Source organism: Mustelus asterias, unplaced genomic scaffold, assembly GCF_964213995.1.
Source record: "Mustelus asterias unplaced genomic scaffold, sMusAst1.hap1.1 HAP1_SCAFFOLD_114, whole genome shotgun sequence".
In the NCBI taxonomy this organism is placed as follows: domain Eukaryota; kingdom Metazoa; phylum Chordata; class Chondrichthyes; order Carcharhiniformes; family Triakidae; genus Mustelus; species Mustelus asterias.
Genome location: NW_027590155.1, coordinates 1060911 through 1129904, shown reverse-complemented (window position 1 = coordinate 1129904; position 68994 = coordinate 1060911). Strand labels below are relative to the sequence as shown.

The following is a 68994-nucleotide window of genomic DNA, read 5'->3' as shown; positions in this document are numbered from 1 at the left end:
ATTTAACCCTGCTCTGGATTTGTTTATTTTAGAGCACCAGAATCGAAAACACCTGTCACAAAAATGGCTGAAGGTTTCAACAGCGGAGTATATCCAATATCTTCAAAAAGATTGGCTTTGGACAATGGTAGGTTCAGAAAATACTCCCAAGTTTTCACCGTCCTGTTAATGAATCCAGACCTCATTCATGAACCTGCAGTTCACACAAGGAGCAGAGAAGAATATAGTGGCAGCAAATTATAAACCAGTAAAACTGATATAATGAAGTTGTGCTGAAAGCAATGTCTCGTGCATGTCGATAGGCATTGTTTACATGGACATTCAGAAGGAATTTGGACAGAGTTTCTTAAAATTTCTGTCATGCGATTGAAGGCAAATTTGTGACCTCATTATGAAATTGGTGGAAAAGCAAGGGATAGAGATGAGGTAAATGGTGATTTAGGCTGACTGTCAGGATGCAACTTGCTGTGTTCCAGAAGCATCTGTGTTAGGCTCACAACTACTGATCAAATTTATTGACAGCCTAGATGATGGAATAAAAAATTGGATTTATAAAACTGATTATGACAAAGTTATTGAAACATCGTAGTCAATATAGTGGCAATATGCAATGAAATATCAGTAAATTAAGTGAATTGGCACGTTTGTGGCAAATAGATTAAAATGCAGACAAACATCAGGTCCTTCACTTGCAATAAGGGATAGAACAGGGCCCTTTCCAAATGTGGAAAACCTAGAAACTTGGAAGCTCTACAGAACCTTGAGAATCCCTGAATATAGATTGTTAAAATATCATGAAAAGGGAGCAAAAAGTAAAACAAACAATTTAATGTTGGATTTTATGTCCAGAGAACAAGAGCATGTAGGGATAGAAGTTATGTTACAAGCGAGACAAGCTCCTGAATAGACCAATCCCGGCTGTGGCGATTGCAGTTAAAATAAAGGCAAAACCTTTCAGGAATGAAATTGGAAAATGCTTCTAAACGCAAAAACATTTCCTGCAAAAAAGGTAATTGATATTGGTAATTTGATGTGAATTGCTTCTTACTAACCAGGGGTATGAAGTGATTTGGAGCCCAGCTGGGTATATAGGTTTTATTCACAAATGAGATAAATATCACGAATGTTTTCTGAAAGATAGTTGATAACATGGCTCACATGACATTTCAGTGGGTTGTTTTAAGTTTACGGGAAATTAAAACAGTCCAGATAGGAACTCATTGTGTTTCATTTTTTTTCAATTTCTGTTCACAGATCCAAACTCTAAAATCACTGAGTTCTTGACAAACTGTAAAGATAACCAACTGTTGGTTTTGACCAAATTCTACCGGGACAGACTAGAACAGGCGATTGAAGGAGTGGCGAGACTCTGTCTGATGTTTGCAGCATGCGATCATATTGGTGTGAAAGAAAGTCATGTAAGTCCAGGATATAGTGGGTTTAGTGATTTTGTCCATTTTCACATCGCAGACCTGATGAAATTAGAGGAAGAATAATTTGCTGAACAATAAGAAGCTATGGTCTCTCTTGCTGCTCTCCTAAAAAGACAACTGTTCCAGTTTAGCTATATGAACGGAGTGGGAATGGAGGGATACAAAAGAGTGGACTAGTTTGGACCAGGGAGCGGCGCGGGCTAATTGTTCCTTGTTTCTCGTTTTAAGGCTTCATTCTATGATCATCTTGCTGGTGCCAGTACAGAGCGAGACTGCGGATAGTTGGGAACCTGTCTCGGGGGCAGGGAATTCATATGGTGTTCGTGGAAGTGGAAATGACTAGGGTTGGGAAGCATTTTCCGATCAGGGCCATTGTGATCTCCTGGACTCGTTTCGATCGCCTCAGGGGGTCGGAGAGGAATTTCCCAGATTTTTTTTTTCCCCATATTGGCCCTGGGGTTTTTCACTCTGGGTTTTCGCCTCTCCCTAGAGATCACATGGTCTGGAATGGGGGGGTGGGGGTGAGTTAATAGGTTGTAATGAACAAAGCATCGGAGCTGTGAGGGACAGCTCGGTGGATAGGATATTGGTATGTAGATAGGCTGGAAAATTGGGCGGGGATCCTGGATTCAGGATTCGTTCCTGGACCGGGGAGCGGCGCGGGCTTGGAGGGCCGAAGGGCCTGTTCCTGTGCTGTATTGTTCTTTGTTCTTTGTTCTTTGTACAGCTACAATGCATCTACCCAACAACGTGTAAAAAATGTCTATCCCATTTGCCCAAAACAGGACAAATCCATATGGAAAATTTGCACCCCACAAGCCTCCTCCCATTAAGTGGCAGAGATAAAATGAGTCATTGCCAGTGACTTAAAGTTGCAGATACTTTGCAGTATGGGACGGCAAAGTGGCACAGTGGTTAGCATTACTGCCTCACAGCGCTGGGAACCTGGGTTCGATTCCTGGTTTGAGTCATTTTCTTCATGGTGTCTGCATGTTCTCCACGTTTTAAAGTTTATTTATTATTGTGAAAAGTAGGCTTGCATTAACACTGCAAAGATGTGACTGTGAAATCCCCTAGTTGCCATACTTCAGCGCCTTTTCGGGAACACTGAGGGTGAATTTAGCATGGCCAATGTACCTAACCAGAGCACCCGGAAGAAACCCACGCAGACACGGGGAGACTGTGCAGATTCCACTCAGTGACCCAAGCCGGGAATTGAACCCAGGTCCCTGGCGCTATGAGGCAGCACTGCTAACTACTTTGGAACCGTGCTGCCGAGTTTTTGTGTGCATTTCTGTCGGGTGTTCAGCTTTCCTCCTACTGCCTGAAAGACATGATGGTTAGGTGCATTGACCATGCGAAATTCTCCCTCAATGTACCTGAACAGGCGCTGGAGCATGACAACGACGGGATTGCCTCGGTCACTACATTGCATTCTTAATGCAAGCCTCTTTGTAACATGAATAAATACACTTTAAGCATTTAATAACATGATAATTGAAGTTTCTTTTAGGTACTGCCAGTATCACTTGCCTCCTGATCTCATTAAACCCTTGGTCCATTCATGGACCAACACGAGTGTCTGCCTCTGACATCACAACATTATTTGATTGAACTCTGTCATGGAATGCTAAGGCGATAGAAATGAATGGGAACTGCGCTAAATCTCTGCAATGGCTGCAGTCATACCTAGCACAATGATAGTTGTGATTGTTTGAGGTCAATCATGGCAGACCCATGGCCCTGATACTAGAGTTCCTTAACGTCCTGTGTTCTCTGAAAATATATCCAGCTGTTTCATGACCTATCTGCTATCAATTGGTCAGAAGTGGAGGTGTTTTAGTATTGATTTTAAAATGTACAACTTAATGTGTAACTCCTCAGATATCAGGAGCTGGACAATATCCAGTCTAGTAAATGGTCAGTGATATTCCTGCCACACAACTCCATCCCTGTTTGACACTAAGTCACATTACCATTGCGGAAACCCCCTTCAACAACCATGAGAGTTAAAATTGAAAACAAACTCAACTAGAAGAGTCAGAGGCTGGGAATTTTGCTGCAAGGCTCACTTCCTGAATTCCCAAAGTCTGCAAATAATCCACAAGACAAAAATGGGCAACGTGACGGAATACACTCCACAATCATGGATTATTGTGTCCAACATTATCTAAGCAGCTCGACGCCATCTAGAATAAAGCTGCCCACTTGATTTGCATGGAATTTGTTCTTAAAAATATTTCCTCCCACGTCACAATGTCAGCATGTGCACCTCGTAAAAGATGCACTGTAGCAAATCACTAACACTCCCTTAACAGAACGTCCAAAGCCTACGCCTCTACCACCTTGAAGGACAATGGGTGAAAGATAGGTCCGGTGTACCCAATAGCTACTCATCTAGTCCCTCCATCTAATTGCTTCCTTCAATAATTATTTTGTACTGAGGCATCTTCAATTACACAATCGTATAAAAATATTTTGTGTTTAAAAATTGTTTTTCATGTCTACCAAGCATCTCCAAACTCCTTGTATTCAATGAAGTAGTTTGAGTTGCTGTCGTTGTATTATAGGAAACATGTCAGGCAATTTTCGTACATCAAATTCCCATAGGTAACAATGTGATACTGAACATATAATGTATCTTCTTACGATGTTGATTGGGGCATAACTCTGACTCTTTTCTGAAATGGTGCTGTGCGACATTTTTCATCCACTGCAATGGGCAGATTGTATCTTGTGTAAACGTCTCATCTGAAAGACAGCACTTCCAAAAATGTAATCCTCCTCACTACTGTGGTCGAGTGTAAACCTAACTTCTGCGTCTCAAACAAAAGATCTGATTGCAGGATGAGGAAGGATTATCTCACTGATTCAAATAAGTATTTCGTTGTTAAATACACAATACCGCATAATTTTATTCCCACGCTACTCATGATAATGAATGCAACAAGATCTTTGTAGAATTTGACAGGAAGGAAACTGGAAAATAGGAAAGAAAAGGAGACACATAGTAAATAGTGTGATCTCAAAACGATCTGCCGAGGTGAAAATAGCCAAAGGATCTGTCAGCATCTGTAAAAAGGAAACGGTTTGGGTATAATTCTGAAAAAAAAAGAAAATGGTGTTAGTGGCAGTGATAAAAGTAGAGTGAGAGGTAACAAAGGCAGGTGGGAGAAAAGCAGCTTAAAGCACAAAAGAGTTGGAATGATGGAAATGTGTCAAACAAAAACTGGGAAAGGGACACAAATGAAAACTTTGGGAACGAAAAACCCAACTGCTCCCCATTGTTGCTGTACATTGATTTCATTACTTGCTTTCAGCATCTTGAAAACTTGCACCAACACATCCCATATTCTGCTCCGCCTGAGTGGAATTATTCCAACATTCACAAATTCTCACATTAACAATAATTGCTCAACTCTCATAACATCCTTGTTTTGACTGCATGACAACTTAATATTAAAATGTTAAAACTGCATACAACCAGGTAAAGTTCCTTACCCCTTTCTCCTCAATCCCCAACATCAACAAGTTGAGCTTCTCTTTCTTTAATTTATACTTTCCTGGATGTGCGTGTCACCATCCAGGCCAGGATTTATTTATTCCTAATTGACAGTGTTGATGATCTGACGTCATGGAGTGCTGCAGCCTATGTGGGGTGTAGAAGTTAAGGTGTTAAACACGAAATCCAGAATTCATGCAATAAGGGTCCAACTGAAATCATGGATGACTTAAATTTACACCTAGATTGGACAAACCGAACTAGCAATGGTATAGTAGAGGAGGCGTTCCTGGAGTGTTCTCTTTAGACAAATGCATTGAGAAGCCAACCAGCGAACAGGCTATTCTAAACCAGATACTGTGCAATGAGTAATGAAGGATTAATTCACAATCCTGTGCCGTTCCCTTGGAGAAGAGCACCTATTAAATGACAATGTTTCATTCAGTTCGAGAGTTAAATATTTGAATCTGAAACTAGGGCTCTGAATCTAAACAAATGAAACTAAGCGTGTATGTGAAGCGAATTATCAAGGATAGATGGTGGAACCTTACTAACGTGGTTGATGGTGGATAGGAAATGGTTTATTTTTAAACAACGTTTTCATGAATTACAATAGTGCTGACTTCCTGTCTGGCGCAAAAAAACCTGATGAAATGTGGCTCAAACGTGGCTTTTTCAATAAACTAGGGATAATATTAAAACCAACGTGGAGCCATATAAAATTGGCATAGAAAGGCAGCAAGGCTGATGATGGGAAATGTTTTGAATTCAGCAAAAGAAGATTAAAAAATGATCCAGCGCAGGAATTAGATTGAGATTAAAATTGCAGACTAGTCGAAACTAACAGTAAAAGCTTCTGTAAGTATGCGAAGAGAAAAAAATAAATAAAGACGATGGAGGTCCCTCCTTATCAGAAGCAAGGAAATTTGCAATGGAAAATAAAGAAATGGCAGAAGAATTGAACGTAAACTTTCATTCTGTCGTCACAAAAGAGGGCACAGAAAAGGAAAAAGCAACTTCCAAATATGTTCGGGAACCAAATGAATAGACGGAATTGAACTAAATCTGTATTTGTAAGAAAAATGTGATGGGGATATTAATGGGTTGAAAGAGTGGCAAATCACCAGCACCTGATACTCGACATCTCAGTATTAAAGGAAGTGGCTCTGAAAATATTGGATGCACTGATGGTCATTGTCCAAAATTATATGAGCCCCTGAAGCAGTTCCTACGGAATTGAGGGTTGTAAATGTAACCCCACTATTTAAAAATGTAGGAAGAGAAAAAAGAGCGTTACACACCAATTAGCCGGACATCGGTAGTGGGAAAGTTGCCAGAAAAATTTTAAAAACTAGTTCGAAAACATTAACGGGAACGAAAAAAGCCAGCATGGGTTTATAAAAGGCAAATAATGCTTAAAAAATCGGCAGGAGTTTTCTGAGGATGTAATTAGTAGAATAGTTAAGAGAGAACCAGTAGAAGAATCGTTTTTGTGCTTTCAGATATGATTCCTCATAACAAGTCAGTGGGCAAAGTTAAAGTACATGGGTCAGGCGGTAATTTGTTAGTGTGGATCCAAATTGATTTATACACAAGAAAAAGAGAGTGCGAATAAATGACGGGCAGTGACTTGTTCGGTATCAGGGCTTCACACCCAGCTTTTCTCAAAACATATAAATGATCAGGATGAGGGAACCAAATGTAACAGTTTCAAATTTACTGATGAAACAATACTGGGTGGGATGAAGGGAATGGAGGATACAAGGAGTTGTCAAAGTGGTTTGGACAAGGTGAGTGGGTGAGCAGGTAAGTGAGTGTCAGATGCAGTAGAATGCCACTAAATGTAAGGTTATACACTGTGGTGTGGAAAAACAGAGAGTATTATTCAAATGGCGAAATAATCGGAAGCGTAAACAGCCAGAGGGATTTGGGTGCCCTTGTACACCAATCAGTGAAAGTGCACAGGCAGATGCCTCAAGCAACTCGGAAGGCAAATGGAATGTTGTCTTCGTTGCAAAAGGATTTCTGATCATAATTAGACATGTCCACCTGCAGCTGCACAGCGCCTTGGCAAGACCACAGCTGTCATATTGCGTGCAGGTTTGAAAGGATGTGTTTGCCATCGAGAAAATATAGCGGAGGCTGGCACAAGAGTTGGCCGCATTGTCCGAAGAGGAGGGATTTTTTCAAGTTTGCCAGTTTCACTACAGTTCAGAAGGATGAGAGGAGATCTGATTGAAATGTATAAAAGTCTAACAGCACTGGACAGACTACATACGTAAGTTTTCCATGGTTGGGGAATCTAGAACCAGGGGGCACAGTCTCAGGATATGGGAGACTATTGAGGAGAGGAGGAGAATTTTTTCACTTAAAGGGTAGTGGACCTGTGGAATTATCTGCCATTGAAGGTTGTGGAGGCCAAGTCACTGAATATGTTCAAGAAAGAAATGCATTTTTAAAAATACGGAAAGAACGCGAGAATGTGGCATTGAGATAGATGGTCAGCTATGACCATCTATCTCAATAAATGACGGAGCATGATCGGAGGATAAATGTTCTACTTCTGCTCCTGTTTTCCATGTTTCTACATATGCACAGGTAATCGCTGCAGAATTTGCAGCCTCTAACCTGCACTTGTTGCCAAATTACCAGCACACCCCTGCCCCAATGTAGATAACATTGTTGACTAATAATGCGGGCGAATACTCTGGGCACATGCTTTCAAAATCCCAGTATGGAATATTTTGGAAATGAAAATCAACTAATACATCTTGAATTGAAATCTAGTTTCGGTAATGCTGACCATGAAAACATTATCCATTGATGTAAAAACCCATACCAACCAATAATGCCGTTTGTAGACTGAGATCTGCTGTCCTTGCCTGGACTACGTGTGACCCCAGCTCTAAAACAGTGTGATTATCTCTTGAAGAGTCTAAGAGGCAACTCAGTTTGATTAAAAGGCTGCAAACTCTAAAAGTATTGAAACTGAAAGATTCATCCGGAAATTAAAATTACATTTCCAACCCTGTCGACCCTACAAATCTCATTATGTGGGGCCAGTGCTAAGGCTCCGAAAGCGATCCCACTGACTAGTCAACCAGTACCCTGAAACAATGAAACTCTTAACATCATACTTGCAGACAATGTCCCAAATACCAGCTTCATCATTGTTGGGTATGACCTGTCCCGCTGACAGGAAAGACCCACAAGAGGTGATAGCACCTTGACATGCAGTGGGGAGCGGATTGCCCTGGATATTCTCAACATTGAGTCTGAACTCCCTGAAGTCTCATTAATCCGGTTGGAAGCGTGGCAATGAAATTGCCTGCTGGTTTCATCCTACCATGCCCACTATCTGATGAACAAGTGCTCCTCCATGTGACAGTGTTTGGAGGAAGCACTGAGGATGGCAAGGGCAGGAAATATACTCTGGGTGGCGACTGAAATATCCATCAACAAGTCATGCTCAGTAGCGCCACCATTGAATGAGCAAGCAACGTCCTAAAGTGCATAGCTGCTGCACTGGGTCTGTGGCAGGCGGTGAGTGAATCAACAAAAGGTTTAACTTATTTGACCTCCTGCTTATCAGGCTGTCTGTTCCAGATGCACATGGTCAAAGTGATCGGAGCTGACCTGAAACTGAACTGTACCAGGCACAAAATACTGGTGACGAGAGCAGGTCAGATTCTGGAGATTCTGTGGAGAATGACACACTTCCTCACTCCCCAAGACCTATTCATCGTCTAAAAGGCACAGTCAGAGTGTGATGGAATCGTCTCCACTTGCCTGGATGTGCGCAGTTCCAACAACTTTCAAGACGCTCGACAGCATCCCGGACAAAACAGCCACCTGATTGACACCCCATCTCACCAACATCAGCATTCACGCCCTCCACTATCGACACGCATGGCAGCGGTGTCTGCCATTTACATGATACACTGCCACAACATAATTAAAAAGTGGATCATATAGTCTAACAGTAATCTGATGTCATGTTGGGCACGGAAGATCAGATGAAATTAATCCCATTGAAATTATTGCTGGTTCTCTGGGATTTCTCACTCTCTTTGAAAATTATATAAAATTAAAAATTTGGTTTATTTGTATGTCGTTTAAATTAAGGACGGAATCAAAATGTGATCTTTATTCAGTGTTCAGAACCCAGTCCAGGGACTGCCTCCTGTCCTCAAAACACCTGGGAAATCCCTGAACAGATCCTTTCCTTCTCATTCCCAGTGCTTACCTTTCACTCTGTTTTCCAATACGTTCCTTATTTTTCTTTACAGAAAGTAAATGAAATCACAGACAGTGGGAACCTCGCGGACTGTTCCAAACTTCTCCTAAATCTGGTGATAGAGAAAGGCTCTCGGGCTCTCAGGGTGATGTGGGAATCCTTTGTGGAAATGCACCGTGGGTTACCCAAGTTGGAGAAAATACTGAGAGAATTACCGACACTTGGTACAGTAAAATCGCGCAGTGAATTAAACATTGCAGATTTTTCTGATATTGCACATAGCTGATTTCATGATTGTAATTCCTTTAATCAGGTCCTGATGCATTTGTTTACATGAACATCCCACAAGGTTTATCGGAAGTACCCCGTAACCTAAAAGGTAAGTGATGACAATGAAGATTGCAAACTAATTATTTCACTTCTAAGAGTCTGAATAATTAGTTGTCAGAATTTAGAAATCAGAAAATCGAAGTCTCGGAATCAGGGTTAAATATTGTTTGAATTTGTCGTCCATCCTCATCTGTTCTGCACAGTTTCAAGTTTGCAATTCATCCGACCATACACATTAGGAGCAAATGTTGACCTCTCGGTCCCTCTAAACTGCTCCACCATTGAACAAGTCCATGGCTGATCGCATCACAACCTTCACACTGCATTCCTGTTTTTCCCAATCATCTTTTGTCTGTTGTGCTTTATATTTTTTCACTGAACCAACTCTAAATTACCAGAACCTCATTTTCTTGTTCTGCGTATTTTCCACCATAGTCCATAAATACTTCGAATGCCTGAACTTCACTGAACCGCTGCCAAGTTTGTTTTTTCAAGTTTATTCTTTAAATAGTTCAAATCCTCAGTTAACTCATCCATTTCGGGGGATTAGCGGGAGTAAATATGTGGAGTTATGGGAAAGTGCTTGGGTGGGATGTTCTGTCGTAGAGTCGGTAGAGACTCTATGGACCTGGTGGCTTCCTTCCCCACTATCAAGGCTCGCCTTGTTAACATGCTCGTAATGTCTCTGTTTTGCAACTCATAAACACCCTTCAACTTGTTCTGAAAGTCAAGTATCGGGAGCTCGGCGAGCCTTTTTGAGGGTGACCATCAAAGCTAATGAGTGCTGCTTATTGTGTTGCTGTTCTAAATTATGAATTACCTTTTTACATTTGATCACTTTTACTTGTTCCAAAAGGAAGAAGAATAAATTAATGATATGATGCGGCCCCTTAAATGTTCCTTCACGCTGTTTCATAGGGTCAGGGACAGTATTAAGTTATAGACAACGTTGTAATTATTTTCTCATCATCATTTAAGAAAGATGCATTCAAGCATCATCTCTTTGCAGTAGATTTTTGACCCAGGTCACAAGCCTATGGACTTATGATCAGAGAGAGTTATAGCGAGAATGTCACTGTCAATGATTCTATGAGACTCTGACTCAATTGTAAATAAATCGTCAATGCGAGAGTGAAAGCAGTGAGTTTTGGAGTAAAATATAAAGTCTCTGTTACTCGGGTGCAGAAGCTTCCATATGTCCAGCAGCCCAGCTTCAGTAACATGATTTCTCAGTGATTTGCTTGTATTGGAGCACGGGTTTGATGATGCTGAGAGCCAGTCTCCCATTTGGAACAGAACACAATTCGAATCTCACCCAGTTAGAACAATCCTGTACTTTTAGCTGAGATAAGGTTGAAGAATATTTTCATGAATTGTGGGTCATTCTCATTTGGGGCAGTTCCGTGCCTTCTCCTGTTCCATCATGCAATGCGAATTTGCCTTCATTGTCCGTATGTTGTGAGTGGACCCAAATCTTCAACAGTCTGTGAAATAAGATTGTTAAACCCCTTATTCCCCCTGATGGGTGAGAGGAAAAGAAGACCTGGTTTGCCCAAGATCTGCCCAGCTACTATGTTCTTTATCTGACAAATGTGTTTCCTTTAAAAATGCAATTTTGCAGCTTTGATGTTTTAGCTGAGAGAGCATTTTTCCCTTAAGAGGTTTATATCAGGTTTACATTCTAGCTAATAACCTTGAACACATCCATAATAATCTGCATTTAATTGATCTGACTGGAGTATCTAGCTAGGCAAGTAGCCTGATATCAGAGAAGAAAGCATTGAGAGAGGGGGGGGAAGGAGAAAAAGAAAGAAAAATGTACTGCCAATTACTGAGATAAAAACTATATACATCAAAAGTTTAACTGCAAATTTGATTCATTTCCAAGTGCTGAAAACCAAATGTGCTTAAACCAACAAATGTCTACTTGAGTATAATAACTATATTTCTCCAGAGCAGATGTTCCGACTGAGGCCTACAGCTCCATTGGTGATAAGCCACATGAGTTAACTCTCCCGTCTCAACAAGCGCACCCGTGTCCATGGATACGGTCAGCTGAGACTGCTCCACCCCGCCCATCAAAGTGTTCATATCCCCACCCGTTATGTGAACTAGCTAAAACTTTCTGAAAATCACTGAATAAAGCAAAGTGCATATAAAAAATACATCTCTGCCACTTGGAAAATAATATCAGCAAATAACATGCCATGTGGTGCAAGGTTCGCTCCAGCTGTTACCCTCCAATCGGCTCGCACTGATGCCCAGATGTTGCAAATCCTCTGCAGCCTCCAATGCAGATGAAAAGGATTTGCTTGCATCCTTGAGGTGGACTCTCAGCCTCACCGGTTAATGTTTTGAAACCTTATGCTTTTCTCCCTAAACTGCTTTTTAATAGCTGTATATTCACATGTTTACCACTCCAGATGTGGTGAGTCGTCGTTATCGAGCATGAATCACCTTCCTTTCAATTGGAGATTTTTCTCACCTCTTGCCTTGGTGAGAATATACTCTTTTGTGTTCGGAATCTGAGCAATTTTACCACCGATTATCTCCGGGTGTATTAGTATTCAACGGATTTTGTTGCAGCGATCTATGAACCCGCTCTAGTTGTAGTAGAACATTATTTGTCGGCATCAATGTTTTTCATGCACTAAAATCTTCCAACAGCACTGGGAGGAATGGTCAGTTGATCTGTCTGATTTTGATTGAATGTTGGCTGGGGCATCTGGAGAGCTCCCTGCACCGTTAGAACTCTCTCTCTGTGCTGCACTGACTGTTAGTCCAGATTTTTGCATCCATTTCTCTGGAGTGGGTTTGAGCTGACAGATTTTCTAACAGGCGAGAGGGCTACCCACTGAGCTATGGCTGACACCTTTAAAAACAGCGAGGTTATGTTGCCACTGTCTCAGGTGCTGGTGAGGCCACACCTGGAGTACTGTGTACAGTTTTGGTCTCCTTACTTGAGAAAGGATATACTGGCACTGGAGGGTGTGCAGAGGAGATTCACTAGGTTGATTCTGGAGTTGAGAGGGTTGGCTTATGTAGAACATCGACTGGCAGTTTCTGTAGCTCATTGAAAGAGCTTTTGACCAAATGGATAATGTCCCCGCCTTCTGAGATTTCTGGCACCCCATAAACTGATGTGGAGATGCCGGCGTTGGACTGGGGTAAGCACAGTAAGAAGTCTCACAACACCAGGTTAAAGTCCAACAGGTTTATTTGGTAACAAATACCATAAGCTTTCGGAGCAATGCTCCGAAAGGAGCATTGCTCCGAAAGCTTATGGTATTTGCTACCAAATAAACCTGTTGGACTTTAACCTGGTGTTGTGAGACTTCTTACTGTGCTTACCCCATAAACTCACAGGGGATTCTGTCTCCTGAATTTTTCGAGGTACTCACATCTTTCCTCTAACTGCCTATTTCGATAGAGTAAATGAAAGAGTAGTTTGTCGTTGCTTATGCTGTTATCCTCAAACTTTCTAATTCTGTTCTCAGACTCCAGTAACTGCTTTGAAAACCCGCTGACAGTTTGTTCCAGTTCTGAGATTGAATTAAGGCTTTTCTCAAGGACCTCATTTACGGAATTTCTGAATGTTCTCAGTTCAGGAAAGTGCTCAGCCCAGACCTTTCCATACCTGACTTTTCTCAGATCAATCAGCATGGGGTTCAGCTCAGACTTCTCAATACTGCATGTGGTGCTCAGCAGCCCTGATGCTGCCATGTGGAGAGGGGTGGCGAATTCTCACTTCTTTGTTTCAATCTTCCTTAAACACTTTGCATTCTTCTCTCTCCTGTCTCACAGTTTGGCTCTTGTGTCTATATCTATAAGTGGTAATTGTGTGGAGGTTATTTAATAACTGGATGGTGATGGATCTGTGTTTCTCTTGAACAGAGAAATATGCAGTCGACAGCGATTAATTTCTCCAGCTCCCTCTTGTGTCCAATTTCCCCACTTTTTGAAGAACTTGGCTGTCAGGCAACCCTTGCAATTTTAAATGATTCGCGAGACTTTCAATAATTTCACCTTTCCTTTCCCCTACAAGTCACTCTCATTCCAAATTATCTGCCAATTCAGTTAACCAAGTCTTAGTTACTTTCTGTAAACCCATCAGTGTTACACCTTCCATTTTCAGGAACGTCTTCGCAATTTCCAATGGGATTTTGCATTCCAACTGTGGTACAATAAACACCAAAATAATTTTACCGTTCAGCATCCAGTAACAGGCCTTCCACGTGTGAAAATTTCCACTGAATTTTACTAAGAATCCAATTACCCTTTCTCAACGTTTTGAAATTCCAGGCAGGTCCCCACTTCTGTAACAATTCCAGTCGATGTTATAACGGGATGGGATGATCCCAGAATTAAACTCTGGCTCAAAGGATTGCAACTTTTAAAAAGAAAAAAAAATGTTTGCTATTTCTCCTCCGAATCCGGTCAGATGCTTGTCATTTGCGAGTTTCCAAACTCCACTCCCAAAAAAAATGCTTCATGTCTTGCATTATATCTCACATCGACTTTGTCGCACAAATCGTCTCCTGGCACGCGCGTCCTCTCCTGGCACGCGCGTCCTCTCCTGGCACGCGCGTCCTCTCCTGGCACGCGCGTCCTCTCCTGGCACGCGCGTCCTCTCCTGGCACGCGCGTCCTCTCCTGGCACGCGCGTCCTCTCCTGGCACGCGCGTCCTCTCCTGGCACGCGCGTCCTCTCCTGGCACGCGCGTCCTCTCCTGGCACGCGCGCCCTCTCCTGGCACGCGCGCCCTCTCCTGGCACGCGCGCCCTCTCCTGGCACGCGCGCCCCCTCCTGGCACGCGCCGCCCCCTCCTGGCACGCGCCGCCCCCTCCTGGCACGCGGCGCCCCCTCCTGGCACGCGCGCCCCCTCCTGGCACGCGCACCCCCTCCTGGCGCGCGCGCGCCCCCTCTCCTGGCTCGCGGGCGCGCCCCCTCCTGGCGCGCCCTCCCCTGGCGCGTGGGCGCGTCCTCTCCTGGCGCGCGGGCGCGCCCTCTCCTGGCGCGCGCGGGCGCCCCCTCTCCTGGCGCGCGCGGGCGCCCCCTCTCCTGGCGCGCGCGGGCGCCCCCTCTCCTGGCGCGCGCGGGCGCCCCCTCTCCTGGCGTGCGCGGGTGCCCCCTCCTGGCGCGCCCTCTCCTGGCGCGCGGGCGCCCTCTCCTGGCGCGCGCGCGCGCCCTCCCTCTCCTGGCGCGCGCGCCCCCCCTCTACTGGCGCGCGCGCGTGCGCCCCCTCTCCTGGCGCGCGCGCGGGGGCGCCCCCTCTCCTGGCGCGCGCGCGGGGGCGCCCCCTCTCCTGGCGCGCGGGGGCGCCCCCTCTCCTGGCGCGCGGGGGCGCCCCCTCTCCTGGCGCGCGGGGGTGCCCCCTCTCCTGGCGCGCGGGGGCGCCCCCTCTCCTGGCGCGCGGGGGCGCCCCCTCTCCTGGCGCGCGCGGGCGCCCCCTCTCCTGGCACGCGCGGGCGCCCCCTCTCCTGGCACGCGCGGGCGCCCCCTCTCCTGGCGCGCGCGGGCGTGCCCCCTCTCCTGGCGCGGGGCGCGCGCCCTCTCCTGGCGCGCGGGCGCGCGCCCTCTCCTGGCGCGCGGGCGCGCGCCCTCTCCTGGCGCGCGGGCCGCGCCCTCTCCTGGCGCGCGGGCGCGCGCCCTCTCCTGGCGCGCGGGCGCGCGCCCTCTCCTGGCGCGCGCGGGCGCCCCCTCTCCTGGCGCGCGCGGGCGCCCCCTCCTGGCGCGCGCCCTCCTGGCGCGCGGGCGCCCTCTCCTGGCGCGCGCGCGTGCCCTCTCCTTGGGGCGCGCGCGCCCTCCCTCTCCTGGCACGCGCGCGCGCCCTCCCTCTCCTGGCGCGCGCGCGCGCCCTCCCTCTCCTGGCGCGCGCGCGCGCGCCCCCTCTCCTGGCGCGCGCGCGCCCCCTCTCCTGGCGCGCGCGGGCGCCCCCTCTCCTGGCGCGCGCGGGCGCCCCCTCTCCTGGCGCGCGCGGGCGCCCCCTCTCCTGGCTCGCGGGCGCGCCCCCTCCTGGCGCGCCCTCTCCTGGCGCGCGGGCGCGCCCTCTCCTGGCGCACGGGCGCGCCCTCTCCTGGCGCGCGGGCGCGTGCCCTCTCCTGGCGCGCGGGCGCGCGCCCTCTCCTGGCGCGCGGGCGCGCTCCCTCTCCTGGCGCGCGGGCGCGCTCCCTCTCCTGGCGCGCGGGCGCGCCCCCTCCTGGCACGCGCCGCCCCCTCCTGGCACGCGCGCCCCCTCCTGGCACGCGCGCCGCCTCCTGGCACGCGCGCCCCCTCCTGGCACGCGCTCCCCCTCCTGGCACGCGCGCGCCCGCGCCCTCTTCTGGCGCGCGCGCCCCCTCTCCTGGCGCGCGCGGGCGCCCCCTCTCCTGGCGCGCGCGGGCGCCCCCTCTCCTGGCTCGCCGGCGCGCCCCCTCCTGGCGCGCGGGCGCGCCCTCTCCTGGCGCGCGGGCGCACCCTCTCCTGGCGCGCGCGGGCGCCCCCTCTCCTGGCGCGCGCGGGCGCCCCCTCCTGGCGCGCCCTCTCCTGGCGCGCGGGCGCGCCCTCTCCTGGCGCGCGGGCGCGCCCTCTCCTGGCGCGCGCGCGCCCTCTCCTGGCGCGCGCGCGCCCTCTCCTGGCGCGCGCGCGCCCCCTCCTGGCACGCGCGCCCCCTCCTGGCGCGCGCCCTCTCCTGGCGCGCGCGCGCGCCCTCTCCTGGCGCGCGCGCGCGCCCTCTCCTGGCACGCGCGCCCTCTCCTGGCGCACGCCCTCTCCTGGCGCGCGCGCGCGCCCTCTCCTGGCGCGCGCGCCCTCTCCTGGCGCGCGCGCCCTCTCCTGGTGCGCGCGCGCGCGCCCCCTCTCCTGGCGCGCGCGTGCGCGCCCCCTCTCCTGGCGCGCGCCCTCTCCTGGCGCGCGGGGGCGCCCCCTCTCCTGGCGCGCGCGGACGCCCCCTCTCCTGGCGCGCGCCCTCTCCTGGCGCGCGGGGGCGCCCCCTCTCCTGGCGCGCGCGGGCGCCCCCTCTCCTGGCGCGCGCGGGCGCCCCCTCTCCTGGCGCGCGCGGGCGCCCCCTCTCCTGGCTCGCGGGCGCGCCCCCTCCTGGCGCGCCCTCTCCTGGCGCGCGGGCGCGCCCTCTCCTGGCGCGCGGGCGCGCCCTCTCCTGGCGCGTGGGCGCGCCCTCTCCTGGCGCGCGGGCGCGCCCTCTCCTGGCGCGCGGGCGCGCCCTCTCCTGGCGCGCGGGCGCGCCCTCTCCTGGCGCGCGGGCGCGCCCTCTCCTGGCGCGCGGGCGCGCCCTCTCCTGGCGCGCGGGCGCGCCCTCTCCTGGCGCGCGGGCGCGCCCTCTCCTGGCGCGCGGGCGCGCCCTCTCCTGGCGCGCGGGCGCGCCCTCTCCTGGCGCGCGGGTGCGCGCCCTCTCCTGGCGCGCGCGCGCGCCCTCTCCTGGCACGCGCGCGCGCCCTCTCCTCTCACACGCGTGCCCTCTCCTCTCACACGCGCGCCCTCTCTCTGTCACGCGCGCCCTCTCTCTGTCACGCGCGCCCTCTCCTCTCTCACGCGCGCCCTCTCCTCTCTCACGCGCGCCCTCTCCTCTCTCACGCGCGCCCTCTCCTCTCACACGCGCGCCCTCTCCTCTCACACGCGCGCCCTCTCCTCTCACACGCGCGCCCTCTCCTCTCACACGCGCGCCCTCTCCTCTCACACGCGCGCCCTCTCCTCTCACACGCGCGCCCTCTCCTCTCACACGCGCGCCCTCTCCTCTCTCACGCGCGCCCTCTCCTCTCACACGCGCGCCCTCTCCTCTGTCACGCGCGCCCTCTCCTCTGTCACGCGCGCCCTCTCCTCTCTCACACGCGCGCCCTCTCCTCTCTCACACGCGCGCCCTCTCTCTCTCACACGCGCGCCCTCTCTCTCTCACACGCGCGCCCTCTCTCACACGCGCGCCCTCTCTCTGTCACGCGCGCCCTCTCTCTATCACGCGCGCCCTCTATCTATCACACGCGCGCCGTCTCCTCTCTCACACGCGCGCCCTCTCCTCTCTCACACGCGCGCCCTCTCTCTCTCACACGCGCGCCCTCTCTCTCACGCGCGCCCTCTCTCTCTCACACGCGCGCCCTCTCTCTCTCACAGGCGCGCCCTCTCTCTCTCACACGCGCGCCCTCTCTCTCTCACACGCGCGCCCTCTCCTCTCACACGCGCGCCCTCTCTCTGTCACGCGCGCCCTCTCTCTGTCACGCGCGCCCTCTCTCTGTCACGCGCGCCCTCTCTCTGTCACGCGCGCCCTCTCTCTGTCACGCGCGCCCTCTCTCTGTCACGCGCGCCCTCTCTCTGTCACGCGCGCCCTCTCTCTGTCACGCGCGCCCTCTCTCTGTCACGCGCGCCCTCTCTCTGTCACACGCGCGCCCTCTCTCTGTCACACACGCGCCCTCTCTCACACGCGCGCCCTCTCTCACACGCGCGCCCTCTCTCTGTCACGCGGGCCCTCTCTCTGTCACGCGGGCCCTCTCTCTGTCACGCGCGCCCTCTCTCTGTCACGCGCGCCCTCTCCTGTTGATTCCTTCACAATCTCCATCACTTTCTCTCTCACACTCTCACTCCTTAACTCATTCACTCACTCTCTCTATCACATCCTCCATCTCACACACATTCACGCACTTTCAAACTCACTCACTCTTTCACACTTTCCCTCACACCTTCATCACCTCTCTCACAGGTTTTCTCTCTCTCTCAAACTTACTTTCTCATGTTCATTCTCTCATACCATTTTTCAAACTATGTTTCTCACCACTTCTAAGTCACACCCACACATTCTGCTCACTCGCTCTCGCTCGCATACTCTCTCTCATTAAGGATCCACTTGTCCCGTAAAATGCTCTTGTCTTACCTGTATTACCCAATTATAGATCCTGACGGCCTCTGTTTATTGCTCGTGTTCCTTATTTGCAGCAGTTTTCTGGTTTGCGCAAAGTTGACCTTTTTCCCATCATGCTCTGCAGACATTTCGCTGTTAGTCCCTCTTTGATCAATTGAGCATTAGCGAACTGGAGCACAGTTGCGCCTCATCAAACCTCACTCTTGTCATGCAGCTTTAATGTAAACACATTCCAAGCATTTCATTTAATGAGACAAACCAGGACAGCAATTCAATTATTGCTTTATTTTACACTTCTCGTACCAATTCAAACATAAACAGTTGCAACTCATTAAATCTTCACTCTACTTTAACTAACTGAACATCAACTTTCAACTGAACTTTAATTCTTAAACTGCACTTTAACTTTAACTGAACATCAACTTTAACTAAACGTCAACTTTAACTATTAAACTGAAAATAGATACTACCCAGTTGAGGAAAACATTGGCCAAGAAATATCCTCGATGTAGAATCTATTTTCCCCTTCTCTGAAGCATCCTTCAGGGTACAAGTCTACTTGCGATGGTCGGTCTCTTTGAGTTATCGCTGCCAAACAAAGGACCCACATGGCTTTTTATCCACAATTCTCCGTTCGCCTCCGGAAGATTCTGTCATCCAGCCAATTGTGTAACCAGAAACCGATCACATGGCTCGAACATCCACTGAAATCACTTTTGAAAGACACCTTTACGCTTAGTTCATTTTATATATCCCATACATAGCAGCTATATAAATCAGTGACGCAGTGTTTCTGTTAATGTAAACAACTTCCCTTATCTGGGCCAATACAGGAATTTCAGAACACAGCTCCCAGACCACAGTCTCTTTACGACCGAAACCTGGTTTTAATCTATATGTTGAATAAAAATCCCAGCATGCTTCTCTCCCAGCGAGAATACCCTTTTAACAGTCACTGTTGCCATTATTCTTGTTAAGTCATTGTCGTAGCCGTTCTTTCTCCGTCCACACCCTGTTTAAGCAGATACTTAAATCCATGTCATGTTACATTCGAAGTATATTGATCAGTAGTTCGGGCTTTCTGATGTACAATTGTGTTTCTAACTTATTTTCCATTTCATCTCTCCAGAATTCAAATGATCAAAGTATGTATTTGTTACTTTAGCGTCGAAACTACAACAATAATTGCAACATGGAAAGTAATTCTTATCCATTGATGTATTTGTACTTTCGCACCCCAATTCCAAAATTCCTCTCACCAGTTGGTTCCGTTTGTTGCTGCAATCAGTTGCCTGGTTTCCCCTCTTTGTTGAATGACTTGGGCAATAGTTTGGTGAATTGTATTTGTTTCTTGATCCATTGCCAGTCTTTATGTAAAATTACAATGTTAGTTTCACACTTATCATCGTAATTGCCCAAAGTACTGTTTGATTCTTCAGTGACATTACCAATGTTTTCTTCCAGTTTATCTCTGTCGACCAGCTTGAGGTGGCCTCAGCATGATGGGATCTGGGTTTTAAAGCAAGGGATGGTGTTAGCAATGGGAAAAACTCTCACAGCCATATTCCTATTCTTTCAATTAGCTGGTAATACAATATTCCCCGTTTCCCTTATAAGGAACTTGGACACTGTCAATATCGAGGGTTCGGATTTCCATTGTACAATTCAGATGTTTGTCTGTTTTAAATCCACACAAGGCTTTTACGCTGGGATATACAAGATCATACATCATAGATCATAGAATCCTACAGTGCAGAAGGAGGCCATTCGGCCCATCGAGTCTGCACCGACCTCAATCCCACCCAGGTCCTATCCCCATAACCCCATGCACTTACACTAGTTACGCACCCTGACACTAATTGGCAATTTAGCAAGGCCAATCCACTTCACCCACATATTTGGACTGTGAAAGGAAACCGGAGCACCCAGAGGAAACTCACGCAGACACAGGGAGAATGTGCAAACTCCACGCACACAGTGACCCAAGCTGGGAATCGAACCCGGATCCCTAGTGCTGTGAGGCAGCAGTGCTAACTACTGTGCCACCGTGCTGCCCCTCATAAGATCATGAGAACATAAGACCATAAGAAAAACAGACGTCGGTTGTTCAGCTCCTTGGGCCTGCTCAGCCATTCAATAGAATCATCTGATCTGACATTCCTCATGTCTACTTACCCGCCATTTGCCAGAACCCTTGATTCCCTTGCTGATCAAAAATATGTTTCTCAGCCTTAAAAATACGCAATAATTCTTCCGCCACAGCTCTCTCTGGAAAAGAGTTCCAAAGACTCACAGCCCTGTGGGAGAAGAGTCTTTAATTGGCGTCCCTTTATTCGAAGTCTATGCATTCTTGTCCTAGAGTCTCCCATGACTGGAAACCTTCTCTCAGCATTTAGCCTGACAAGCCCCTTAAGAATCCTATCTGTCTCAATGAAATGAGTTCTCATTCTTCTAAATTCCAATGAGTAGAGTCCCAACCTGCTTAACGTTTCTTCATAAGACAATTCCTCCATGAGTTCTGTGAAATGCCGTGAATGAAATCATATATTCCTTAAATAAGGGGACCAAAAATGTTCTCAGTACTCCAGATGTGGTCTCACCAACACTTGCAACACGACTTCCCTACTCGTACTCCAACACCATTGAAATAAGGGCCAACATTCCAGTAGATTTCCTGATTACCTGCTGCACCTATGTGCCAGATGTCTGTGCTTCGTGCTCAAGTACCACCAAGGTACTTTGTCTTGTGACTTACTGCAGTTTTTCTCCATTTAAATAATACGCTTTTCTTTTGTCCTCCCTTCCAAAATGAACGACTTGTGTGGGGTAGAGGGAAAGTTGGCCGATTGGATAGGTAACTGGCTATCTGATCGAAGACAGAGGGTGGTGGTGGATGGAAAATTTTCGGACTAGAGGCAGGTTGCTAGCGGAGTGCCACAGGGATCGGTGCTTGGTCCTCTGCTCTTTGTGATTTTTATTAATGACTTAGAGGAAGGGGCTGAAGGGTGGATCAGTAAATTTGCTGATGACACCAAGATTGGTGGAGTATTGGATGAGGTGGAGGGCTGTTGTAGACTGCAAAGAGACATAGATAGGATGCAAAGCTGGGCTGAAAAATGGCAAATGGCGTTCAACCCTGATAAATGTGAGGTGATTCATTTTGGGGGGACAAATTTAAATGTGGATTACAGGTTCAAAGGTAGGGTTCTGACGACTGGAGGAACAGAGAGATCTTGGGGTCCATATCCACAGATCTCTGAAGGTTGCCACTCAAATGGATAGAGCTGCGAAGAAGGCCTATAGTGTGTTAGCTTTTATTAACAGGGGGTTGGAGTTTAAGAGCCATGGGGTAATGCTGCAACTGTACAGGACCTTGGCGAGACCACATTTGGAATATTGTGTGCAGTTCTGGTCACCTCACTATAAGAAGGATGTGGAAGCGCTGGAAAGAGTACAGAGGAGATTTACCAGGATGCTGCCTGGTTTGGAGGGTAGGTCTCATGAGGAAAGGTTGACAGAGCTCGGGCTGTTCTTTCTGGAGTGGAGGAGGCTGAGGGGAGACTTAATAGAGGTTTATAAAATGATGAAGGGGATAGATAGAGTGAACGTTCAAAGACTATTTCCTTGGGTGGATGGAGCTATTACAAGGGGGCATAACTATAGTGTTCGTGGTGGGAGATACAGGAAGGATATCAGAGGTAGGTTCTTTACGCAGAGAGTGGTTGGGGTGTGGAATGGACTGCCTGCAGTGATAGTGGAGTCCGACACTTTAGGAACATTTAAGCGGTTATTGGATAGGCACATGGAGCACACCAGGATGATAGGGAGTGGGATAGCTTGATCTTGATTTCAGTTTAAGCTCGGTACAACATCGTGGGCCGAAGGGCCTGTTCTGTGCTGCACTGTTCTATGTTCTATGTTCTGACTTCACATTTTCTCAAATTATGCTCCATTTGCCACCTTTTTGCCCTCTTACTTAGCTTACAATAAAATATTTATAGGTTATTTGAATCCATCTTGCATCTTGCCTTTCCACCTATTTTTGTATTGTCTGTAAATTTGGCTACAAAACATTAATTTCCTTCATCCAAGTCATTATTATATATTGTAAAGATTTGCAGTCCCGCACTGATCCTTGTGTAAACCCACTGTTGATAGGTCACCAACCTGAAAAGGAACCCTTTATGCCACTCGCGGTTTCCTGCCCATTATCCAGTCCTCGATCCATACCAATACACTGCCTCAAACATCATGGGCTCATATCTAATATCTTGAACTTTTTTGACTTACCTTGTAAAACGCCTTCTGGAAGTCCTAATACAACACATCTACTGCTGCCCCTCTCTCCACTCTGGTTGAGAATTCCTCGAAAAAGTCTAATAAATTAGTCAGACATATTTCCCTTTCATGAAGCCATGGTGATGCTGTTTAATTAGATTATAATTTTACAAATCTGCTGCTATTGCTTCCATAATAATTGATTCCAATCTTTTTCCACAATAGATGTTCGGCTATTCGGCCGATAGCTACCTGCTTTTTGCCTCCATCCCTTTTTGAATAGGGGTGGCACATTGGCATATGGGGAAGGAGCAAGCAATTATCTTGTCTCTTTGATAGAATTCTGCTAATGTGGTACCCACCAGCTTTCCCTTCTACTGTCCTTAACTGTTTTTCCTTTAGTTCGTGAATAGCGTGATTGGCGCAAACTCTGTATTTTATTCTTCTTTTAAGCTTTTGAATTCCATTCCATAACTGCAGACAATTAAATGATGGAAAAATCTTATCATCTGTTGCAACTTCATTGTCATTCCCAATATTTAACTTTGTCTTCCTATCTGCAGATCACCTCGTTCCTGAACACATAACAGCCCTAAAGTGTTATTGTAAAATTACTTTACAGTCATTAATTTCTGACATATTAGCATTTAATTGAGTATAAATTCAGCAACATATTTTTCATGCCTCTGTATATGTTAGCTGAGTTTACATTAACATTACTCCGCATGCATAACACACAAAACACTTCATATTACCTTTAGAAATTGAGGCCAAGATTCAAATTGACCATAAGCTGAGAATATGTTTAACTCATCACTTTTCGAACAACAAAAAGGTCTCGAAACTCAAAAACAAAACCTATAGACTAAATCATATTACTCTTTGTTCCTTAAAAACAATTTTAAAAAATGCTTATTAGCCTCTTAAACAGTATGTAACTTCTTAAATACGAGTTGCTAATATCCATACAATCAATTTATTTAAACAGTTAAATATCCAGGGATGGCAGTTTTAAGAGAAGGGTTAAATTATCAGATGCAGCAGTGCCCGAGTTGAAATGGAAGTTAAGTGAATTTAATCACAAATACTTTAATTCAAAGGGTAACAAATTAGTTTAAATGTGTTCACCTTTTCTGCAAAAAGACAAAGCCTTTGCATCCCCAATTATCATTATGTTGTGATAAACAGTCTTGAAGTCTTGAAGCTGGTCGACTTCCTTATTGTCTTGTGCTTCATGAGCTATATATTTGAAGAAAACACAAAATATACATTTGGCTTGGAGCCAAGTTAGCTAATACAGTCCAGATATATCTGTCCATTTGAGAAAAACTGAAAGCTAAAATCTGCTCTCAATAAAAAATCGCAGTCCGTATATGAGATGTGCAATAAATTTAAACAGAGAATTGTTAAGTTTTTGCTCGTTGGAAATGAAAAAAGAACAAAAGTTTTCAAAAGTAGTTACATCATCACTGCCCGTTTAAAAAAAATACAAATAAGTTATCAGCAACCGTGCCCAGGATTAAGGAATTTCAAAGTTTTGCCTGGTTATAAATTTCATTTTTCATTCTACTCATGACCCACATTTGATTATAAACTGTTTATTGAAACTTTTATTACAAAATCGTAATTAAGGGAAACAAAACATTAAAGCTACCAAGACAGCAAAGTAAAATCCATACCAGTGTTTTATTAGACACACAGACTCATCGAGCATGGATGCCTCGCATTCACATATCCTCTGCACAGCATTAAACTTTGCTTTCATTCATTGTTAACGATTTATAACTGAAAATAGAATATTAAAATAAAATAAGGGAATAGGTTCAGACAGGAGTCATCATTCTTCTTTCTACAAAAACTGCAATTATCCTCAAAGCTAAAGGTAAATTCTGAAGAAATTATAAACAATGCCTTTCTGGTTTAATAGTCAATCTCTCTAAGCCATAGATAGTCTTTGAAGTTAAACCAAAGTGTAAATAATTATATTTATTGTCCCATCATCACCACTCACCCGCCAAAACAAAGCAGGTGCTTCAAAAACTCCTGTATCATTTTATCACAATTATCTTCTCCTGACTCAACCTATTTCGACATATAACTGCAGGCATTTACCAAGAAACTTGAAACCAGCTAATGGAACCAAATCACAGAGGGTTAACCAGCACAATTCAATGCCACAGACAGGAGGCACAGATTTGCTGGCAAGAAAAATCACACGGACCTGTCACACAACACAGAAACTTACTCAAACACAAGTTTCCTTATCAAAGCATATTGTGTTTTAAATGTGCATTCAGAATGCTGTGATTCAAAGCCTTTTTCCAGATTGTTAGTTAGCTTAGCCATACAGCCGTGATCTGTTTTATCTATGACCTGAGCCTCCCACCAATTTCCAGCACAGCAGTGGATCGGTATGAACCTACCCTAGCATTTGCCTCTTGCCAATTTGTTTACAACATTTCCAGATGATGTGTAGGGACATAGTTCCTTCCCCTCCCAGTCCTGTAACATCGTGCAATCACTTGCTCACTTATTTGTTTTGGTGCAAATGGCCCCTTGGGTTTATTTGTGGTCTATGTGAGGGTCGTGATCATCGGTGCAAGTGGACCTGATGGTTCCACCGAATGCACACCATATCTCCGCCCCTGTCGCTGTCTTCATCCAGCTCTATGTTCCCAAATGTGTAAAACAACCCACCATAGGCGACAGTAGCAAATTCAATAATTCAATTTATCACTGATTCCATCCACCCCATGGTTCTCAAAACTGCACATCATACCATTTGAGCTGAGAATAGAGACACCAATTTATCACTCTCTATGTCAGCCTCTATCTCCTTCTGACATGTTGTGTCGTTAGACAGTTTTTGATTGTGTTCTGTGTTTCACTTCACAGTTGCCTCGAATTTACTATATTTCTGCACTATCTCCCCAAATTCTTGTTAGCTGCATCCCTCTCTATCACAGCTCTCTTTCTCATTATCGTCCTTCTCACAGTGTGTATGAAAGTGACTCACCCGTGACACTTGCATATCATTATATTGTTCAACTTCTAAGGCCACATGTCAGTTTCAAGTTTTGCTTCACTAAACTTCTGTTTTAACCTTGCATTTTCCAGCTGCTCCCTCTATGCTGCCTCACAGGCGAGGGACACGGGTTCTTTTCCTGGTTTGGGTTACTGTCTATGTGGAGTCTGCACGTTCTCCCTGCGCCTGCATGGTTTTCCTCCGGGTGCTCCGTTTTTCTCCCATAGCCCGAAAGACGTGCTGTTCGGTTCCTTGACTTCAAGAAGGCAGCTCATCGCCACAATCGTAAAGGCAATCGGCAATGGGCAATATATGCTACCCTTGCCAGTGACATCTGGATCCAGTAAATGATTAAAAAAAACCTCTTCAACGGACCCTCTCCCACAAACTCTCTCGCACAATTTCTGTCACAGTACACTCTCTCTCACACACACACACACGCTGTCCCACATACAGTTATATACATGTTCTCACATACACATTCTCATACTCACTGTCACTCACTTGCGCACACACTCTCACACTCTATCCCTCACAGAGACTCACACACATGCACTCATACACACATTCTCAGACTCATCGTCACTCAGTCACACACAGATTCTCTGTCACATAATCTCTCGCATGGTCTTCCTCTCTCATATTTCTCACATACTCTCACAATCTCTTTCTTATGTCCACCCACAACACCCTCATTCTTCCTCTCACACGCACTCTCTTCCATACACGCTGTGTGTTTCTCAAACACACATCGATAACTCTGTGTTTTGCTCTCACATTTTCTCTCTTTATCTTACATACATCGACATTCTCACTCTCACCTACTCAGTCTCACAATATTATCCTCTCGCCTTTTCTCACTCACACTATCTCCCTCTTCATCGCTTCCTCTGTCATTCTCCCTAACACAGTCTCACAACCTTTATCCCTCAACCTTTCCTCTGTTATTATCGCATTCTGTTTAACACCCACAGTCTCAGGCAATTTTTCACTCTCATGTTCCCTCCCACACACTCTCTGTCAGTTGTTCTCCTTCTCTGTCACTCTCACATAATCTCACACACACTCTCTCGCACACACTCTGCTTCTGTCTTTCTCCATCTCTCTCTCTCTGTGCACTCACTCACACATATCTATGCACACGCAAACACCCCACTCACGTGCGGTAATTGTTCCTCAGGATTCTCGCCCTTTCTCTGCCCTGACCTGAACCCTGCTATTCGCTGTCGTGATACGAGCTCTGTAAGGTTCAAATTGAAATAGAAAAGTGGAGTTTTCAACACTTTGCTGCTTGTCCAATCACAGCCTCCTTTCTCGCCATATTTTCTTTATTTGTGGGCTAATTCTGTTGCATGACAAATGACATAAAAAGAGAAAATTGCGGAAAAACTCTGCAGATCTGCAGAGGCAGAAAGGGAGACCGGTGTTTGGATCAGATTTGACTTCTGCAGAGCTGAGCTGTCCAGCCATATTTATTAGGCTGAATACAAACAGTTCAGTGGCTGAATTTGGCCCATGGGCCATTAGTTGTAAAAGCCAGTTGTACAAAAATCTATGTTGGAACTGAACTAATGCCTGCAATATTTAATGGATTGGTCAATTTCACCGGGATGTTTGTAAAATGCCAATAGAACTAACTTTCTCTCCGTTCTTATTGAAGATCTCCAACAGAAACACAAGGAGACACTCCGGGTACAAACTGAAACACTGAGAGTGAACACTATCCTCATAAAGGAGAAGGTTAAGATTTTCCAGCTGGTTGGTCGATACGCTGAGCTAACGGTTATTTCTACTGTTCGAGATCGGACACTTGTCGAACATGAACTGCTGGCAAGAGGCCAAGACCATGAAGAATGGAGAGAGAAAGATCTCCGGAAAGAACTGGAAAAAATCCGAACTGATCAATTGTTTCAGAGCAGCTTTTCCCAGAGAAAATTTAAATCTGGGAGTTCAGCAGCAGTGAGCGGAGTGCCGGGAATTGGAAAAACAACAATGGTACAAAAGATTGTTTATGACTGGGCCAGTGGGAAAATATACCCACACTTTCAATTTGTTTTCAATTTTAAATTCCGGGATTTGAACACTATTAACTGTAGAATAAATCTGAGGAATCTGATACTGGATCAGTATCCTTACTTTGGGAATATTCTGGGAGAGCTCTGGAGGAACCCAGAGGGATTGCTGTTTATATTCGATGGTTTGGATGAATTCAAGGACAGGATTGATTTTGCTGACAATCGGAGAAATACAGAACCCCAGTCCATGTGCACAGATCCCGAATGCTGGTGTGAAGTGTCTGACATTGTGTACAGTTTAATACAGCACAAGCTGCTCCCAGGATGTTCAGTGCTCGTGACCAGCCGCCCCACTGCACTACATTTATTGGAAAAGGCTGAGATCAGTGTCCGGGCTGAAATCCTGGGACTTGTTGGTGATGAACGGAAGGAATATTTCAACAAGGCTTTTGAAGATCAGACGGTGGCAGCAGCTGTTTTCAAACACGTGGAGGAGAACGAGATCCTGTACACCATGTGTTACAACCCTTCCTACTGCTGGATCCTCGCTCTGTCACTGGGTCCCTTCTTTACGCAAAGAGACAGGAAACGGCAGCAAGTTCCCAAGACCATCACCCAACTATATTCGTACTATATTTACAACATTCTGAAAAACCATGGCCGAGAGATTGAAAACCCCCGTGATGTGTTACAGAAGCTTGGTGAGATGGCCTTCACAGGAGTCTCCGAGAAGAAGATTGTGTTTAGAGATGAAGATTTGATTGAGTACAATCTACAACCTTCCCAGTTCCTGTCTGGGTTCCTGATGGAGCTTTTGGAGAGAGATGTTTCTGCCCAGAGTGTGGTTTACACATTCCCACACCTCACCATCCAAGAGTTTGTAGCTGCACTCACACAATTCCTGACTCCAGATCCCGGGGAGATCGGGAAACTCCTCAGTGAAGCCCACAGCAAGGAAGATGGGCGATTTGAGATATTTCTCCGTTTTGTTGCTGGTCTGTCCTCCCCACAGTCAGCTCGACCCCTGGTGGAGTTTCTGGGTCCATTTCTTCATCAAACAACCTGCCGAGTCATTGACTGGGTGAAGGAGAAGGTTGAAGGGCAGATTGGAGACACAGAGACTGCACCTGGGAAGAGGAAGCTCCTGAACACATTCCACTACCTGTTTGAGTCTCAGAATAAAGCACTGGCTCGGAACACAGTGGGATCTGTGGAAACACTTTCATTTAGTGAATTGCGACTGACCCCGATTGACTGTGCGGTCCTGTCTCATGTCATTGGACTCTGTGATACAATAAAACACCTCAATCTACAGCAATGCTACATTCAGTGTGAAGGGATCCGGCGGCTGGGACCCGTTCTGCACAAGTGTCAGGAATTGAGGTAACTGTTTGGTCTCGTCCCTGATATTTTCATTGAGAAGCCATTTCCTTTGTTTCCCTCTTGACTTCCTCAACTGAACATGCCTCTGTTTTATTTGGAACAATGTCCAATGGTCACAAAGTGTGGGAAAATGGCATAAAGTCATAAAGCTCATTTGAGAGCAGATGCAGATATGATGGGCCGATTGGCCTCCTTCTGAACCTGTAATAAATCTGATTCTCTGATAAAACTACAGCGGTTCAAGAAGGCAGATTCTCGTGGGCAAATAGGCATGGGCAATAAATGTTGGCATAACCAGCGATGATCACATTCCTTGAGTGAATAAAAGCATTATTGGGATGAATTTTAAATAATTAGAGGTGTAAAGGCCTCGTTACAAAATTTTAAAAAAGGATATTTCACTCTCCCAACAGAAACCATCTGATTATGTATGATGCTAGAAAGAAATCTGTTTCTCTTGTGTTCGGTACAGCTGACAGTTTGGGCTAATTATTGTCAGGATTATTTTCCTGCACGCTGCCTCTGTTATGTATTATAGTTGGTGTGTGTTTTATCGGGACAGTGTCCTTTTATAAGTCATGTGATAACTGGTAACATCAGTCAGGGTCGCAGTGGAGGTTCAGTCTTGTATTAAACCTCACAGTGTGCAGTTATGAAAAGAAACCTCCCTTAGGTTACAGCAGCCCACGATGTTTCTGTTCCATGGTTCTGACTGCAGCCTCATAAAACCTGAATCACTTGCTGTGTTTTTAAAAAAAATAGCTTTATTCACATTGTATTTGCATCTTTTGCAAATCACTTTAAATCTTGTTGTTGATCCTTGTCCGAGCAGCAACATTTTGATTTGCTCCCTGTTCTCTCCAGCACCATCACTATTTTGAACATTTCTATCAAATGTCCTCTCAGCATTCTTCCTTCCAAGGTGAACAACCTCTCCTATCGATCCTCGTGTCTGAAGTTTCACATCCCTGCAGCCAATCTTTTAAACATGTTCAGTGCTCTCTCCACTGTGTTCTAAGCCTTCCTAAAGTATGACGCACTGAACTGAGATCTAACTGATGTCTTTTGCAGGTTCAGCACAGCCTCCTTGCTCTTGTACCCTATGCCCCTATTGACAATGTTATGATCCCAGCTGATTTCTGGACAGTCAGGTCGAAGAGCAGAAACCCGGCTCAGTAAATCATAACTTTTATTTATTGTTTTATTGTTTAGAAATGTAGATGAACAGAATAACAAGGTAGTCGATTAACTTTTAACAAAAGACTAAAACCTTCGTTAAAAAAATAACTGCAATGCACCACCCCATCTAACTTCACAGACGTCTGCAGATCTGTAAGGATGACACGTGTTACAAAATAGATCTTATGCTTTAATGTTCTCAGTAAGTACACAGTTAATGTAAACCAACAATCCACCTGTGGTTCAGAAATACCACTCTCTGAAACTCATTGACAGATGCCACCCAAAGTAACTTCAGTGGATTCTTCTTCAAATCCCCCCCAAAGGTTTGTAACAATGTGAGAAAACCCGTCTCACTGGGACTGATGCTTCCGCTCCAGAAGCTCCACTCTAGAAAAAAAAAGCAGCTTTTGGAATCTTTTCAATGCTTTCTCTCAGATGCCTTCACCAAGGATCCCTGTCCAATATTTCAATGTTTCCTTTCATTATTCCTCCATACTCAGCCATGCCATCAGACACCAGTGCCTCATAGTCTGTATGAAGGTGTCACCAACTTTAGGAATATATCAGATATCTGGATTCTCGTGAGCAAACTTTACAATGTCTGCATCTCACAGCTCTGTCTTTAACTGGGAGCCTCTCTCTGCTCCTCTCTTTAACTTCAGGGAGCAGTCGCTTGTTCAGATTCAGGTATTTTTGTCTCTTTGACTTCTGCCTTCCTGGCACTCCTCTTTTCCTCCTTGGTTTCTGACGGTGATTTATCTTGTGGGTCCTGCTTTCTGAGTCCCTGCATTGCGCTGCCTCTACTGGCAGCCTCTGTGAACTCCATCTTGCTTCTTGGGTTAACAGGTTGCAACTGAAACTCAGTGTTTCTATCATTCATTGTGGACTTCTGAATATAAGCAACCATTTTTTTAACCTCTATAACTCTGACAATGTCGTAAACCTTAAATTAAAATGCAGGGACACAAAAAACCCGCAGGCAGGCAGCTTTGTTTAACACAAAGTGAAATTAAAGTTTTGGCTCTTTCTTAACACACAAGCACAAATTCAACTTAAACTCATGAATTATTATCTGATGCCTACAAACATAAACTATTTCACAGCAGTAAAGCCCAAGATGCTGTATTCTTTATTAACTGCTACCTACACTTGCCTGCTAACAGCAATGATCAATGTGCATATACGTCCAGTCCCTCTGCTCCTGCACTCTGTTAACTATTCTACCGATTATTTTATATTCCTTCCTCGTGCATGTTAGCAGAAAGTATCACCTCGCATGTCTCTGCATTGAACTTAATCTGCCACCTATCTGTACACTCCACTATTGTCTGTTTTTCAGTCCCAAGCTCTCCTCCTCACAGTTTACGACGCCTCAAAGGTTTCTGTGATCAACAAACTTTGAAATTTTCCTCTATACTGCAGTTACCTAGATCATTCATATATATCAGGGAAAAGCAAGGATCCCAATACTGACCTCTCGGGTTCTCCACTACTGACATCCTCCAGCCTGAAAAATACCCATTATTCATTGTTCATCCAATTTTGTATCCACATTGCGACTTTCCCATTTATTTTATGAGCTTATGCCACAAGTCTGTTGCGTCACTGCATCAGATGATTTTTGAATATCCATGTGCACCACATCAACAGCAGAACCATCATTGACCCTTTCTGTTGCTTCCTCCAATTCACAGCAATATAAAGCCAGTCACAAACGGCATTTTTTTTAACCAACCAATGAATTTTGTTTCCTCTGTGTCGCTATTAGATTCACCATTTCCCTTTAGAACTCAGCGTGGGCCGGCTCAGAGTAGTTAAATGAACAACTGACTCTCGGACCCTCAGCTCAGTTTCACACTACTGCTCCAGGCTGGAGCCGCAGACTTGACTAAATTGGATTGACCCAATCTTTTATGTTGTGGTTACTACCTCCTGGCCCTCTCTTCATCCACTCCAACAAACTGAGATAGCTGGGAATTAAACCCGTATCAACTGCTTGGAAAGCAACTATGCTCATTATTATATCACTGTCATTGCATTTAGTGACTCCTGTGGTGTAGGCCTGAAGAAGGGGCTCAGAGCCTCGAAAGCTTGTGTGGCTTTTGCTACCAAATAAACCTGTTGGACTTTAACCTGGTGTTGTTAAACTTCTTACTGTGTAGGTGCACCCACAGAGCTGTGAGAAAGAGAGTTCCAGAATGTTGGCCCAGTCACTGTGAGGGAATGGTGCTATATTTCCAAGTCAGGATGGTGTGTATCTTGGAAGGAAACTTCCAGGTGGAGATGTTTCCATTCATCTGCTGCCCTTGTCCTTAGGGATAGAAATCACAAGTTTGGAAGGTGCTGTGTAATGAGCCATGGTGAGTTGTTGCACTGCATCTTATATATGGTACACACTGCTCGCTCTGTACCTCTCTGGTGGATGGAATGAATGTTGAGCGTGGAGCACCAGTCAACAAGCAGAGTTATCCTGGATGGTGGCGAGCTTCCTGAATCTTGAGCTGCACTCATGCAGACAAGTGGATGGTATTTAATTAAATTCCTGACGTGTGTCTTGTAGATGGTGGAAATGTATTTGGAAGTCAGGAGGTGAGTTACTCTGCGCAGAGTTCCTGGCCTTTAATCTTCTCTAAAATCCACAGTAATGATATGTCTAGTCTGTTTCTGGCCAATGGTAGCATCGAAGGTGCTGATCGTCAGGATTCAGGTGATGATAATCCCATTGAATGTAAAGGGAGTTGATTGTATTCATTCTTGGTGGAGATGGTCATCGCCTGGCACTTGTCAGCGTTCCTTGAATATTGTTCAAGCCTTGCTAAATATGGACAGGTCCTGCATCACTGTCTTGCGGAGTTGAGAATGGTGCTGAACGTTGTGCAGACATCAGCAAACATCTACACTTCTGACTTTATGATGGATGAAATTTAATTGATGAAGTAGCTGAAGATGGTTGGGCCGAGGACACTGCCCTGAGAAATTCCTGCTGTGATTTCCTGGAATTGAGATGACCCTCTCTTCACACACTCCAACAAACAGAAATATCTGGGAATTAAACCCCTATCAACTGCTTGGAAAGCAACTATGCTCACAATTATATCACTAGAATTGCATTTCGGGACTCCTGTGGTGTAGGTGCACCCACAGTGCTGTGAGAAAGAGAGTCCCAAGATTTTGACCCGGTCACTGTGAAGGAACGGTGATATGTTTCCAAGTCAGGATGGTGTGTATCTTGGAAGGGAACTTCCAGGTGATGTTTCCATTCATCTGCTGCCCTTGTCCTTCCAGGGATAGAAATCATCACAAGACTGGACAGTGCTGTGTAACGAGCCATGCTGAGTTGTTGCACTGCATCTTGTCGATGGTCCAACAACCATAACTATCTTCCTTTGTGCTGGTGTTGCTCCAACCGGCAGGGAGGTTTTTTCTCTCATTTCCATTGACCTCAGTTTTCCTCTGGCTCCTTTTTGCTACATGTAGCCATTTGCTGCCTTGATGTCAAGGGCAGACACTCTCATCTCACATCCTGAGTTCACCTCTGTTGTCCGTGTTTGCATCAAGGCTGTAATGAGGTAGGGGACTGAGTGACCCTGATTAAGCACTAGCTTCAAGTCAAATAGCAGGTCATTGCTAATTAAGTGCTGCTTGATAGTCTCGATGACGCCTTCCTCTGTTGATGATCGAGAGTAGACTGGTGGGGTGGTAAATGGACAGATTGGATTTGTTCTCTCCTTTTTGTTTACGGTCATATCTGGGCAATTTCCCACTATTTTGGGTAAACATCAGTGTTGTAGCTCTACTGGAACAGCTTGGCGAGGAACAGAGCAACTTCTGGAGCAGTAATCTTCAGTACAGTTACTGGAATATTGTCAAGATCTGTGGTCTTTGCAGTATCCATTATCTTTAACTATTTCTTGACGTGGAGTGAATGGAATGAGCTGATATCTGTGATGTTGTGGCCCTTTGGATGGTTCAGCCACTGAAGTTAGTTACTCATATTTGAACCATATCTTTTGCACTGATGTGCGAGTCTCCTCCATCATGAGGATGGGATATTTGTGGAGCCTCCTCCTTCTGTTGTTTCATCGTCCACTATCATTCACAACTAAATGTGGCAGGACTGCAGAGCTTACATCTGAGCCGAGGAAACCAGAATTTCCTGAATGAGGAAACCTGTTGCTGGAAAATCTCCAGTCAACCCGTCAGTGATATGAAACAGGATTTTCGGATAATCCTTTTCCTATGTGAGGATCTACTGGGAAGAGGGAACTCCCGGTATTTCCCGGAGATAGAACACTAGCCATACCTGCAGAAAATGTAGAGCCTGTTTACTGTGGAATGTAGCGGGAGACACCCCTCCCCTATAAACTAATCAAACAGAAACATTTCAACTTTCAAATGGGAGAATAATCTTTCCTGGTTGTATAAAATCTAGGGGATGGATCTTAAAGCAACAGTTAGCACAGTTTCACACTTTAACTCACCCTGAGATATTATACAGATGTTATAATGTCAATAGTTAAGAAGTGCAGGGAATCCCGAGGGATCCACTCTCACAGCTTTATCATTTAACTCTCAGTAAAATGTACAATTCTCATAAAATCCTGGATTTATGTAACAGCAGAAATGATTTGAATTTCCAGAAACTTGGCAGGGTCAGTGAGATTCAGGAGGGTAATTCTGATGATCAGGAAATGAGACCAGAATGTGGGACATGTTTAAACGTTCCTTGCTTGTTCACAGGATGTCGGCATCACCTCCTCTTGGGCCATTAGCAGTGGGAAATAAATGCTGGTCTAGCCAGCGACACCCATATCCCATGGACAATTAAACAAAATATACATTTTGAGAGGTGTAAAAGTGGTTTCCCCCAGTAGGCAAACCAGTGGGAGTTAATTGTTCATCATTTTTCAATGCTGACTATTGCCTTTTCCATTCAACAGAAAGGGTTTGATATTGTCTAATATATTGTCACATTTATTAGTGCCAAAACATACCGTACATAGGGAAGGAAAGGAAAGAGTCCAGAATGCAGTGTTACAGTCACAGCTGGGGTGTAGAGAAAGATCAACTTGGGTGAGATATAATATCGTAACTTGAATCAGGTCACCACTGGTGCTACGTTTCTGACACAAAAATAGATCCAGCTATTTTTTCTGCTGAACATTAATCTGAATTTAATGTGTTTCCCACTTTCTCCATTTAGTCTGGGTGTCAATAAAGTGGGAGATTCAGGAGTGAAACTATTGTCTGCGGCTCTGAGGAATCCAGAATGTAAAACACAGAAACTGCAGTAAGTATCAGACTGTGCGAGATTGTTAATAATCAGTTGATGTCTGACACTGTAAATTATTATCAGTGTCAGTAATAGTGTCATTAATAACCATTCCACATCATTCCTGTCAGTGTGCGTGTTAAACACCACGGATTCACTCTGATTCCTGAAATCTTTCTCTTTCTGATCTCCAGTTTGGAGAGTAACAGCCTCAGATATTCTCATCTCTGCTCTCAGTACAAACCAGTCATGTGTCTGAACCTGAGTTACAATAAACTGTGAGATTCAGGAGTGAAAGAATTAACTAATCAGTTATAATTATTCTCAAAACCATTCATGAGAATAAAAAAGATGGACAAAACAATTAAATGTTTATAGAATTAACCGACATGGCTGGTCGCATGTTCAGTTTAGTTTAATTTGTCATTCAGATTATCGATGTTTATGTCTGTCGGCTTCTCAGTTTGATTAAACATGGAAAACTGCAGTATATCGGTGAGGCAGATTACAAATTACATGGAATTCTGATGAGTTTTATCCCGAGGGATCCACACTCAAATTTGTGTTAAACGGAGCTTAAGGAGCATCTTAAAAGAGAATGCAGCGATCGAGGTGGGGAGGTTTATGAAGAGAATTCCAGAGCTTACAGCTCAGCAGTTCAAGGCTCAGCTGGCAATGGCAATAATCACAGTGCAGAATAGTCTGAATGATGTCCCTATTAATAATGGACATTGTTTTTAAGAACACAAATAATGATACTAAATATACCATTGCTATCAGTATTCCTGTTATTAAAAACACTGTCCGCTATTAGTAGACACATAATAAGCTTGGCAGCAAAGTTGGAGACCATGAAATAAAAGAGACAAAGGCAGCCTGGATATGAAGTTATCGAAGTGACAGGAAACCGGCAGGAGAGGTGAACTGTACCTTTTCATTTATAGGAAGCTGACAGTGGCTTTCTCCAGCAACCAGTACTGTGTTACTACAACTAATTTTCTTTATATATACTAACAAATTAGACTTGGGTTTATCTAAAAATGAGATGTGCACCTGGTGAAGCTCCAGCACACGGCCACCAGACCACAGACCGGACGGAGCATGTGATAGACCGAGCTCAATCACACCAAAACCAATGGATCAGATCAGAGATCTGCTGTCTTGCCATATCCAGTCATAAGTAGTGTTAGACATGCCACAAATATTGGACATGCCGGTTACATTAGGTGACAAGGTGGCACAGTGGTTAGCACTGCTGACTCACAGCGCCAGGGACCAGGGTTCAATTCCGGCCTTGGGTGACTTTATGTGTAGAGCTTGCACGTTCTCCCAGTGTCTGTGTGGGTTTCCTCAGGGTCCTCTTATTTTCTCCCACAGTCCAAAGATGTGCACGTTCGGTTGATTGGCTACACTAAGTTGTCCCTAGGTGTGTCAGGGTGTGTAGGTTAGGGGATTAGTGGGCCATATATGTGGAGTTACAGAGATAGGGCCTGAGTAAGATATTCTTTCAACGAATTGGTGAAGACGCGATGGGCCAAAGGGCCGCCTTCTACACTGTGGGAATTCTATGATTCTATAAACATGCCACAAGAATTCCATCATTACTGATGAGGGAACCCAGAGCATCAGTGCCATCTTCAGCCAGAAGTGCTGAGTAGAATGATTAATCTCAGCCTCCTCCTGAGGTCCCCAACATTACAGATGATAATTTAATTCACTGCATGTGAGGTTAGGAAATGACTGAAGGCACCGCGTACTGCAAAATCTGTCAGCCTGGCAGTAGCCCAGCAATGGTACTGAAGAATTGTGCTCCATAACTAGCCATTCCCCTGGCCAAACTGTTCCAGTACAGCTACAACACTGGATCTACCGGACAATGTGGAACAAAGCAGGGCAAATCCAATCTGATGAATTGCTACTCCATCAGTCTGCTCTTGATCGTCAGAAAAGTGTCATCCTTCCAGTGCCTCATGAACATCACTGCAGGAGTTCCTCAGGGTGATGTCCAAAGCCCAACCACCTTTAATTTGCTTTATAAATGACCCTCCTTCCATTATAATGTCAGAAGTGAGGATGCTCACTAATGATTGCACAATGCTCAGTACTGTTCACAATTCCTCAGAGACTGAAGCAGTCCATGCCCATAAACAGCAAGATCTGAACAAAACAGAAAATTCTGGAAAGGCTCAGCATGTTTGACAGCTTCTGTGGAGAGAGAACAGCTAACCCTTCGAATCAGGATGACTCTTCAACAGAGCAGGCGTCTTAAGGTCTGAAGAACGTTCAGGCTTAACCTGATGAATGGCAAGTAATGTTTCACGACACAAATGCCAGCCAAGGACCATCTCCAACAGACGGGAATCTAAATATATTCCCTTTACATTGAATGTCAGCACCATCGCTGAATCCTCGTCCATCCCGAGTGGTGGGGGCGCACTGGGACCATTGAACAGTCACTGAACTCTAAACACTATGGCTCCAAGGGTAGATCACAGTCTGGGAATTCGGACATGAGGAACTCGCGTCCTATCTCCCAAATTTTTGCCCACCATCTCCAAGGCACAAGTCAGCAGTGTGATGGAATCTGCTCATCTTGCTGGATTGACTGCAGCTTCAAAAACACTGAAGAAGCTCATCCATGGAAAAGGAGCCCACTGGATCAGCTGGCTATTCACCAAACTAAGCATTGACTGTCTCTACCACTGACGCACAGTGGCAGTATTTTACCACATACAAGATGGAATGTAGCAGCTCACCAAGGTTCCTGAGCCAGCATCATCCAAACAGGCACTATCCATCACCGAGATGGGCAAGGATATCAGAAGGATGGAACACCAACCAGCTTCAGATTTCTTTCCAAACCACACACCATTCTGACTTGGAATATATTGCTTTTCCATCATTGATCATAATCCCGGATGTCCCTTCCTAACGGTTTTGTACCAGATGTTCTGCAGAATTTAAGAAGATGGCTCACCACCTCCTTCTCAAAGGCAATTGGGGATGGGCTGCAAGTGTTTGCATTATGTGGAGATGCCGGCGTTGGACTGGGGTAAACACAGTAAGAAGTTTAACAACACCAGGTTAAAGTCCAACAGGTTTATTTGGTAGCAAAAGCCACACAAGCTTTCGGAGCTCCAAGCCCCTTCTTCAGGTGAGTGGGAATTCTGTTCACAAACAGAGCTTATAAAGACACAGACTCAATTTACATGAACAATGGTTGGAATGTGAATACTTACAACTAATCAAGTCTTTAAGAAACAAAACAATGGGAGTGGAGAGAGCATCAAGACAGGCTAAAAAGATGTGTATTGTCTCCAGACAAGACAGCCAGTGAAACTCTGCAGGTCCACGCAACTGTGGGAGTTACAAATAGTGTGACATGAACCCAATATCCCGGTTGAGGCCGCCCTCGTGTGTGCGGAACTTGGCTATCAGTTTCTGCTCAGCGACTCTACGCTGTCGTGTGTCGCGAAGGCCGCCTTGGAGAACGCTTAACCGAATATCAGAGGCCGAATGCCCGTGACCGCTGAAGTGCTCCCCAACAGGAAGAGAACAGTCTTGCCTGGTGATTGTCGAGCAGTGTTCATTCATCCGTTGTCACAGCGTCTGCATAGTTTCCCCAATGTACATTGGGGAAACTATGCAGACGCTGTACAATGTACATTGGGGAAACTATGCAGACGCTGAGACAACGGATGAATGAACACCGCTCGACAATCACTGGTCACAGACCTCCAGTCGGAGCAGAAGAGGACCCACTGCCCACACCAGGGGCATCCTGAGAGGAGCTCCCCAATGCTGCAGGCAGCCGCTCCTCTATCCATTCAGGGCAAACTGGACCCTCCCTGCTCAGCTGGGGAGGTCCTGACAGTGACTCCAGGCACATTTTCCCACCCCTCCCGCAGACCGTGTTCCACAGAGCTCATGGAGTTGGTGAGAACCTGCAGGTTCATGTGTATTTCCTGTGGGTGATAGGCTGGATGTGACTCTCCATGAAGGTCACCAATCTCTCTGTGGAGGATGCTATTTGTGCTCATACCTGAGACATGGTAACACTGCTGGCCTGGATTGACTCCATCCTTTGTGTGTGGATACACAGAGCCTTTGGAAACTCCACTGGATGTTAAAATATCTTACACTGCAGCTCCAGTATCTGCCACCTTGTTAAAGACTCCAGTCACATTTCATCGACCTGAAGCTGACAATGACCTGTCCATTCAAGAGTGTGAGAGAACTCAGCTATTGCTGCCTCCATCAGCTGCTCGGGTTTGTGTGTACTGCCCTGTGCTGCCAGATTGCAATCTCTTCGCTAATCGTGTGAGGCAGTATCAGCTCTGGTGGAGGTTATGGGGAATAATGTGACAGAGCACCCTCTGTGAACACCTCCTCTTCTTCCAAGGTGGACACTTGTCTCCCTCTCGCAGCAGCTGTTGATTTGTGAGAGAGTGAAGAATGTTAGCGGGTAATGCACATTCCAACATGTCCTGGAGACTGTTCCTCATCCAGAGCTCCATGTGATCAATGGTGAAAACACAATTGCCAAATTATGGACTAGAGCAGCAGAGTCTCTCCTGTGCCTATCCATTCACTCACTCACTCTCTCTCTGGATCCACAACCCATCTCACCATCAGCGATTGCCCACCCAGCCTCCAGGTCTCCCAGCTCCAGCACTGCATCTTCCATTGGCATAAGGATGACACAATCCAGACACTGTCACTCTTGGCTCCTTCTCTGACGCTGTGTTCCCTCTTTTACAAGCACATAAATTTCCATTGTTACTCACCCATCAGAGACACACACAAGCCTATGGTGCTGCCAGACTGCCCATCATGGGACCACCAGAATGGTCACTCAGGGTCGGCAGTGCAGCAGTCATCTCTGACCGACCGGAACCCTTCTCAGAGAGGCTGACATGTTCCTGAAGATTGATGCTGCTGTTTAGACATTGCCAGTGTCTGGGTGGAGATGTTCTTTCCACAATTTCTCTTTCATCCTTATTCACACATCAGCCTGTAAGTTTAACGCTCACCTTGTCAGAACATATCAGGTTATTGATCCTTTTGCCTCACTGCAGCCACGTGCTGCCTGCTCTGGCCCTCGGCAGTTTCTATCCAGAGTTGCATGGGTTGATGTGACCGGTCTCCTCCTCCTCCAGTCCTGAGGGAACAGAACCTCCCTCCAAACCGATATAGCCGTGAGAATTTCCAGGGAAGTGTCAGCGTATTGGGTTTAATCTGCCTTCTGCCATTTCAGCCCTTTGTTCATTAACCAGGGCTCCCTCACTGCTCCCTTCAGAGCCTTTAAAAGTGCTGCTGTCTGCCTTTAAATCTGGTGCCAGCTTTGCCTGAATGGGGCCTTCCCCTGCAGACAGTGGTTAAGCTCTGGAATGCACAGGGTTTTGGGGGAAGGTGGGGGAATGACACTTAGTGAGTTGCCCATTCGGAGAGTCAGTGCAGACACAATGGGCCGAATGGCCTCCTCCTGCTCTGTAACAATTCTGTGATTCTGCCTGTGCTGCCTGAGTGGACGGATTCCCCTCACCTGTCAGATATTTATGTGCCCGTTCTGGCAATAGTGTGGAGTTGGTTAGTTCAGTTGGCTCGGTGTCTCGAGTGTGATGTAGAATGACGCTAATGTTGAGGGTTTGGTCCTCTTACCGCTGTGGGGTTCATGGAGTCCCACCTCCTCCCATTGCCCCACATTTACTAAGTTGTGTCCCTGAAGCTACATGTAACAAATTGTCTCTCTCTATTGGAGAGAAATATTAATATTTCATTGAGGACTATGGCTACTAACACTGTCCACACTGCAACACCACCAACTTCCAGTTGAAATATCGATACATTTCCAACCAATATCTTCACAGAATTCTTACGGTGCACAATGAGGCCATTTGGCCCATCGTGTCTGCACCAGCTCATCAAATTAGCATTAGGAATTTGTGTCATTCTCCAGCCTTTTTCTCGTATCCTCGCTCATTGTTTATATTCAAATAATCATCTAATTCCTTTTTGACTGCTTCGATTCAGCCGACCTCCACCACACTTCCCGGCTGTGAATTCCAGACCTGAACCACTGGCAGTGTGAAAAAGGTTTCTCTCTCATCATCTTCATCCCCACCACACACTCCATTCCTGAGCCACTGACCATCCCATGTCCCTCCCTGTGACTCAGGGTAAGGACGTGGGAATCCTGTGCTCTTCCCTTTCACCATCATCCTTTTTGTCATTTAATCACTCCGGCACTTCCATTTTGTTCTTTCCTTGTCACCCGTCCAACCAGCTCCCTGTCACTTAAAACAATTTAATTTCCAATTTCTGATTTTAGCTAATTGAACTGAAACTAAATCGGTTTCTCTCTTCACAGATGCTGCCTGTCCTGCTGAGAGTTTCCAACATATTTTATTTATATTTCAGATTTACAGCATCAATAGAATTTTGCCTTCTGTATGAACTGAAGTTGTGTTTTTTGAATGTCCCGCGCTGTACATTATTATTGTTAATGATCTTATTCTTAAAAACACTGGGGATTTACCCTGATTCCTGTTATTTTGTGTGAGATGGTGTTTATAATAACTGAATATTCAACAATATAATTTGACCACTGGTATGTGTATAAAAAACACTGCCCATTACTATTGGCGTCAGTTATGAATAAGCTCTGACTCCTGTTGCTTCTAGAACATAGAACAGTACAGCACAGAACAGGCCCTTCGGGCCTCGATGTTGTGCCGAGCTTTATCTGAAACCAAGATCACGCTATCCCACTCCCTATCATCCTGGTGTGCTCCACGTGCCTATCCAATAACCGCTTAAATGTTCCTAAAGTGTCTGACTCCACTATCACTGCAGGCAGTCCATTCCACACCCCAACCACTCTCTGCGTAAAGAACCTACCTCTGATATCCTTCCTATATCTCCCACCACGAACCCTATAGTTATGCCCCCTTGTAATAGCTCCATCCACCCGAGGAAATAGTCTTTGAACGTTCACTCTATCTATCCCCTTCATCATTTTATAAACCTCTATTAAGTCTCCCCTCAGCCTCCTCCGCTCCAGAAAGAACAGCCCGAGCTCTGTCAACCTTTCCTCATGAGACCTACCCTCCAAACCAGGCAGCATCCTGGTAAATCTCCTCTGCACTCTTTCCAGCGCTTCCACATCCTTCTTATAGTGAGGTGACCAGAACTGCACACAATATTCCAAATGTGGTCTCGCCAAGTTCCTGTACAGTTGCAGCATAACCCCACGGCTCTTAAACTCCAACCCCCTGTTAATAAAAGCTAACACACTATTGGCCTTCTTCACAGCTCTATCCACTTGAGTGGCAACCTTTAGAGATATGTGGATATGGACCCCAAGATCTCTCTGTTCCTCCACAGTCTTCAGAAACCTACCTTTGACCCTGTAATCCACATTTAAATTAGTCCTACCAAAATGAATCACCTCACATTTAACAGGGTTAAACTCCATTTGCCATTTTTCAGCCCAGCTTTGCATCCTATCTATGTCTCTTTGCAGCCTACAACAGCCCTCCACCTCATCCACTACTCCACCAATCTTGGTGTCATCAGCAAATTTACTGATCCACCCTTCAGCCCCCTTCTCGAAGTCATTAATAAAAATCACAAAGAGCAGAGGACCAAGCACTGATCTCTGTGGCACTCCGCTAGCAACCTGCCTCCAATCCGAAACTTTTCCATCCACCACCACCCTCTGTCTTCGATCAGACAGCCAGTTACCTATCCAATCGGTCAACTTTCCCTCTATCCCACACCTCCTTACTTTCATCATAAGCCGACCATGGGGGACCTTATCAAACGCCTCACTAAAATCCATGTATATGACATCAACTGCCCTACCTTCTCTCTCTGATCCCTGAGCAATGGGATGTCAGTCCCACAAATCCTTATGTTGAGGGAGTGGGGGAATAATGTTATGGTGCACCCTCTGAGGTTCTCTCCTCCTCCTCAGATGTGCACAGCATCCATTGATTTGGGAAAAGGGGGAGAGTGAATAGATGACAGTAAATGGAGGACAGGACATGGTGGTGGAGTCTCGCTGTTAGTCACAGATGTCAGTACAGTAGCGAGAGGTGAACTTAGTTCCAATGATCAAGATGCAGAATCAGCTTGGGTAGAGATAAGAATTATCAAACTTAAATGATCACTTGTGGGAATCATTAATAGGCCCCTAAAAATATTCAGAATCTCCGACATAGTACACAGGAAAAATAATGGGGTCTTGTAAAAACATTCTGCAATAATCACAGGTGATTTTAACATTCATGGACAAAGAAGAACAAAGAGTCATGCAGCACAGTAACAGGCGCTTCGGCCCACCAAGCCTGCAGCGACTCCTCATTCTTATTCAGACCCAGTACTTATTGCTCGTATGCGGTTTCTATTCCTCTGTTCGTCTCCCGTTCATGTTTCTATCAAGATAAACCTTGAACATTGGGACCTTTGTTCAATTCCAGCCTCGGGTGACTGCCTGTGGAGTTTGAATGTTCTTCCTGTGTGTGCGGGTTTCTGTCAGGTACTCTGGTTTCCTGCCACAGTCCAAAGATGTGTAGGTTAGGTGGATCGACCATGCTAAATTGTCACTTAGTGTCCCAAGATGTGTAGTGGCGTTGGATTTGCCATGGTAAATGTCCAGGTAGGGATTCTATGGTTCTATGGAAACGCTTTTTCACCCAGAGTGTGATGGAAATCTGAATCTCGCTATCTGAAAGGGTGGTGGAGTCAGGAACACTCACAACATTTGAGAAGCAGTTAGACGAACACTTGAAATGTCGCAGCATACAAGGCTATGGAGCAAGTGCTGGAAATGTATTAGAATAGATTGCTGCTTGATGGCTGACACAGACGGGATGGGCTGAAGGGCCTCTTTCTGTGCTGAAAATCTCTATAAAGGCCCAGGGGTTGGAAGTTATGAACCAGAACCTGAATTTTCACTGATTCCTGTTATTTCTCTCTCTCTGATCCCAATGCAGTGGAATGTCAATCACATTGATTTTTGTGCTCTGGGTGTAGGGGAATAATGTGATGGTGACTCTGAGGACCCGTTCACATGCTTACAGGGGGACACACGTCACCCAGTCACACAGCCCTTGATTTGTGAGGAAGAGTACAGAGTGAATGGAGGCAATTGTTAAGATGCAGACCAGAAACTCCAAGGTGTTTTGTGAAGTTAGCCTGGACCCTTGGTTTTACATTTGATTTTGGCATTGATGAGCATGAGGTGTTTCACTCCAGGTATGAATGAAGTGACCCACTAGGATGCTTTTATCAAACACAGTTTATTTAAGAATGCAGTTAGAATATAACAACAAGAATTGGCATAAACTTTACCAATTGCAAGACTTAGACATGACACAATATAACTCTTAACAGCTAGCTATCTCTGTTGTTCCAATATAAAGCAATACCCACAGACATACACCCTTCTCCAACATTAGTTAGCACAAAAACAAGTATGCTCACGTGATGCCGATTTCCAGCTTTTTACCACTTCCGGAGTGCCAACAGACAATTGTTTTCAGAGAAGGACGTCGCCTCCGAACAGTCCAACCGCAGAGAGGTCACCCCAGTCTCTGACAGCTTCCAACACAGCAACACTTAAACAGCAAAAACTCCAACTTCAGAGAGGGAAACAGCACTGCTGTTTGTCTTAACTTCAAGCAGCTTCTGAAAGCAGAATTGAAACTAGAATGTTCTGTGAAAAATAGCTGTCCCTCAGTCACATGACATAACCTGTCAATCACCCGCAATCAAGCTCTACTCTGCCATCCCAGGGGAAACACTGAAACAACAGAACACTGCATTAGTTCAGATTAAAATCAACATGATGTCAATTATACTGCTTCAGTAACAATAAAGGAAACCGGCTACAGATAGCACGGTGCCGACAACATAACCTGCATAGAAACATGATTAAAATAGAAACTAGAAGCAGGAGTCGGCCATTCGGCCCTTCGAGCCTGATCCACCATTCATTTTGTTTATGGCTGGTCATCGAATTCAATATCCTTCAATATTCAGTATATTTCTTCAAGGCATAGCTTGTAATGAAGTATAGATTCCAACACGTCCTTCAGACGGTTCCATGTGACCAGTGATGGGCAAACAAGCTCTGTGTTGCCAGAGAGTCTCCTGTGTCCATCCATTCGACCGCACACTCTCAGCTCTAAAACCAGTGTCACAATCAGCGATTTCCCACACTATGTGCTGTTCTCCTAACTGCAGAGCTGCTAATTCTCGGTGTGAGGATTACAAAATCTGGACGCTGTCACGATTTTTAGTTCATTTCCTGACGTTTCGTGCTCTCTTCAACAGACACATAAAGTTCCATTGTTACTCTCCCATCAAAGACACAAGCCTATGCTGGTGACAACCTGACTGACCACCATGTCTACGCAAGGAAAACTCTTGCCTTTGACCATCCCATTCTCTCAGTGCTAGAGTTATCTGACTAACCAGAACCTGTTTGAGGGTAGATATCCACTCCACCTGACGAAGGAGCAGCGCTCCGAAAGCTAATGGCATTTGCTACCAAATAAACCTGTTGGACTTTAGCCTGGTGTTGTTAAAACCAGAACCCTGCAGAGAGAGGCTCACATGTCTCTGACATGTTGATGCTGCTTTCTGGGCATTGCCTGTGTCTGTGTGGGAATTACCTTTCGACCATTTCACTTTCATTCTCATTCAACCCCATATGCCTTGGATTATATGCTATAAAATGGTTCACCGCCTTGTCAGAACTTGGCAAGTTATTCATCCTTTTGCCTCATGCAACCATATAACCCATGCCTACTCAGGTCTCCAGTAATCTCCATCCCGATATACTTGGATTGATGTGGCAGATACTGTCCAGTCCTGAGAGAACAGAAATTTGCTCCAAACTCACGTAGCCTTGGGGAAGAGTAACAAGTGTTGCCAAGTGCATCATTCTCCTCCCATTCCAGCCCTGTGTTCTTAACCAGGTCTTCCTCACTGGTCTCTCCAGCACTGCCGCCTATCAAAGTGCTGCCCGTGCCAGTGGTTATGGGCTGGAGTTCACTGTCTGGGAGTGTGGTGGAGACACATTCAGTTGAAAATTTCCAAAGGGAATTGGATTATTACCTGAAAAGGAAGATTGTGCAGGGTTACGGGGAGAATTTGGGGGAATGACACTGAGTAAATTGCTCATTCAGAGAGTCAGTGCAGAGAGCATGGGCCGAATGGTCTCCTTCTGCTCTGTAACAATTCTCTGATTCTATCTGAGAGAGATACCAATGGCCCTTTGTGGACACTGGCTAAATAACCTAACCCTGTTGACACTGCAACATCACCAGCTTCCAGTTAAAATCTCGATACATTTCCAACAATTATCTTCACAGAATTATTGCGGAATACCACGAGGCGAAATGTGTCTGCACCGGCTCACCAAGCTAGGATTAGGAATTTGTCTCATTCTACTGCCTTCTCCTCGTATCTTTGCACATTGTTTCATTCGATTGTTCATCGATTGCCCTCTGTGATGCCTCGAATCAGCCCGCCTCCAACACACTTCCAGACTGTACATTCCAGACCCGAACCACTGGCATTGTGAAAAAAGTTTCTCGCACATCATCTTCAACAAAACCACTGAATCCATTCCTGAGCCACTGACCATCCCATGTCCCTCCCTCAGGATAAGGACATGGGAATCCTGTACTTTTCTCTTTTCACCATCATCCTTTTTGTCATTTAAACACTCCGGCACTTCCATTTTGTTCTTTCCTTGTCACCCGTCCATCCCCAGCTCCCTGTCACTTAAAACAATTTAATTCACTGCTCCTCCCAAGTTTTAATTTTAGCGAATTGAACTGGAACTAAATCTGTTTCTCTCTTCACAGATACTGCCTGACCTGCTGCGATTTTCCACATATTTTATTCACATTTCAGACTGATAGCATCAACATAATTTTGCCTTCTGTATCAACTGAAGTTGTGTTTCTTGAATGTCCCGCGCTGTACATTATTATTGTTAATGATCTTATTCTTAAAAACACTGTGGATTTACCCTGATTCCTGTTATTTTTCTCTCTCTGATCTCCAGTCTCCATGATAATGATCTCTCAGATTCTTGTGCCGAGGACCTGGCCTCTGCTCTCAGTACAAACCGCTCACTGATATATCTGTATCTGGGTGGCAATAAACTGGGAGCTTCTGGAGTGAAACTGCTGTCTGTGGCTCTGAGGAATTCAGACTGTAAAATACAGAAACTGGAGTAAGTAGCAGACTGTGAGAGATTGTGTTTATAATAACTGAATGTTCAAAAATATAATTTCACCACTGGTATTTGTATAAAAAACACTGCCCATCACTATTGGCGTCAGTTATGAATAAGGAAAACTGCTTTTCCTCTGACTCCTGTTGCTTCTCTCTCTGATCCCTGAGCAATGGGATGTCAGTCCCACAAATCCTTATGTTGAGGGAGTGGGGGAATAATGTTATGGTTCACCCTCTGAGGTCCTCTCCTCCTCCTCAGATGTTCACAGCTCTCCCAGGACACAGCATCCATTGATCTGTGAAAAGGGGGAGAGTGAATAGATGACAGTAAATGGAGGACAGGACATGGTGGTGGAGTCACTCTGTTAGTAACAGATGTCAGTACAGTAGCGAGAGGTGAACTTAGTTCAAGATGCAGAATCAGTTTGGATAGAGATAAGATTTAACAAAGTTAAAAGTTCTCTTGTGGGAATCATTGATAGGCTCCTAACAACAGTCACAATCTCCGACACAATACACAGGAAAAATAATGGGGCCTTTGTAAAAACATATTGCAATAACCACGGGTGACTTTAATCTTCATATACAAAGAAGAACAAAGAACCGCTCAGCACAGTAACAGGCCCTTCAGCCCACCAAGCCTGTGGCGCCTCCTAACGCTTATTCAGACCCAGAACTTACTGCCAATTTGCGGTTTCTATTCCTCTGTTTGTCTCTTGTTCATGTATCTACCAAGATGCACCTTGGACATTGGAAACGTGCCTGCTTCTGCCACCTCCATTGACAGTGCCTTCCAGGCACCCACCACCCTCTGGGTGAAAACTTACCCCACACACCTCCCTTCAAACTTTGCTCCTCTCACCTTCAACCTGTGCCCTCTTGTAGTTGACCATTCCACCCTGGAGAAAAGTCTCTGATTATCCACCATATTGATGCTTCTCATAATTGTGGACACCTCCATCAGGTCACCCCTCAGCCTCCCTTTTTGTAGTGAAACAATCTGTGTTTATACATCGTCTCCTCATAACCTAACCGTCCTTGACCAGGCAACATTCTGGTAAACCTTCCTTGCACCCTCTCCAAAGCATCCACATCATTCTGGTAGTGTCGCAAACGGAACTGCAAGCAATATTCAAATGTGGCCAACTGAAGTTTCATCCAGCTGTAACATAACTTGACAACTTTTATAATTGATGCTCCGGTCGATGAAGACAAGCATGTTGTCTGCCTTCTTGACCACCTCATCCACCTGTGTTGCCACTTTCAGGGATCTGTAGACTTGTACACACAGATCCCTCTGTAGGTCAATGCTCCTGTGGCTTCTTCCATTTACTGTATAAATCGCTCAGATTGTCAAAAGTTGAATAGAAGATTCGTTCACAGAATGTATTCAAGCAATTTCTTGGAGAAGCACGTTCCAGTGCCAATCACACAACAAGCTGTTTTAGACATGGTGATGTGCAAATGTGTGGCGTTTCCAACAAAAATAGATTCCTTTCATTTGAAAAACAGCAGCAGAAGTGTTCCAACCGTTGCTAATTCAAGGACTGTATTAGATTAAGTGAAGATGTGGCACCGGGGTTGGCACTGCTGCCTCACAGCGTCAGGGACCCGGATTCATTCCAGCTTTGGGCGACTGTGGAGTTTTCACGTTCACCCCGTGTCTGTGTGGGTTTCCTTTGGCTGCGCCTGTTTCTTCCCATAGTCCAAAAAAACTGTGCAGGTTGGGTGCATTGGCCATGCTAAATTGCCAGTTAGTGTCCAAGATGTGTAGTTTAGGTGGATTAGCGGCGTAAATATGTGGGGTTACGGGAAACCGGGCAACTGCAGATCTATTAGTCTGACATTGATGGCATGGAAATCCTATAATAATCTATAATAAAGGAAGTGATAACAGAACACTTCGAAATTAATGGCAGGATTAGACAGGGCCAACATGTATTTATGAAAGGCTGGCACGGTGACACAGTGGTTAACATTGTTGCATTCCAGCCAGGGGCCCGGGTTCAATTCCAGCCTTGGGTGACTGTGTGGAGTTTCTACATTCTCCCCGTGTCTGTGTGTGTTTCCTCTGGGTGCTCCGGTTTCCTCCCACACTCCAAAGATATGGATGGTAAATGGATTGGTCATGGTAAAATTGCCCTTCGTGTCCCAAGATGTGTAGGTTAGGTGGATTAGCCCTAGTAAATTTGTGATGTCACGGGGAGCGGACCTTGGTAAGTTACTCTGTCAGAGTGTCTCGATGGGCCGAATGACGACCCCCTACACTAGGGATTCTATAGCTGCATGATTCACACACAAGAGTTTATAAAGAAAATTGGAGCACGTGGGATTGGGAGGAATATACCAGCATGGATTGAGAACTGATTAATGGACAGAAACATGGAGTTGGAATAAATGGGTTACTTTTGGGTTGACAGCCTCTAACTAGTGGAGTACGGCAGGGATCAGTGTTTGGGTCTCAGCTATTCAGAATCTATATCAATGATATGGATGTGGGGATCAAATGGAAAACTAGGTGGAAATCTGAATTGTGAGGAGGATGCAAAGATGTTTCAAGGGGATGTGGAGAGGCTCAGGGAGCGGCCAAAGGATTGCCAGCTGGACTACAAGGTGGAAAAATGTGAGGTTAGCTAATTTTGTAGAAAAAACGGAAATTAAGATAATTCCAAAGATATTTTGATGTCCTTGTTCATGAGGCACTGAAAGCTAAGATGCGAGCAATTAAGATAACAAATGGTATGTTAGCCATTATTCTAAGTGGTTTGAGTTGAGGGAAAATATGTCTTCCTGCAATTATATGCAGCCTTGCTGAGACCAACCTGGAGTATTGTGTACAGTTTTGGTCTCCTGACCGAAGCAAAGATGTACTTGGCATGTAAAGAAGGGTCACTTTCAAACCTACACTATTTTACGGGGTTCAATAGGCCAGATGTAGAAAGGATGTTTCCCCTTGCTGGAGGGTCCGAAATCTGGGACACAGTCTGAGAATAAGGGGCAGTTATTTAAGCTCAGATGAGGAGTATTTGTTTCCCATTAGAATGCTGGTGAATCAAGGAATGCAGGGATAATGCTGGAAATGGTGTTGAAGCAGAGGATCAGCCATGGTCACATTGAATGATGGAGTGGATTTGAAGGACAGAATGGATGACTCCTGCTCCTGTTTCTTAACGTTCTTATTGCAATAGGAATGGAAGGTAAGAGTAAGAAGGTTTTGCTGCAGTTTTACACGACCTTCATTAGATCACAACTGGAGTAATGTGTATAATGTTGAGCTCTTTACTTAAAAAAGGATAGAATTGTACTGGAACCAGTTCAGAGAAAGTTCACTCGGCTGATTCCTGGGATGGAGAGGTTTATTTTACGAGGAAAATGTGAGCAGATTGGAGCAATATCTATGAAAGTTCAGAAGATTAAAAGGTGATCGCATTGAGGGGATGAAACAGGGTGGTTGCTGAGAGGCTGTTTCTTCTTGTAAGAGAGACCAGAACAAGGGGACAATTTTAAAATGTAATTGTCAGTCCCTTAAGACTGAGATGAGGAGAAATTTATTTTTTTAGTTGGTGGCTGGTCAGTGGAATTCTCTTCCCTGGAGACTAGTGGCGGCAGAGTCATTGAATATATTCAAGGCTGAGTTAAGAATGATATTGGATTGAGAAGCGAATCAAGGGTTCCGGGGGAGCGATAGGGAAAAGAGTTGAGACTATAATTAGATCAGCCGTGATGGAGTATGCTCGAGGGGCTGAATGGCTTTCTGCTGCTCCTAGGTATTTTGTTCTTATCCCAATATGTCCTTCAGACTGCTCTCTGTGACCAGTGATGGATAAACAAGCTCTATGTTTTGTCCTCACCAGACGCTCTCCTGTGTCCATTCATTAGGCCACCCACTCAACCCATCTCACCAGCAGTAATTACCCACTCTGCCCCCAGGCCTTCCTGATCCAGCACTTCATCGTCCATTGGTGTAAGGATGGCAAGACCTGGATGTCTCCACTCTTCTTCACTCATTCCCTGATGATGTTTGCTCTCTTTCCAAACACATAAATTGTTACTCACTCATCAAACACATGCATGAGCCCAGGGTTGTCCAACGTGTGGACCAAGGGGCGAATGTGACCCTCGAAGCCCCTCAATGCGGCCCCCGGAGCGAGTTTCCAGAATCTCAGTCACACAGTTCAGTTTGAATGGAAGAATCTGCATGGAGCTGCTCCTCCAATCACATCCCGTTTCTTTCCCATGTTTGCTGCTGCTGGGTTTTTGAGCCAACCTGCAGCAAATGTGGGAGAGAAACAATTTGTGATTGATGAGGATTAAACTCTAATAATCATCTTTATTTATTACTCATTATTGTGCTCAGCAAGTTGTTTCTTTTCATACCTCAGTTTAGTTTTTAATTGAAATTTCTGCTGTGCCAAACTTTATCATTCTGAAATTTACTCATCGGCCCCTTGAGTGAGAAAAACATTGACGTGTGTTTGCCCAGTCCCAGTGAATATGTTGGTCAGCCCTGCTCGAGCCTATGCTGGTGCCAGCCTAACGGACATGTCTCTGACAGTCAATGCTGCTGCCTTTGCATTGTAAGAGTTTTAACAACACCAGGTTAAAGTCCAACAGGTTTATTTGGTAGCAAATACCATTAGCTTTCAGAGCGCTGCTCCTTCGTCAGATGGAGTGGAAATCTGCTCTCAAACAGGACACAGAGACACAAAATCAAGTTACAGAATACTGATTAGAATGCGAATCTCTACAGCCAACCAGGTCTTAAAAAGACAGATAATGTGAGAGAAGGGAGCATTAAGCACAGGTTACAGAGATGTGTATTGTCTCCAGACAGGACAGCCAGTGAGATTCTGCAAATCCTTTGCATTGCCAGTGTCTGGGTGGAGATGTTCTTTCCACAATTTCCCTCTCATCCTTATTCACATATCAGGCTGTGCTGCACTCACCGTGGCAGAACACATCAGAACATTGATCCTTTTCCACTCTATAACCACGTGTCTGAAACCTGCTCACCTCCCAGCAATCTCCATCCAGACTGGCTTGTACCGATGGGATAATCTCCTCCCATCCTGAGGGAACAGGACCTCCCTCTGAGCCTGAGCACCCGGGAGGACCCCCTCCAGGGAGGGGGAGGGGGGCGGGGGGCAAGCCTTGCTCTGCTTTCTGACATTTCAGCCCCTCATTCAATAAGCAGAACTCCCTCGCTGCTCCCTCCAGAGCTGCTGTGTTTGAAAGTCCTGCTGCCTTTGGAGATGGTGCCAGCATTGCCTGAAATGGGACTGCCCCGTGCCCGGGCTGCCTCAGTGGGCACCTCCCCCTGCCTGCCAGCCGTTAATTGTCCGCCTCTGACAATATCACCTTCATAACTCTGCCTATCCTGCCCACACGGACACACCACCCATTTCCAATCCCCATGCTGGGACTTCAGAGCTTCTGGTAAAGTCACAGCATTATCTTCAACCTCGCCACAAACTGCATTCCCAAACCACTGACCATCCCATGTCCCTCCCGAACCACTCCGAGTAAGGACATGGGGATCCTGTGATTATGGTCCTGTCCCATCATCACTTTTATCATTTAATCACTCCTGTAATTCCAGTTTGTCCTTTCTTTGTTTCTTCCCCAGCCACCCACCGCTGTCACTTCAAACCTGTCAATTCACTGCCTGTTCCCAGTTCCAATGGAAGCTCGATCTTTACCCCTGTTTCTCTCTTCACAAACACTTAGCTAACCTGCTGAGCATTTCCAGTTTATTTATATTTCATTTTCAGCATTGAGTATTTCCTCATTCTACAGAAATGCAGGTTGTGTTTTTGGAATGTCTGATACAATACATTATTATTGTTATTAACGGTATTATTTAAAACACTGGGGATTGAGCGTGATTCCTGTTATTTCTCTCTCTGGTCTCCAGTCTGTATGAGAACGCTCTGACAGATTCTTGTGCTGAGGATCTCGCCTCCGCTCTCTGTACAAAACAGTCACTGAGGTTTCTGGACCTGGGATTAAACTCCTTCACAGATCGATCTGTCCCTGCTCTCCGCCGCCTCATACTGACCTGCAGGAGTCTGGAGTGGATCTCGTGAGTGTTTGTGCTAATTTTTAGTGTAACAATTAAAATATAAATGGATTTAAAATATAAATGGGCCTGAACCTTCCAAACAGCAGCAATGGTAAGCAGATTGCCGGTATGTTTTAAAATTCTCCCAACCTGAAACTGCTGAATATTTCTCCCAGGATCTTCGGCACTGCGACCCTGGGAGCTCCATCAGAGCAGACAAGATTCGGGGAAAAGACAGCACACACCCTATTTACAGCACAGTGACCCCGGCGATCTCCATCAGAGCAGAGTGGAGTCGCGGTAGAGCGATCACACCTTATTTACAGCACAGTGACCCCGGGGAGCTCCATAAGTGTTAGTTGATTGTGGGAGTGAATGGGTTGGTGTGTCACTGGATAAATGGTTAGTCAGGGAGCTGAGGAGAGGTTCAAGGATTAGTTCTGGGTGTCGGGAGGGTGGTCGAGTTGTATTGTGTTGGGTTGGAGGGTTAATCAGCAGTTTGGATGGTGGCTGGGAGTTGGTAATGTTGTTGGGTGTCCAGTCCGATGTGGTTGCGTGGTCGGGGGTTGGGATTGGTTTCTAGCTTTGGAGAGTAGTGGGTTGGGGTTTGGTTCTTGAGTAATCAGTTTAAGTCGGAGATATCGTCAAGAATGTATTCAAGAGGCGGCTGCATATAGCACTTGGGGCGAACAGGATCAAAGGTTATGGGGCGAAAGCAGGATTAGGCTTTTGAGTTGGACGATCAGCCATGATTGTGATGAATGGTGGAGTAGGCTTAAAGGGCCAAATGGCCGCCTCCTGCTCCTATCTTCCATGTTTATATGTCAGGTCAGGAGAGGTTGGGACGGATGAGGCCAAGTTGGGAGGTTTAGTCAGATTTGTTCAAGGGCTAGTGGGAGGTAGTCGGGCTGGAGGGGAGGGAGAGATGATTTACGGGAGTGATAGCCTGTCAGGGGGAGATACCAGCAGTAGCCAGGCCTGTGACACCACAGCTGGTTCTGCTGTGGGACAGGGTTGGGCAAAGAGCAAGCCAGCAGGAGTAATAGGGGACTCGCTAGTTAGAGGCACAGACAGGCGTTTCTGTGGCTGCAATCGAGACTCCAGGATGGTGTGTTGCCTCCCTGGTGCCAGGGTCAAGGACGTCTCTGAGCGATTGCAGGACATTCTTAAGGGGGAGGGTGAGCAACCGGAGGTTGTTGTACATATTGGTACCAATGACATAGGTAGGAAAAGGGATGAGGTCCTGAAATGTGAATACAGTGAGTTAGGCAGAAGGCTAACGTGTAGGACCTCGAAGGTAGTAATTTCAGGACTACTATCGGTACCACGTGCTAGTGAGAGTAGGAATAGGAGGATTAGGCAGATGAATGACTGGCTTGAGAGCTGGGGCAGGGATTTAGATTTTTGGATCATTGGGATCTTTTCTGGGGAAGGGCTGATCTGTTCAAGAGGGATGGGTTACATTTGAATTGGAGGGGGACTAACATCCTGGCGGGGAGATTTGCTCGTACCGCTCGGGAGGGTTTAAACTAGTTTGGCAGAGGGGTGGGATCCAAAGCAGTAGGGAGACAGAAGAGAAGTTTGAGGACAGCACTATTACCAACGTATTTTTCTTGGAGCTATCTGTAATCTCCTTACATATTTGCTCCTCAATTTCCCGCCGACTATTTGGGGGCCTATAGTACAATCGTATCAAAGTGATTTCCCCTTTCTTATTTCTCAGTTCTACCCATATAGACTCAGTGGCCGAACCCTCGGATATATCCCCTCTCAGTACGGCCGTGATGCTTTCCCTAATCAAAAGTGCAACTCCCCCTCCTCTCTTACCTCCTGTTCTATCTTTCCTATAGCATCTGTACCCTGGAACATTAAGCTGCCAGTCCTGTCCCTCCCTTAGCCATGTTTCAGAAGTTAAAGAGAGCTCATTAATTAGTAAAGGCAGTGTCAGTAATCCTAGTACCAGACAGATCAGACAGAAGCAAGACAGAGCAAGGGAAGTCCAGATTAAACTGCATTTATTTCAATGCAAGAGGCCTGACGGGCAAGGCAGATGAACTCAGGGCATTGATGGGTACGTGGGACTGGGATATTATAGCAATTACTGAAACATGGCTAAGGGAGGGACAGGACTGGCAGCTTAATGTTCCAGGGTACAGATGCTATAGGAAAGATAGAACAGGAGGTAAGAGAGGAGGGGGAGTTGCACTTTTGATTAGGGAAAGCATCACGGCTGTACTGAGAGGGGATATATCCGAGGGTTCGGCCACTGAGTCTATATGGGTAGAACTGAGAAATAAGAAGGGGGAAATCACTTTGATAGGGTTGTACTATAGGCCCCCAAATAGTCAGCGGGAAACAGAGGAGCAAATATGTAAGGAGATTACAGATAGCTCCAAGAAAAATAGGGCGGTAATAGTCGGCGATTTTAATTTTCCCAACATTGACTGGGACAGGCATAGTATTAGAGGGTTGGATGGAGAGAAATTTGTTGAGTGTATTCAGGAGGAATTTCTCATTCAGTATGTGGATGGCCCAACGAGAGAGGGGGCAAAACTTGACCACCTCTTGGGAAATAAGGAAGGGCAGGTGATAGAAGTGTTTGTGAGGGATCACTTTGGGACCAGTGACCATAATTCTATTAGTTTTAAGATAGCTATGGAGAATGATAGGTCTGTCCCAAAAGTTAATATTCTAAACTGGGACAAGGCCAATTTTGATGGTATCAGGCAGGAACTTTCAAAAGTTAATTGGGGGAGTCTGTGGGAAGGAAGAGGGACGTCTGGTAAGTGGCATGCTTTCAAAAGTGTGTTAACCAGGGTTCAGGGTAAACACATTCCTCTTAGAGTGAAGGGCAAGGCTGGCAGAAGTCGGGAACCCTGGATGACTCGGGATATTGAGGCCCTGGTCAAGAAGAAGAAAGAGGCACATGACGTGCAGCTGGGATTAAGTGAATCTCTTGAAGAGTATAGGGGGTGGAGGAGTAGAGTTAAGAGAGAAATCAGGAGGGCAAAGAGGGGACACGAAATTGTTTTGGCAGATTAGGCAAAGGAGAATCCAAAGAGCTTCTACAAATACATAAAGGGCAAAAGATTAACAAGGGAGAGAGTAGGGCCTCTTACGGATCAACAAGTTAATCTATGTGCGGATCCACAAGAGATGGGTGAGATCCTAAATGAATATTTGTCATCTGTATTTACTGTTGAAAAAAGCATGGATGTTAGGGAACTTGGGGAAATAAATATTGATGTCTTGAGGAGCGTACATATTACAGAGAAGGAGGTGCTGGAAGTCTTAAAGCGCATCAAGGTCGATAAATCTGCGGGACCTGGTGAGGTATATCCCAGGACGTTGTGGGAGGCTAGGGAGGAAATTGCGGGTCCCCTAGCCGAGATATTTGAATCATCGATGGTCATGGGTCAGCTGCCTGAAGATTGGAGAGGGGCAAATGTTGTGCCATTGTTTAAAAAGGGCTGCAGGGAAACTACAGGCCAATGAGCCTCACATCTGTGGTGGGTAAATTGTTGGAAGATATATTGAGGGACAGGGTTTGGTATCTCTGGTTTGTTTCCCGTGCCACGTGATAGTGAGGAGAGAAATAGGGAGAGAGAGCAATTGAACACGTGGCTAGAGGGATGGTGCAGGACGGAGGGATTCCGATACCTGGACAATTGGGGCTCACTCTGGGGTAGGTGGGACCTCTACAAACAGGATGGTCTACACCTGAACCAGAGGGGTACCAATATCCTGGGGGGGAAATTTGCTAATGCTCTTCGGGAGGGTTTAAACTAATTCAGCAGGGGGGTGGGAACCTGAATTGTAGCTCCCGTGTACAGGAGGTTGAGAGTAGTGAGGTCATGGGTAAAAGGTTTCAACATCGCGGGAGTGTACTGGCAGGCAGGAAGGTGGTTTGAAGTGTGTACACTTCAACGCCAGGAGCATCCGGAATAAGGTGGGTGAACTTGTAGCATGGGTTGGTACCTGGGACTTCGATGTTGTGGCTATCTGGCTGACATGGATGGAACAGGGACAGGAATGCTTGTTGCAGGTTCCGGGGTTTAAATTTTTCAGTAAGAGCAGGGAAGGTGGTAAAAGTGGTGGAGGTGTGGCATTGTTAGTCAAGGACAGTATTACGGTGGCAGAAAGGACGTTCGATGAGGACTCGTCTACTGAGGTAGTATGGACTGAGGTTAGAAACAGGAAAGGAGAGGTCACCTGTTGGGAGTTTTCTATAGGCCGCCGAAAAGTTCCAGAGATGTAGAGGAAAGGATTGCAAAGATGATTCTGGATAGGAGCGAAAGTAACAGGGTACTTGTTATGGGGCACTTTAACTTTGCAAATATTGACTAGAGAAGCTATAGTTCGAGTACTTTAGAGGGGTCAGTTTTTGTCCAATGTGTGCAGGAGGGTTTCCTGACACAGTATGTAGATAGGCCAACAAGAGGCGAGGCCACATTGGATTTGGTACTGGGTAATGAACCAGACCAGGTGTTAGATTTGGAGGTAGGTGAGCACTTTGGTGATAGTGACCACAATTCAGTTACGTTTACTTTAGCGATGGAAAGGGATAGGTATATACCGAAGGGCAAGAGTTATAGCTGGGGGAAAGGAAATTATGATGCGATTAGGAGAGATTTAGGATGCATAGGTTGGGGAAGGAAACTGCAGGGGATGGGCACAATTGAAATGTGGAGCTTGCTCAAGGAACAGCTACTGCGTGTCCTTGATAAGCATGTACCTGTCAGGCAGGGAGGAAGTGGTCAAGCGAGGGAACCGTGGCTTACAAAAGACGTTGAATCTCTTGTGAAGAGGAAGAAGGAGACTTGTATAAAGATGAGATGTGAAGGTTCAGTTACGGCGCTTGAGAGTTACAAGTTAGCCAGGAAGGACCTAAAGAGAGAGTTAAGAAGAGCCAGGAGGGGACATGAGAAGTCTTTGGCAGGTAGGATCAAGGAAAACTCTAAAGCTTTCTCTCGGTATGTCAGCAATAAAAGAATGACTAGGGTAAGATTAGGGCCAGTCAAGGACAGTAGTGGGAAGTTGTGCGTGGAGTCTGAAGAGATAGGAGAGGCGCTAAATGAATATTTTTCGTCAGTATTCACGCAGGAAAAAGACAATGTTGTCGAGGAGAATACTGAGATACAGGCTATTGGACTAGACGGGATTGAGGTTCATAAGGAGGAGGTGTTAGCAATTCTGGAAAGTGTGAAAATAGATAAGTCCCCTGGGCCGGATGGGATTTATCCTAGGATTCTCTGGGAGGCTAGGGAGGAGATTGCAGAGCCTTTGGCTTTGATCTTTATGTCGTCATTGTCTACAGGAATAGTGCCAGAAGACTGGAGGACAGCAAATGTTGTCCCCTTGTTCAAGAAGGAGAGTAGAGACAAACCTGGTAATTATAGACCAGTGAGCCTTACTTCTGTTGTGGGCAAAGTTTTGGAAAGGATTATAAGAGATAGGATTTATAATCATCTAGAAAGGAATAATTTGATTAGGGATAGTCAGCACGGTTTTGTGAAGGGTAGGTCGTGCCTCACAAACCTTATTGAGTTCTTTGAGAAGGTGACCAAAGAGGTGGATGAGGGTAAAGCAGTGGATTTCAGTAAAGCGTTTGATAAGGTTCCCCACGGTCAGCTATTGCAGAAGATCCGGACGCATGGGATTGAGGGTGATTTAGCGATTTGGATCAGGAATTGGCTAAATGTAACAAGACAGAGGGTGGTGGTTGATCGGAAATGTTCATCCTGGAGTTCAGTTACTAGTGGTGTACCGCAAGGATCTGTTTTGGGGCCACTGCTGTTTGTCATTTTTATAAATGCGATGAGGGCGTAGAAGGATGGGTTAGTAAATTTGCGGATGACACTAAAGTCGGTGGAGTTGTGGACAGTGCGGAAGGTTGTTGCAGGTTACAGAGGGACATAGATAAGCTGCAGAGCTGGGCTGAGAGGTGGCAAATGGAGTTCAATGCGGAAAAGTGTGAGGGGATTCACTTTGAAAGGAGTAACAGGATTACAGAGTACTGGGCTAATGGTAAGATACTTGGTAGTGTGGATGAACAGAGAGATCTGGGTGTCCGTGTGCATAGATCCCTGAAAGTTGGCACCCAGGTTGATAGGGTTGTTAAGAAGGCGTACGGTGTGTTAGCTTTTATTGGTAGAGGGATTGAGTTTCGGAGCCAGGAGGTCATGTTGCAACTGTACAAGACTCTGGTGTGGCCGCATTTGGAGTATTGCGTACAGTTGTGGTCGCTGCATTATAGGAAGGACGTGGAAGCATTGGAAAGGGTGCAGAGGAGATTTACCAGGATGTTGCCTGGAATGGTGGGAAGGTCTTATGAGGAAAGGCTGAGGGACTTCAGGCTGTTTTCGTTAGAGAGAAGAAGGTTAAGAGGTGACTTAATAGAGGCATACAAGATGATCAGAGGATTAGATAGGGTGGATAGTGAGAGCCTTTTTCCTCGGATCTTGATAGCTAGCACGACGGGACATAGCTTTAAATTGAGGGGTGAAAGATATAGGACAGATGTTAGAGGTGGGTTCTTCACTCAGAGAGTAGTAAGGGCGTGGAATGCCCTGCCTGCAGCAGTAGTGGACTCGCCAGCATTAAGGGCATTTAAATGGTTTCTGGATAAACATATGGATGACATTGGAATAGTGTAGGTTAGAGGGGCTTTAGATTGGTTTTACTGGTCGGCGCAACATCGAGGGCCGAAGGACCTGTACTGTGCTGTAATGTTCTATGTTCTATCTACAGGCATTTAGAGACGCAAAGACTAATTAGGGACAGTCAGCATGACTTTGTGAGTGGAAAATCATGTCTCACAAATTTAATTGAGTTTTTTGAAGGGGTAACCAAGAAGGTAGATGAGGGCAGTGCAGTTGATGTCTACATGGACTTTAGCAAGGCGTTTGACAAGGTACTGCATGGCAGATTGTTGCATAAAGTTAAATCTCACGGGATCCAGGGTGAGGTATCTAAATGGATACAAAATTGGCTCCTTGACAGAAGCCAGAGGGTGGTTGTAGAGGATTGTTTTTCAAACTGGAGGCCTGTGACCAGCGTTGTGCCTCAGAGATCAGTGCTGGGCCCACTGTTATTTGTCATTTATATTAATGATTTGGATGAGGATATAGGGGGCATGGTTAGTAAGTTTGCAGATGACACCAAAATTGGTGGCATAGTGACAGTGAGGAAGGTTATCTCCAATTGCAGCGGGATCTTGATCAATTGGGCCAGTGGGCTGACGAATGGCAGTTCGAGTTTAATTTAGACAAATGCGAGGTAATGCATTTTGCTAGATTGAACCAGGGCAGGACTTCCTCAGTTAATGCTAGGGCATTGGGGAGAGTTACAGAATAAAAAGATCTCGGGGTACTTGTTCATAGCTCCTTGAAAGTGGAGTCACAGGTGGACAGAGTGGTGAAGAAGGCATTCAGCATGCTTGGTTTCATCGGTCAGAACATTTAATACAGGAGTTGGGATGTCTTGTTAAAGTTGTACAAGACATTGGTAAGGCCACACTTGGAATACTGTGTACAGTTCTGGTCACCCTATTATAGAAAGAATATTCTGAAACTAGAAAGAGTGCAGAAAAGATTTACTAGAATGCTACTGGGACTTGATGGATTGAGTTATAAGGAGAGGCTAATAGATTGGGACTTTTTTCCTTGGAGCGAAGGAGGCTGAGGGGTGACCTGATAGAGGTCTATAAAATAATGAGGGGCTTAGATCAGCGAGATAGTCAATATCTTTTCCCAAAGGTAGGGGAGTCTAAAAGTAGAGGGCATAGGTTTAAGGTGAGAGGGGAGAGATACAAAAGTGTCCAGAGGGGCAATTTTTTCACAGAGAGTGGTGAGTGCCTGGAACAAGCTGCCAGATGTAGTAGTAGAGGCGGGTACAATTTTATCTTGCAAAAAACATTTAGGTAGTTACATGGGTACGTTGGCTACAGAGGGTTATGGGCCAAATGTGGGCAATTGGGATTAGCTTAGGGTTTTAAGAAAAAGGGTGGCATGGACAAGTTGGGCCTGTTTCCATGCTGTAAACCTCTATGACTGTATGAGTGGGTCTAGTCAGATTGTGGGAGGTGGAGTATGGGGATCAGTGGGAAGTGATTGGGGGACTCGGGTGTGCTATTCAGGTATTAGCCCAGGTGGTGAGCTGTCTAACATTACCTGAGTAATAATCCAGGTAAACTTTGTGAATCTGTCCCAAGTATCTGACTCTAACTGCAGCAGGGGAATTCCCCAATAGTAGTTAATACCTCTGGGACAATTCCCAGGTAGATCAGTGCGTCAGGACATCCACAGGATCCCGATGCTCATCTTCGGATGTGTGTCTGGCCTCTGGCGATCCAGAGACCAGAAGATTTGTCCCATTAACTCCAGTCTCCTGTTATTTACTCTGTTGTTCAATCTGTTTATTTCCTGTTTCATCTTTAATCTGTTTCAGGCTGTGGCGAAATCAGTTCAGTCCAAATGGGAAGAGACATCTGGAGTCGCTGCAGGGATCCAGACGGGGACTGAGAGTGACAGTGTGAACATTTCAATCTATAAACATTGCTGCTCCACCGGTTACAGTGAAATCCTGAATTGTGAAGATCTTCGACAGCTCCTTCCAAACCCTTCATTCCTGCCCCTCTCCCTCCCTATTCCATCAGCCCCTCCAGCCTGGCACTGATTTCCCTGCTTACCTGGTTTCCCAGCTGGAAAACTGTTGTAGTTTTAGTCTCCACATTGAAGGAAAGATTGCTGCAAACCATTGTTTAAGCAGCAATGTGTTGTCAGTGTTCTCAGCAACAGAGTCTTCAACCTCCTTTCAAAAGGGAGCAGCAGAGATAATTCTCCAGAGAACAGTGTGTGTGTGATTCTGACAGTACCCAGCAGAGGGCAGATTGGTCAATCTTGTCAGAGTTTCCTCTCTGTCTCTGTGAATGAATTAAAGGCTCCACCAGCCTCTCCTCAAAACCTCTTTCACTATCTGGTGATTAAAGTGACACAATGCCACCATCTGCTGGCGGCTCACAGCTACTGCAGGCGCTGCTCTCCGTGAGCCTCAGACAAGTTCAGTGAGTTCCATGTCTGCATCTGGGAACCGGTTACTGCAGCGTGAATATTGAACAATATTGACAGGGATTGGAGTTTGTAGCAGGAACCCCGGCTGGTGAATTAACCCTTTTATCACCAGACACTGTACATGAACTCTGTTCCCTCATTCCCTATGGGAGATATTGTCTGGAGATTGTAGTTGGGGATGATCTCAGACTGTAATGTGTACATTTGGTGCAGTTATCAGACACTAATCCCATTCAGAATGGGAGTGGGTAAACTCTGCTGCACTCTGTAATTCCTGTTTCCAAGATAATACATCTGCACATATTTCCAGACACACAGGCACAAACTGACACCCACACACTCACAAACGCAGACAATTGTACACTCTTATCCACGTACTGACACAGAGAGAAACACAGAATCTCTCTTAAATACTCTCAACACGCAGCCATAAACCCACAGAAACGCACATCACAAACCACTATCAAGCAACAAACCCATGCATTGCAGAGGTTAATGAAATCGCAGCGCTCTGTAACCAAATAACATTTAAGTTGGGCAACAAGTGATAACATTTCCTCTGAAACCGACATCCCTAGAACGAAAGCAACACAGGAACACTGGAGCAGCATTGCACAGGATCGGAGCCTCGGAAATGCAGTTTCCTCTTTCCTTGTTCCTTATATCTCACTGAGCAGATGCAGAGCGAGAGCATAGAAAGCTAGAATTCACAATTTCACTCTGTTCCTGCACACTCACCTCAGCTCTATTTAATTTCTGAATGTATGATTTATTTTGGATTATCCCAAAGATCTCAGGACAGATGCATGATGTCAGATATTACCATTATTTATCAAACTGTTTATTTTACCATGACAGATATTACCTGGTGTTTGTCAGATTGTTGCTTTTCATCCATCTACAGTTGCAGATGCCGGCGCTGAAAAGTGGGTAGATATTCTATACCATTAAAAGCATCACATTGAATCAGGGAAATTCTTCAAAGACTATGAATTAATCACTTTCAAATTAGTATCATTTCGTCAGAACAATCTCCTCGCATTATCTGTTATTTCAATGTAAATTAATGTAAACTAACTTTTCTGGTCTGTGCTAGTTTTAACTGAATACTGCTCAGTATGTGACATGATCTGTGTTATTGAGTCTTGGAAGAGAAAGGCTTAATGCTGCTGCTCTGTAATTGTAATGAATGTTCCTAATTTTATCATCTGTATAACTAGTTGTTTACAATTAAATACATACTGGTTATTTAGTTAAATGCTAATTGTGAATCATTGGAATGCTGAAACTAATACGTACACAAGCTAATAAAGAGCGGGGGACTAGTGTAAATACTGTAGCTAACAGTGAGCGTGAAACTGAAAAGACCATAAGATACAGGAGCAGAATTCAGCTATTCTGCTCATCGAGTCTCCTCCACCATTTAATCACGGCTGATAAGTTTCCAACCCCATTCTCCCGCCTTCCCCCCATAACATTTGATCCCCTTACCAATCAAGAACATATCTATCTCTGTCTTAAATACACTCAATGAGAGAGTGAGTGAGCAGAAAGAGTGAGGGGGAGAGTAGGTGAAGAGCGAGTGAGGTTGAGGGCAGATGGTGTGAGGGGAGAGCGTGATGAGAGGTCGAATGAGGGGGAGAATAGGTGAAAAGTGAGGGAGAGAATGGGGGAGGGAGAGTGAGGGGGAGGGAGATTGTGAGGAGGGGAGGGAGAGTGACGGGAAGATAGCGCATGAGGGATAAGAGAATGAGAGGGGAGTGCGGGGGACGCAGGGGGAGGAGAAGGGTGAAGCGGAGAGATACAGGGGAGGGAGTGAGGGGGAGAGAGGGGGATGAAAGTGAGGAGAGAGAGAGAAGAGAATGAGAGGTAGAGTGAAGGGGAGAAAGTGAGCGGAGATGGAGTGAAGGAACGGAGTGAGGGGGAGAAAGGTGAAGAATGAGGGAGGGAGAGAACGGGGAGAGGAACTGACGGGGAGAGAGTCAGAGGAGAGAGGGGGAGAGTAAGTGAAGAGTGACTGAGGGGAGAGAGCATAAGCGGGAGAGAGGCTGATGGGACGGATAGTGAAGGGGAGTGTCTGAGGTGGAATAGTGTGACGGAAAAGACTGAGGGGGAAGGGAGAGAGTGAGGAGGAGAGAGAGGGGAGGGCGAGTGGGGAAGTGTGAAGGGAGAGAGACTAAGGGATGGAAAGTAAAGGGGAGAGTGTGAGGGCAGAGGCTGAGGGGGAAGGGAGTGAAAGGGAAGGAATTGAGGGAGGGAGTGAGGGGGAGGGAGAAATTAAGTGAGGAGGAAAGTGACTGGGAGGGCATGAGGGGGAGGGAGTGAGGAGAAGAGAGGGTGAGGGGAAGAGAATCAGTGGGAGAGGGAGTGGAAAAGAGGGGAAAGTGTGAGGGAGGCAGAGTGTGCAAGGGGGTGAGATCAAAGGTTCTAGAATGTGGGGAGCAAGAGAGAGGGCAAGAGTAGGGGGAGAGAATGAGGTGGAGGAGGAGGGAGGGAGAGAGAGGGCGAGGGCGTTTTTTCACTCACTTCCCTGCAATCTTTCCCCGTTGCTCCACCTATTTGCTTCTGTGTTGCATCTTATAATAAAGTCGAGGAAAATCCCAATGTGATTTGTTGTTTTAATGGTGGGGGGAGGGTGGAAGGGGCAGGGTGGGGGGAGGGTGGAAGGGGCAGGGTCTGGGGATCACTGGCTCCCTTTTCCCTCTCACTCCTTCCAGTGGTGTCTGGGACAGTTTCGGGGCTGGAGAGGATTGTCCTCATTCACTGCGGGAGGGGGGAGAAAACTGTTCTCTGTCCCCGAGGTTTAATGCAGCCTCTGTGACTAGGCCTCAATTCAAGGCCTAATCTCAGAGGGCCCTCAGAATGTCCTTTTGTATTTGCTTCATTCCCGAACAGTGTCTGTGCTGAAGTGGGAGAACTCGGTGGTTAAAAACAAAATAATTCATTTAATTCAGGATGTGATTGTGGGTTTTCCGGCTCTCTCTGTGTCTCCCATCGTTCTCCTTTGATTGTGAGTTATCAGTGAGAGAAATGGGAAATGGAGGGTAACAGTGAGGGGGTGGTGGGGGGAGGGTAACAGAGCAGTTTGCTTGTGGGATCTTGCTGTGTGTATTTTCCCTGCAGCCTATCCTGCTGGGAGACCATGGTTCCGCTCCCCAAATTCAGTGTACTGACAACTGACTGCGATTGAACATAGAACATAGAACAGTACAGCACAGAACAGGCCCTTCGGCCCACGATGTTGTGCCGAGCTTTATCTGAAACCAAGATCAAGCTATCCCACTCCCTATCATCCTGGTGTGCTCCATCTGCCTACCCAATAACCGCTTAAATGTTTCTAAAGTGTCTGACTCCACTATCACTGCAGGCAGTCCATTCCACACCCCAACCACTCTCTGCGTAAAGAACCTACCTCTGATATCCGTCCTGTATCTCCCACCACGAACCCTATAGTTATGCCCCCTTGTAATAGCTCCATCCACCCGAGGAAATAGTCTTTGAACGTTCACTCTATCTATCCCCTTCATCATTTTATACACCTCTATTAAGTCTCCCCTCAGCCTCCTCCGCTCCAGAGAGAACAGCCCTAGCTCCCTCAACCTTTCCTCATATGACCTACCCTCCAAACCAGGCAGCATCCTGGTAAATCTCCTCTGCACTCTTTCCAGCGCTTCCACATCCTTCTTATAGTGAGGTGACCAGAACTGCACACAATATTCCAAATGTGGTCTCACCAAGGTCCTGTACAGTTGCAGCATAACCCCACGGCTCTTAAACTCCAACCCCCTGTTAATAAAAGCTAACACACTATTGCTTCCATCTCCCACCACTGCCCCCAGCCTCGTTTCTCGATGTGAATCAGTGATCAACACAAACAGTGGTCACAGGGTGACATGATTTAAAATGGTCAGACAGAAACCTTTCAGAGAGCATTTCAATCCAGATTCATCGTCAGAGCGAGAGAGAGATTATCCAGAGCAGGCGAGAGAGAGAGAGAGATTATCCAGAGCAGGCGAGAGAGAGGAGGGTGATGGGTGCGTACAGAGATAGGGGGGGGGGGATAAACAGACAGAGAGAGAGAGAAAAGAGATAGATCATCAAGTGCAGGAGAGAGAGAGAGGAGGGGGGTGGATAGGGACAGGGATGGTGGAGGTAAAAGAGAGAGGGAATCAGAGGCGTGACTGTGCTAGAAGTGGAAGGTTCCCTGTTCATGTCAAATGTACAAACAGCACCAAACCTGGAGTGATGTCCCCTTATTTTAACTGGGGAGGGGTGGAAGGAAGAGGCAGGGAGGGAGAGAGAGGGAGAGGTGTGGTCCCTCATTGCCCACTGACTTCACCTCAATCCTCACTTAAATATCACATTGTATCTGGACATGTTCAGACTGTGTGGGATCTTGCTGTGCACTCATGCTCTGTGCCTCCTTAACCCCGCCCCATATTCCTCACACTACAACAGTGTCTATATTTTAAACATAAAAGACTGAGGGAAATGAGGGTGGGATATAGATAGGAACAGGGTGATACAGAGCTGTAGAGAGGACATTTTGATCGAGTTCTTACAAGGGCCTGGAATGAAAAAGGCTGTGATTGGGACCCGGTTTAATTGGCCAATTGGACAGTGCCTGTGCTTTACTCTCAGTAATGTCACGGTGCTGTGTGAGAGCCCAGGGCAGCGCTTCAATCTACTTTTACTGAGTTTCTCTTTATAACATTCTCAGTCTGCCTCTCTCACTGCGAAGTACTCGGGAGGGAGAGGGAGCTGAAATTCACATTCCTGAGCCTGGGGAAAGGCAGAGTACTGCTTGTGTTTTTAGACAGGGTGGTGGGATTTGTGGATGGAAAGGATTGTTCAGTTTCACTGGGGGTGGGTGAGCTGTGGGGGGGAGGGCAGTGGGAAAGGGACTTGTTCTTTGTACCTGAGGTATAATACAGCCTTTCTGACTGGGCCTCAATTCAAAGCCTGTGTGGCCAGGCATCAATTCAAGGCCTATGTTACAAGGCCTCAATCCAAGGCCAGTGTGACCAGGCCTCAATTCAAGGCCTGTGTGACTTGTTCTTAATTCAATTTCTGTGTGACTAGGCCTCAATACAAGTTCTGTGTGACTAGACCTCAGCACAAGACCTGCGGATTAGACCTCAGTTTAAGGCCTGTATGACCAGGCTTCAATTGAAGTTGTGTGTTATTTGGCCTCAATTCAAGGCCTGCGTTACTAAGCCTCAATTCAAGGCCTGTGTGACTAGGCCTCAATTCCAGTTGTATGTCACAAGTCCTCAATTCAAGGCCGATGTGACTAGGCCTCAATTCAAAGCCTGTGATCCATTGTGATCCATTGTGCCATGCATTGTGATCATGGCTGGTCATGGTTTCCTCCGGGTGCTCCAGTTCCCACCCACAGTCAAAAGATGTGAGGGTTAGGTGAATTGGCCATGACAAATTGATCCTAGTTTCGGGGGGATCAGCAGGGTAAGTGTGAGGTGTTATGGGATAAGGTGGGACTGTTGTCGGTGCAGGCCTGTGATCGGCTGAATGGTCTCCTCCTGTTCCTATTTGCCACGTTTTCCTTGTGAAGAAAGTCAGAAGAGGTTGTAGTCGGATCTATTTTTCCAAAACACAGATCCTTTAAGGCAGAACCAAACAAAGAGAAAAAAAAACAGGGAGAAAATCAGTCTGCTTCTTAGCTTGCAGATAAACTGCTTCCAAAAATGTAACTGAAAGCCCAAAGGAAAAGAACCCTATCACCCGACTGCCACAGCTTAGCTGCAGCTCCCCGATGACATAGCTGAAGCTGTAAGCTGCATGGCATTTACATTGCTTTAATGTACAATCACATGACAATGTCCAAGCAGAGAGTTCCCATTAGATGCAATTGTACTGTTCTAAAAGTGTTTGTGATTTGCAGTGATTGAAGGGGGAGGGGTCGGGAATGGGGGCTCTTCAGTGAGACTGCAATTAAGGTTGCTGCAACTGAAAGATACCTTTATACTGACAAAGACCCTGAAATTAATGGGGGTCCTGAATCTAAGAGCGGCAAATTGCCCCTTAGAGTCCTGGGATGTGTAGGTTAGAGGGATTAGCGGGTAAATATGTGGGGTGGGATTGTGGTC

The 68994-nt window shown here is 46.1% G+C and overlaps 1 protein-coding gene across 1 annotated transcript; it reads left to right on the top strand.

The window, feature by feature from the left end:
• The first annotated feature begins 27268 nt into the window (after positions 1-27268).
• LOC144484530 (NACHT, LRR and PYD domains-containing protein 3-like) lies at positions 27269-64141 on the top strand. The gene is made up of 5 exons (XM_078203043.1): positions 27269-29043; positions 35429-35515; positions 47583-47753; positions 53670-53837; positions 62265-64141. Exons 1-5 carry the CDS (start codon positions 27638-27640, stop codon positions 62350-62352), a joined length of 1920 nt encoding a protein of 639 aa, XP_078059169.1. The 5' UTR covers positions 27269-27637; the 3' UTR covers positions 62353-64141.
• The last annotated feature ends 4853 nt before the right edge of the window (positions 64142-68994 follow it).

Excerpts from the sequence above, each read along its gene's own strand:
- LOC144484530 (XM_078203043.1), top strand. The coding sequence starts at position 27,638 with ATGGTACAAAAGATTGTTTATGACTGGGCCAGTGGGAAAATATACCCA. Across the intron at positions 29,044-35,428 it reads CACAAGTGTCAGGAATTGAG|TCTGGGTGTCAATAAAGTGG; the intron begins GTAACTGTTTGG and ends TTCTCCATTTAG. Across the intron at positions 53,838-62,264 it reads AGGAGTCTGGAGTGGATCTC|GCTGTGGCGAAATCAGTTCA; the intron begins GTGAGTGTTTGT and ends AATCTGTTTCAG.